The sequence below is a fragment of the Crocodylus siamensis genome, chromosome 6 (genome assembly GCF_052110815.1).
Source record: "Crocodylus siamensis isolate JL-2025a chromosome 6, ASM5211081v1, whole genome shotgun sequence".
Classification (NCBI taxonomy): Eukaryota; Metazoa; Chordata; order Crocodylia; family Crocodylidae; genus Crocodylus; species Crocodylus siamensis.
In genome coordinates this window covers 60,046,112-60,118,200 of record NC_143400.1, presented here as the reverse complement: position 1 = coordinate 60,118,200, position 72,089 = coordinate 60,046,112, and the positions used below count along the sequence as shown (strand labels likewise).

The following is a 72,089-nucleotide window of genomic DNA, read 5'->3' as shown; positions in this document are numbered from 1 at the left end:
TCCACAAAACCTGATTAGTAATTAGGCTTTAAGACTGGCTAAAGAAAGCTTTTCTTTTGCAGTTATTGGTTTATATATATATATCATAGAAAATGAGGGTTGAAAGGGACCTCAGGAGGTCATCTAGTCCAACTCCCTTCTCAAGGCAGGACCATGTCCAAGTAGATCATCCCAGTCAAGACTTTGCCTACCCGACTCTTTAAAATCTCTAAGGAGGAGGATTCCACAGCCTCTCTGGGTAGCTCATTTCACTGCTCTCCTACCTTCCTAGTAAGAAAGTTTTTCCTAGTATCTAACCTAAACTTCCCTTGCTGCAACTTGAGACCACTGCTCCTTGTTCTGTCATTTGCCACCACTGAGAACAGCCTAGCTCCAACCTCTTCGTAACCTCACACCAGGTAGTTGAAGGCTGCTATTAAAGAGATGCTCTCAGTCTTATCTAGACCACATAAGCCCAGTTCCCTCAGCATCTCCTCATAAGTCATGTACCCCAGCCTCAAAACCACTTCTGTTGCCCTCCACTGGACTCTCTTCAATTTGTCCACATCCTTTCTGTAGTGGGAGGCCCAAAACTGAACACTATATTCCAGATGTGGCCTCACCAGTGCTGAATAGAGAGGAAGAATCACTTCCCTTGACTTGCTGGTGACACTCCTACTAATGCAGCCCAGTATGCCGTTAGCCTGTTGGCAACAAGGGCACGCTGCTGACTCATATTCAGCTAATTGTCCATTGTAAGCCCCAGGTCCTTATCTGCAGAGCTGCTGCTTAGCCAATCAGTCCCTGGCTTGTGCTGATGAATGGGACTGTTCTGTCCTAAGTGCAAGACTTCACACTTCTCCTTATTGAACCTCATCAGATTTCTTTTGTCTAATCCTCTAATTTGTCTAGTCACTCTGAAGCTTAGCCCTACCCTCCAGCATATCTACTGCTCCCCACCCAGCTTGGTGTCACCTGCAGACTTGCTTAGGATGCACTCTCTGCCATCTTCCAAATCGTAGATCCAAACTGTCCCTCGGACCAACTCCTGGGGCACTCTGCTTGATATCAGCTGCCAACTAAACATCAAGCCATTGATCACTACTCTCTAAGACTGATCCTCCAGCCAGTTTTCTATCCACCTTACAGTCCATTCATCCAGCCCATACTTCCTTAGCTTGCCTGTGAAAATGTTGTGGGGGACCATCTTGCTAAAATCAAGGTACACAACATCTACTGGTCTCCCTGTATTCACAGAGCCAGTCATCTCATCAATCAAGAAGAAGGCAATCAAGCATGACTTGCCCCTGGTGAATTCATGCTGACTCTTCCTAATCACCTTCTTTTCCTCCAAGTGCTTAGAAATGGATTCCTTGAGGATCTGCTCCATGATTTTTCCAGAGACTGAAGTGAGGCTGACTGATCTGTAGTTCCTCAGATCCTCCTTTTCCCTTTCTCAAATATGGATACTATGTTTGTTTTTTTCCAGTCATCCGAGATCTCTCCTGATTCCCATGAGTTTTCAAAGATAATGGCCAGCGACTCTGCAATTACATCAGCCAACTCCCTCAGTACCCTCAGGTGTGTCCCATCCAGTCCCATGGACTTGTACGTGTCCAGCTTTTCTAAATAGTCCCCAACCTGTTCTTTTGCCACTGTTAGATGCTCATCTCCTCCCCAAACTGTGCTGCCAGGTGCAGTAGTCTAGGACCTGACCTTGTTTGTGAAGACTGAGGTTAAAAAGACATCAACTACTTCAGCCTTTTTTTGCATCCTCTGTCACTAGGTTGCCTCCCTCATTCAGTAAGGGACCCACACTTCCCCGATCTTCCTCCTGTTACGGATATATTTGTAAAAACTCATCTAGTTACCCTTCACATCCCTTGCTACCTGCAACTCCAATTGTGCTTTGGTTTTTCTGACTTCATCTCTGTATGCCTGTGCAATATTCTTATACTCCTCCCTAGTTGTTTGTCCAAGTTTCCACTTCTTATAAACTTCTTTTTTGTGATTTATTTTACTGGAGAGTTCCTTGCTAAGCCAAGCTGATCTTCTGTCATACTTGCTAGTCTTCCTGTGCATCAGGATGGTTTGGCCTGCATTCTCAGTAAGGCTTCTTTAAAGTACAGCTAGCCCTTCTGGAGTCTTCTCTCCCTCAGTCTGGCTTCCCAGGGGATCCTGCTCATGAGTTCCCTAAGTGAGTCAAAGTCTGCTTTTCGGAAGTCCAGGATCCTTACTCTGCTGCTCTCCACCCTTCCTTTCCTCTGGATCCTGAACTCAATCATCTCATGGTCACTGCTGCCCAAGTTGCAATCTACAAGTACATTCCTCACCAGTTCTTCCCTGTCTGTGGAGTATTTGGGGTATATATTATATATAATATTGTTGCATAAAGACTGGTTGAGATGCTTAGAACTCTAATCCTACAAAGCTTGGTATGTGTAAAAATATGTGTGTGTGTGTGTATTATGTATATATGTGCATATAGCATATTTATATAATGTACTCTTAATGTCAAGCTGTGTGAGAACTTCCATTGTTATAAATTTGTAAACTTAAGTGCCTGCTCAAATCTCAGTGGAATCAAGCTGTGAACATAAACTTTTTAAAGAACTGCAATCTATGACAAATTTCTGCAAAGTTCATTTTCAGATTCAGGTTCTTGGTTCTGCTTGTTATGGCCCAGAGTCTTCCACTTGGGTCTCAGGATCCTATGAAGTAAGGAAGGGTGGCTGTACTTCTTGTTCTTCCAGGAAATAAGCATCAGCCATGTCATCTGAATCCAGATCAGCATGATTCTAAAATTCTGAACTGCTTGTATGTGGGGGTTTTGCTCTCGGCTTATATTTTTGTTGTTGTTTGAAGATTTTAACTCAAAGTGAGTAAGTAATGAAGAAAGAAATTGAAGACTCTTTTAAATTATCCAGAAAAGAATGCCATTCAGCCTTCCTTCCCATCATATTTTTACTTTATGATGCAACTTGTTGTGTTTTAGAGCATTAAACTGTCCAAAAGCAATAAGAAAACAACTGTGTTGGAGAGCTAAATTTAACTACACAAGCAGGCTGGGAATCTAATTACACTTCAGACTTCATTTTCATTTAACTCTCAGTAAGATATAGAAACTTTGCATCATTGGAACGCACTCTCATTGGCAGAACATACCATAAGAGTAGGACATTGTTGCCTAGCAACTACTAAGAGCTGATTAACTCTTTTCAGGTGCCACACAGTACTTACACAGAAAACATCCCAGCCCCCTTAAACATTGTAACTAGTGAAGTCACTGTTTGGAGAGCAAAGGTGGATTTGAGGTTTTAAAAATTAATACCGAACTGTCAATCTGCTGAAGGGAGACCCTTAACAAAAAACAACTCTCCAGTAATTGGTGTACATTTGGATGGAGAAAGAGGTAAGCGCTGTGAATTACCCCGAAGTGTGTGTGTGTGCAGAGGGGGGGGCTTCATTTAGTAGATTTCACTATGCACGCAGGCAGCTCCAAATTTGCAGCTTAGCTTAAATAAAGGCATAGTGCAAATACAGTTCTTTACAGTATGGCAACACTATTTCAGGCAATACCTAAGCACCACACTTTTTCACAGGAAAGGCAGAAGTACTTCAAAGATTGTTCCATGTTGCAGAAAAGAAACCCCTTCAATGATGCTCCATGTATGTGGAAATAATTGGAAAAAAAGGTCCTAAAGAATAAAATACACAAACTTCTTTCCCCTTCCATATCCAGGGAGTGCTAATCTACATGTTGATGAATGTGAGCAGCTTCTCTGTTTGCATGTTTGACTGATGCTGTTGGTAGAGAATAGATCTGCACTCCCTATAACTAGACATGATTCTTTCTGTAGGGGTGTCACGTAAGCAAAAGCTATTTGCTTGCCTGCTGGTTGGTTCTCTCTATGGCACTAGCAAACACTGGTTGCCTTTTAGGATCAAACCAGTTGACAAACTTCTTTTGGCATAATATGACTGTTATATGTTTTAATTTAACCTCTTGCACTTCTGGTCTGTACTTACTCAGTGTTTTTATTAGTCACAATGCCTTCTGACATGCACAGTTGCAGAACATCTTGTTTCGCATATGTCTCCTCATCTGTGACAAAGACTGGCAGCACTCAAGGCCTCCAAATCCACAAGAAGTTTTGAAGAGCAGCTAATAGGGTAAACATGCTGATTTTAGGCTGCTTGATGTTCTGCACGAGTGTTTTTTTGATAAATCTGTTCCACCAATAGATCTTGAGAGCCCACAACTACAACATAGGCACAAACTAATATGGATGGCTCTCTAAAACATAAGGAAGATTATTCACTGCTGTTCCATATGCATTTCCTTAAGCAGCTGTACCAAAAAAAAAGACATTGCCATCTATCATCATTTGACAGACCTCTCTTACCTATGGTTAACCATGGTGTACAATTTGCAAAGAGAATGAGTCAGCATTTAGGATTTGGATGGATCATCTGATTTTAGCAATCACAGCATATTATGCAGAAATGCACAGCTGTAGTTTGATGCTTTTACTCTGTTTACCCTAATGAGCCATGCATTAAAGGATAAATATATGGCCAGTTTGTGGTATTTTTCTGGCAGTGATCACATGGGTAGAAAAAATGTTTTTTGTCAAGGAATTACCCTGTTGGAGTTTAGTATGGATAAATGTGTTTTACAAAAAAAAAAAAAAATACAAGTAAGAAAGAAGGAAAGACAGATAATAAATTGCATGGAGGAAACTGGAAATCAGAGCTATTACTAAATAGGGGAAAAACATCAATGTGTCAATATCCAAGAAAGAATGCAGGTTCTCAACTAGATTTATAAATGTATTAAAAGCAAGGCAGTGTTTATTTTTCTGTCCACATGTTAGTGTCTGTATGGGACAGATATTAATGTAGATTTCTAAAATGGCATTCTCAAAAACTCCTCTGTATGGTATAATTGTTCTCTGCTTGATATTGGTGGGATTCACCATTAACTGCAAAAGGAGTAAAGCTAGGCTGGTGCTGATGCTTTTGAAAATTCTCCTTGGCTATAGTAGAGCAAAAGGTCTGAATGAATCTAATGACCACTGGAGCAACACCTGTCTTTGAATAGCCTGCCCTTGCCTTAGATCGGGGCGGGAATTATTTTGGGCGGAGGGCCACTTAGTTTTGGCAGGCTGTTGGGGGCTGCATGGTAGCCCTGCCCCTTGATAGGTGTCCCACCCCTTGACAGGTGCCCTGCCCCCCCTAGTCACCATCTTGGGACCAATGTCATTGGTCCCAAGACATTGGGACATTGGTCCCATGTCCCAGGGCCAGCACCAGTGGGGCCCAAAGCAGGGCACGGTCTGGCAGGGGTCTGTGGAGCCAGGCTGGGCTGCACCAGCAGGGAGAGGGGGGAGCTGGCCCAGCTCCATAGAGCCCCTGCCGGCTGGAACCCTGCGCTTCTGCCACCCTGCTATAGGTCCCACCAGCACTGGCCCTGGGACACCGGTGTGGGACCCGTGCTCCCACTGCTCCCTGCCTACTCACTCCCAGTGCCCCCCAGCCCCATGATACAGGTGGGGGGCAGTGCACAGCCCCGACCCTCTGCTCAGTGGCAGGGAAGAAGCTGGTGCTGAGCGTGGGGAAAAGCGGCCCCTTGTCTACCCCGTGGTCATCACTTCCTGCTGCAAGCACTTGCAGTGCACACAGGGCTATCCTGGGCAGGCACCGGCAGCCCCAATGTGGGCTGCAAGCAGCTGCAGCGTGAGGTGCTGGCTGCAGGGCAAGTGAAGGGCCGCTTTTCCTCACACTCAGCACCAGCTTGTAACCTGGCCCCGCTGCCAGCCTGAGCTTTGTGCTGGCTCCAGGCTTGCCCATCGGGTCTGCGTGCAGCAGCAGCAGCTGCGACCCCCCCATGTGCCATGCCATGTAGTGTTGGCTGTTGCTGCTGCCTGCCTGGGGCATTTGGCAGCACAGAGGTGGCAGTGGCAAACACTGCCCAGCATGGCAAGTGGGGGGGCCACAGCTACTGTCTCCACACGCAGCCTTGACAAGTGAGCCCAGAGCTGCACAGGGTCTGGGCTGGTGGTGGGGCTGGGTTACAAGGTGGTGCTGAGAGTGAGGTTGAAAAACTGGCCCCTCACTCGCCCTGTGCCTGGCGCCCCATGCTGCAGCTGCTCACAGCCCACCTGGGGCTGCCTGTGCCTGGTCCTGACAGCCCTGTGTGGGCTGTGAGTGGCTGCAGCAGGGAGTGTCTGTCATGGGGTGGGGAAGGGCTGCTTTTCTCTGTGCCAGGAAGGAGTAGGGAAGGAGCCCAGGGAAAAGCTGAGCATGGGTGCAGGGGGAAGTGGCCCTTGCCCTGCCCTGTGGCTGGTTCTCCCTGCTGCAGCCACTCGCAGTCCACACAGGGCTGTCCGGAGCAGGCACAGGCAGCCCCACGTGGGCTGTGAGCGGCTGCAGCATGGGGTGCCAGCCATGGGGCGGGTGAGGGGCCACTTTTCCACCCCCACACTCAGCTTTTCCCTGGGCCACTTTTCCCTGGGCTCCTTCCCTGCCTGGGGTCCTCCCCTGCCCTCCCCCCCACTTCCTCCTTACCTGAGGTTCTAGCACGGGGCAGCCACGTGGTCCTGGGCCTGAAGCCCCTGCTGGGGCTTCCGGCTGGGGGGGGCGGGGGGTGAGGCCAGGTAGGCCCTGCTGTTGTGGGAGCCCACCAGGGCTTCCCCTGGGTCCTACTGCCCTTGGTTCCTGTCGTTTTTTACAGGAACCAAGGGCAGAGAAATATTAATTTTCTAAATTGTTCAGGGGCCCTGTGGGCCAGATAGAATGGCCTCATGGGCTGGATGCAGCCTGCAGGTTGTATTTTGCCCACCTCTGCCTTAGATGATTAACTGTAGGAGGCCTCATGATTTCGGGCAACAGAGTAACTTCCCATCTTGTGGAAGACCCTATTGGCTAGAAAATCTGAAGTTTAATTTTGAATTACAGTTTATTATTACATTTTTAAAGTTTATTTTGGAAGGTCCATGGCACACTGGAGAAGGCTATTACAGTGACTAATGCTGGCCTGGGCTGTGGGAAGCACCTGCTCAATTCCTGTTCCCCTACAAACAACCTTTGTGACCCTGGGCCTGTCTTAGACTTTGCATCCAATCCCTATCTGTAAAATCTGTAGGAAAGTGCCATTATCTTTTTTCATATGGAGTTCTGAGGATAAATACAGTAAAAACCAAGGCACTTAGGTATTAATGTCATGGGAATCCATGTAAGTGCATTAGATAAATAATAGGATTTAGGAAACATAGATAAAGTGAAGCTATTCACTGGAACTAATGGTGCTCCTGTCATCTTAAACTGTGACTAAAATAGTAGCCCGTCAAGCAGTAGACATTATTATTGATACAAGAAGTCAAGAGAAAATTAATAGTAATTATGCTTTGAAAATTGTCATTTCTTGGTGTTTCATCCTCCCTCCCACCCCCAAGCCTGTCCTACCTTGATATTTAGTTATCACTGTTGCTATGTAGCAGAGTTGCATTTGTGCATGCAATATGTGAAACTGGCAATAATGAAGGACTGATCTCATTACAGTTTTGTTTAATTAGTGGGGAAAGCAACCATATCTGTAGGAGAGTTTCCAGTCTAAAATGTTCACTGAGATGAATTAATGTGCTTCCAGGTGAAGCTGTTTCTTTCAGTGCTGTCAACAGTAAGCCCTAGAGACCTTGTTCTTTCAATACCAATGACAAGCAGTGACAGACCTCATAATATTTGTTACAACATTGCCTTTAACTGTATCGAACATCAGCAGAAAGAGTTTCACGGCTTTGAATTGCTTAACCTGGACTGTTTGTTCTCATTATTCTGTTTAGCAAGATATTTTTAAAAAGTAAAATCTACAGTATGACATTATGTAATGCTTTTAAATTGGAATGACAAAATCAGCCACATTTTAATTAATTATGCTCAGATCTTCAATAATAGTAACACTCCAACACCTATAAAGCGTATTTTCCCCAGATAATGTCTCATGCAAATTTTAGTTATCTTGAGATATGACACTACTGACATCTGCCATAACATTTTTCAAACTCTTGCTGTTTAGTTTTTGAATAATTTTCCTCCCTTCAAATTTGGCTTTTCTCATAAAAAATGTGTCATCCATTTCTATAGTATCTGAGTGCATTGCAGTCCTGAATAGATATACCTTGCCAGCTCCCTTGGCAGTGAAAAAAAATACCGTTTATCTCCATTTTACTGATGGGAAAAACTGGATCACATACAGCCTTAGGGACTTCTCCACAAGATATCTGTGATACATTAGGGAACTGAAATACTAGCCTGAACTGTTTATTGCCGGCAAACTTTAGTGAAAAGGGGGATTGCAACCAAGCAAAAACATGGAGAATTTGGGGATTACAGTTTGGAAGGGAACCCTCAGATTTTGCTGAGTGGTCTTTTTTATTAGAAGTTAAAAAAACCAGTGACTTTTCTATTCCACTTGCCTGTGAATACTCACTGTGTGCATCAGACTTGGTGGGCCTCTGTGGGCTTGCCAGGAACTAACAGGATGTGCTTGTTCTATACTTCTTCCCACCTGGTATAATGGAAAAGAATGTAGTTTCTATAATATAATTAAAATGGTAAACATGTTTATTCCAAATGATAATATCATACTATCATAGTATTTGGGGTCAGAAGAGACTTAAACAGATCATCAGGTCCGACCCCCTGCCCTGGGCAGGAACAGGTGCCAGGGTCATATCACCCCAGCCAAATATCTGTCCAGCCTCCTCTTGAAGACCCCCAAGGTAAGAGAGTACCACCTCACTTGGGAGCCCATTCCAGAGCCCGGCAGCCCTAACTGTAAAGAAATGTCTCCTGATGTCCAGCCTGAACCTTCTCTCTAACAATTTGTGGCCTGTATTCCTAGTGGCTCTTGCTGTTTAGTTTTTGAATAATTTTCCTCCCTGGTGCCTGGGGGAACAGAGCCTCCCCCAATCCCTGCTGGTCCCCCTGGTGAGTTTCTCAGCCTTCTCTTGTGGAGGCTGAACAGGTTCAGGCCCTTTAGCCTCTCTTTGTAGGACCTGCCCTGCTGCCCCTTGACCATGCGAGTGGCCCTATGATACTGTGATAAATGACTGGGTAAATATACTGCTTAGTTTTTTGTTGTAACAGAAAACCTGCTTTCTGTGGCATGGGCTGAAGCATTAGTAGGGACCAAGCAGATGCTACTATTGCTTTGCAAATTTGTTAGCAGAGTGCTGGGAAAGTCACTGAAGAATCCTGTAATATATACATACCGTCTGTTGCATCATTGTCTGCTGAACATATGGCTTAAAGTGACAGCTAAAAGTTACTACTTAATTTTTGTAGTGCATGAGTGATGTTGTAGCCATGATGGTCCAGAAGTTGTGAGACAGTGAAGGATTTCTCAGGGTGATATCTTTTATTGGATTTTTTTTCTTAGGGTAATATATTTTATTGGACCAAATGTATAATTGTGGTAGAGATAAACAAGCTTTTGGATGAAAGACATTCTTTCTCAGGTCAACCAGAATAAGCCAATTAAAAAACACTTGTAGGAGGGGATGAGAGAAAATTTGTAGCAGACAAACAATTAATAGAAGAAAAGAAACTGAGTACTGGAAAATCCAGGAGGGTCATTCTCATCTTATCAAAATGGAGGAGGGTCATTCTCAACTTCAGGTAGATTATAAGGTCCCATAAAAGCAATATCTATGGTGAGTCCTTGGTTCTTAGTGTCCAGCCAGATGATGAATTTTTGTTCCCAAGTTCACTTTTTATAGCTGTTAGGTAGATTTCTCTTGAATAAAACAATAGTTAAGCCAGAGGGAGAGTAGTTTTTGAGAGAAATGCACTTCTAATGGGGGGGTGTATTCTTTATATTTTTTTCTGTGAGAGTTCATACAGTTGGTTCTATAAAATCTATCATCTTAAAATGTATCTGAGAGGCATAGATTTAGTTTTTTGGAAAGATCTATTACTGGTGTCTCAAATGGCCAAGGTGAAGCACAAAGTGCTTTGAAAACTCCTGGCGCTCTGGTGTAGTGCCCGAAGACTGGAAGAAGGCCAATGTGGTGCCGATCTTCAAGAAAGGGAGGAGAGTAGATCCGGCTAACTACAGGCCCATTAGCCTGACTTCTATCCTGGGGAAGATCTTAGAAAAGTTTATTAAGGAGGCCATCCTTGAGGGACTGGCCCAGGCTAACATTCTAAGGGACAGCCAGCATGGGTTTGTTGCGGGTAGGTCTTGTTTGACCAATCTCATTTCCTTCTATGATCAGGTGACCTATCACCTGGACAAGGGAGAAGAGATTGATGTCATATATCTTGACTTCAAAAAAGCTTTTGATCTGGTATCCCATGATCACCTCTTTGCCAAACTGGCCGGTTGTGGCTTTGGCTCCACCACGATCCGCTGGCTGGGAAATTGGCTTCGTGGTCGGACCCAGAGGGTTGTGATTGATGGCAGTCACTCATTGTGGTGCCCTGTGACCAGTGGGGTCCCTCAAGGCTCTGTCCTGGGACCCATACTGTTCAACATCTTCATTAATGATGTGGACATTGAAGTCAGGAGTGGACTGGCCAAGTTCGCCGATGACACCAAACTTTGGGGCAAAGCATCCACGCCAGAAGATAGGCGGGTGATCCAGGCTGACCTGGACAAGCTCAGCAAATGGGCAGATGAGAACCTCATGGTGTTTAACACCGAAAAATGCAAGGTTCTCCACCTTGGGAGGAAAAACCTGCAGCACCCTTATAGGCTCGGCAGTGCTACGTTGGATAGCACTACAGAAGAAAAAGACTTGGGGGTCATCATTAACCACAAGATGAACATGAGCCTCCAATGCGATGCTGCGGCTAATAAAGCGACCAAAATGCTGGTGTGCATCCATAGATGCTTCTCGAGCAAATCCCGGGACGTCATTCTCCCCTTGTACTCGGCCTTAGTGAGGCCGCAGCTGGAGTACTGCGTCCAGTTTTGGGCTCCACAATTCAAAAAGGATGTGGAGAAGCTTGAGAGAGTCCAGAGGAGAGCCACGCACATGATCAGAGCTCAGGAAAACAGATCTTACGATGACAGGCTGAGAGCCATGGGACTCTAGCCTGGAAAAGCGCAGGCTCAGGGGTGATCTGATGGCCACCTATAAGTTTATCAGGGGTGACCACCAGGATCTGGGGGAACATCTGTTCACCAGAGCGCCCCATGGGATGACGAGGTCGAACGGTCACAAACTCCTGCAAGACCGTTTCAGGCTGGACATAAGGAAGAATTTCTTTACTGTCCGAGCCCCCAAGGTCTGGAACAGTCTGCCAGCGGAGGTGGTTCAAGCGCCTACATTGAAGACCTTCAAGAGTAAATTGGATGCTTATCTTGCTGGGATCCTATGACCCCAGCTGACTTCCTGCCCTTTGGGCAGGGGGCTGGACTCGATGATCTCCCGAGGTCCCTTCCAGCCCTAATGTCTATGAAATCTATGAAAGTGGATGTAGAGAGATGAAGATGAAGATGACGATGATGATGATAATTATGATGATGGACACCTTTGTTCCACGTGCTTTAAACTGATAACTTTCTAAACAACATTTTCATCCTTTTAAAAGTATTTCCAAAGTAATTCTATGTCTCATTTCAATGTGTAATAATTTGATCCAGGAAGTTCAACAGTAGACAAGGTTATAATATGGTTGGTAAAGACAGGCTTCTGAAAATCTTATTCATGCTGAGCTGTATTTATGGACAAGAATAGTTTTTCTGAAGTCAATTCAATTTAGACAAAGCTCCAAGAATTCATGACAACAGTGGGCCGAAATGATAGTTGAATTATTTTATTCTATATTTCTTAAACGATTTTAACAGTAAAATCAAGAAAGAAAATATTATGGTTTCCTTTCCTGAAACTCTGCAAATCAATTTAATGAAGGCTCAGTAATAGAAGTGTAACTATATCTGAGATTAAGGGGATAGAAATTCATTGTTATGCAGAATAGTCAGGAGGTAATTACAAAAGTACATGCCTGAAGAGAAATGTTTTTTTACATCATCTAAAACAGATGTCCTGCTTGTTAACATTATATACTCCCCTTTTGCCTTTGGCTTCATCTGACTAGTTACCAATGCATGTTGATAAATTTACCCTTCAATTTTTGAATGATGGAAGAGGAGTGACCAGTCACAACCAATTGATTTCAATGGAGTTATAAAAAAATACCCCAGCTGAGGATTTATACTCTTAGGGTGTGTCCACACATGCAAGTGTGTGCGCTCGCAGCAGCTCAAATAGAAGCAGTGCAGATTTGAGCTGGGGCTTTTTGCCTCAGCACATGTGCTCGGACACACACTTTGTTGTGGAGCAAATTGTGCCACTTGAGACAAAATAACCCTGCCTGGCTTCTCCCGGATATGCAGCCAAGGGGAGCTAGAGCCCAGGGCCAGCACCTGTGCTGTCCCCAGCATTATAAAAAGCTGCTCTGTCCTGTCCTGCACCTGTGCTGTCCCCAGCGGTATAAAAAGCTACCCTGGCAAGCAGTTCAGGGCTACTCAGGAGCTTTTGGAGCCCAGCCAACTGGTACCTGGGGACACCACCCCTTGTGCTAGCTGGACTGCTGAAGCAGCCCTGAGAGTTCCCTGCACCCTCTACCCACTGCACGGGTCTGGCAGTGGAGGCTGCTGCATGGCTGTGACCTGCTGTGCACCTGCCAGACCCAGATGGGGACTGCACAGCCAGTAGAGGCATCTGCCCCTCTGGGCCAGCTGCCAGTGGACTGTGGTTGCGGAGTTGGCCTCTGTGCGGCACTACTGCTACGTGTGCCCCCTGCCCAGCCATCTGGGCAGCTATCGCCCGGAAGATGTTCCAGGTGTGGTGGCCTGCTTTGAACTGTCAAAGCATGTCCTCCTGACCCTAACTGGTCAGGAGGTCAGCCACAGCCAGCTGCGTCAAAGGTGCCAGCTCTGAACAGGCAGGGTCCTGCCGCTGGCTGCCCTAGCAGGAATTCTGGTGTTCCTTATTGAAAAACTGAAAAATCCCTGATAAAAAAAATCCCAAAGTCACTCTGTAAAATACCCCCAAATCCATGTTCCTCCACAAGTAAAACAAAAGACCAATATAAAGAGAGAGAAAGAGAGTGAGACAGCAACAGTAATCAGTTGTTAAAGCATGTCTCTTATCATAATAATAAAGTGAACTCTAAATATGTTTCACGAATTCATGAATATATATTTTGCTGCCCTCCCACAGGGATAATGACCCCCACACAAGGGGTACAGCTCCCCAACAGGGGGTTTGGGCCCCATACAAGGAGTTCAGCCTCCCCAACAGGGGGTTTGATCCCCACACAAGGGCTATGGCCCCCCAACAGGGCTATGGCCCCCACACAAGGGGTATGGCCCCCACACAAGGGGTACACCCCCCCAAACAGGGGCTACCATGCCCCCTGCAAGGCCCACATGCCCCACCCCAGCCCCTTGATTGCTGCCCCACCTGGTCCCATCCCCCACCTGCTGTTGCAGCCCTCCCAATAGCTGCCCCACCGATCCCCATCCCCTGCTCCCCTAGCCCCACCAATGGCTGCCCCACCCAGCCTCACCCCCCAACTTGCACCCCCAAGCCCCCGGCTACCCCCACAACCCCAGCCACCTCACTTAAAAAAACAAAACAAAAGACCCAGAAAAAAAGACAGAAAAAAAAGCCTCTGCTTACCTTAGAAGCAGGGTGGGGAGGCTCCAGGGCTTCCTGGCAGAGCCCCTCCCGGCAGCACAGGGCAGCGTGGAGGGGTGGGAAAGCCTGGGCTGGGGCTGCTGGGCTGTCACCCTGTCCCGCACTGTGCAGGTGGGGCCCCAGTCAGGCAGACAGCAGCTACAACTGCCAGTAAGTGCTGGGGTTTTTGTTTTTTTAACTATGGGGTGGGGGAGCAGGGATTAGAGGGCTTGGGGGGGCTGGGGCCAGTCAGGGCAGGGGTCAGGGGCCTTGGGGGGGGCTGGTGAGGGGAGGGGCCAGCCAGGGCAGGGGTCGGGGAGGCTGGGGGAGTGGGCGGGGCCAGAGTGGATCCCCCCCATAGTCCCCTCCCCCCCACCTTTTACGCACCGGCACTGGAGCCCTGGTGCTGAACACATGGTGTGGCTGGCCAGGTTTTCAGCACCAGGGTGAGGACCAATCACAGAGATGCTCTAGCAGCCAGAGTGTCTCTGTGGAGGACCCAGCCTCTGGTTGCCTCAGGACACGGTCCGGGACTGTGCCCTGCTCTGCTTTTTAAAATTTCATGTTTTTAGGCCCCTGGATAGCCAGGGGTCTAATTTTCTCCCCGTGCTGCAAACTTGTAGCACGGGGAACATTTTTTTATTCACACACGTGCCTTTTGTCCCACCTCAAAGGGGCTTGAGATGGGGCAAAAGGCATGTGCGCACTTGTCTGGATGCAGCCTTAGAGTCCTGACATCAAAGCCATAACTTGCAAGGAGCTGAAGTACGGGAATGCCTACTAAGGTGATGATGCCATTTCATACAAAAATAGGACTGGAAGAGCGCTCAAGAAGACACATAATCCAGCCCTGTACTCTAGGCAGAACTATTGCTATCAAATCCATCCTAGAAAAATGGTTATCTAACCTATACTTCTCATACTGGAAATCTGACAACATTTTCTGGTAATCTGTGCAAGTTCTTAATCTCCCTCGTAGATAGAAAAATTTTCCTAATATCTAACCTTATTGCAATTTAAGGCTATTATTTCCTGTTCCACACTCAGTGATTGCCACCTTCTTTGTGATAACCCTTCCTGTATATGAAGTCATTGTCTTAAATCCCTAATGTCTTCTCTTCTCCAGGCTAAATGATCCCAATTTATCTTATCTGTATTAAAATGTCATGTTTTCTACATCTCTCCTCATTCTTGTTGCTCTTTTGTAAACTCCCTTCAAATTCATAAAGAGCTTTCAAAATGGATACATGCATGCTTCCACCATAAATCCTTTTGAAAGTAAATATTTACAGCAATAAACGCTTTCCCATTCATTCATTCATTCACACAAATTAAATTTTTGCTTGCAAGAATGAACTGAAAACAAATGGGTACTGAAGTGGTAGGAACAAAAAACGCAGCTGGACTAGCATTAAGAGAAGTTTATAGTTTTTGTTCAAATAAATGCTTTAGACTACTTTTTGCATTTGCCCATTTGGGGTTAAATTTGTATGGTAAGACTAAACCTAGGTGTTATGGGGAGTGGTTTAATGAGGGACTTGATATTCCTGCAGATAAAAAAAAAAAATTGAGTCTTGATCATTGTACCAGAACTCCATCATTTGCTATTCTTGGTTGTGAATAAAAGAGCTGATGTTGTCTAGTAATTCTGTAAAAGTCTAGGTATTTACTTGAAGCTATGAAATAGTGAAAAATTAGTTCAGTTCTTTGTACAGCTTTAGCTCATGAGAGGGAGATTGAGAACTGCATTCTTTGTGATGTCCTTAGCTCTTAATAGGGTATGATTAAAATTTCATGCTTATTTTTCTGTGAGGCTGTGAGTCATAGGATTCTTCAGTCCTTGAAGTGTTAGTAATAGTTTTTTTTTCTTTCTTGCCTCTATACAATCTAGCCTACCAAGAGCAGTTAGCTGCCCTCTCTCTTAAACTTTTCATTTTCTGTGGTAATGAACTCATATGATCACTCCTTGACTAGCATGCTGCCTGCATTAATCACTACAAATGTGAATGTTGAAGTTTTTGGAATCTTGGGACCAATTAATTGTTTGGCTTAGTTGCTGTTGGTCTCTCTGGGCATGTCCAGATGAATGCGCATGTGTGTTTCCCTCAGGACAAATAGCAGTGGCACACAGTTATGTCCTTGTTACTTGCCCCTGGGGAATGCCTGTGCATGCGTGCCGTAGTGCATGAAACATTGGTCTCTGGTGGGGTAGGCGAGGCTGGGGCCAGCACCTGGGCTGGCTCCAGCAGCCTTCCTGGGGTCCTGGGAGCCTCCATGGGCTGCAGCTGCAACAATCCGGCAGCAGAGAGCCTGTCTGGCAGCTGAAGCATGGCTCTAGCCAGCCAGGCTCTGATTTTGGGTGATGCATTCTGCTGCCACATGCGTAACTGCTTTTTTAAGGTGCAGGCTTTTTTGACACCGGGATCGCCCAGTGTCAAACTCGCCCTTCCCCTCCCCCATGCTCAAAATTAGTAGCGTGGGGAAAGCCTATGTTTGTGGTGCATGTAGGGTGTGGCACCACAGATGGGTCTGCAGTGCTCAAACATGTATGTGCTTGTTTGGACGTGTCCTCTGTCCATTTGTTTGTGTTGTGTGCCTGAATGTTTCCAGATCAAAAGTGAAAAGCTGTTATAGGTAGCCAAAGAAGAAACATCAATGACAACGTCATCCCCCTATTCCTTATTTTAGTTGTGTTTTAGTTTCATGGGGAAACATCCTCAAATATGTTTACAAGTGTATAATTATTTGTGTACCCTCACTCTACTATAGGAAGCCCATGTTACAGATCAAAGAGGTCATCTATACCAGCTATCCCCAAAGGGCAGAAAAGCTGTGGGGTAAATATCCTTATGCTCTTTCTTAAGCATGGGATTTGGTCCAACAGAGAATGTAATGTAATTTCATCTCCAGACTACCTAGGATAATCACAAGATTATTCCTCTTCTTCTATCTAAAGAGTCTTAGAAAAGGTCATGAGACAAGTATTGCAAGGGCAGCTTTTCCCTTTTCTTTGCAAAGATTTTCATGCAGTGGGCTGCTTTTAAATACTGTAAATCAGGCTGTAATAAACATGGAACAAACTGAGCATTTTTTGCAAAACTATAAATATTAATGCATTTGCATTGCTTATCACATTCAATCAGTGCAATGACTTGTAACATCAATGAGTTTCAACTCTTACCTGTCTATGGTATCACTAACATCCAGTCAGGTTGTCAAGGTGCTTTTGAATTTTTAATTGAGTTTCCACAGACTAAAATATTTAGTCCCATGTACATTGACTAGGCCCCAGGTATCATCTAAGTGAATCTGGATCCTTGGTAGCATATGGTTAGGTCTGATTTAAGTAACTGAGGCCATTTGAAGTTGAGACTAGGGAAAACTGACCAAAGGGTAAATGTTTCTGTATATTACTAAATCAGCTTGATCCTTCTACTCCCATCAAATACTTTCCCCCTGAAATCAATACAATGCTTTGTTGCTTACAGTAATTATTCTGGGCTGGGACTTCATGTAATTGCACATTACATAACCTGCGTCCAATTACATAAAGTAAAGGTAATTGTTATGTAATTGGACTCACGTAATTGAACTCATACTGTACTTATGAGTTTGTACTTTTGTTACTGTGCTTGAATTCAAATGTTTATAACTGCTAATTAGATAGAAAGCACTGACTAGAGCAACACAGAATGTCTGAATGTTTGTCGCGATGTCCAATAGCCTATGCACCATGCACCTATTTTCATGGCTATGTTACAAATCCAAATTCAGAACTGTTTTTTTGAAAACCTTATGACCCTGAGCCACTTCCAGGTTTTGTGTTATGAAATCTTGCAGAACGCATTGCCTGACTTGGTTGCAAAAATCAAATGCAACAATACTTTAATTAGATTTACTATTTGGGGAATGTTTCAAGCTGGCTCAACTTTGAGCAAATCAGTTTAACTGTGTACATCTTCAGTAGTTCTGGTTTGGATTGTTCATACATAAGCAAAAGATGAGCAAGATGGAATCAAGGAAACCATCCTGCATTAAAGACAGTTTTAGTACATGGCAACCAAGTTACTCCAGTCTTCGCAGCAGGGATAACACAAAGAAGGAAAACTTGGTTGAAGTCTAATAAGGGCTATGTTTAAAATTAGGTTTCCTCTTGATGGCTTGTTTGCATACTTGTTCAATCCCCTCCTCTTTTTTACCATAGACAGGTGACTTTCATGAGAGAGAATCTTCAGAATTTGTTCTACCCATTACAAAGACTAGCGAACAGGGACTGATATGGTTCTTAGTGATGTCATAGATGATAAAACTGACACAATGAAATGGTGCAGGACTGGATCCTATTGACTTGCAGATCCAAGTACAAACAGAACAGTGCAGGGAGGGGGGAAATGCCCCGAATTGCTGAGCAGATTACAGTGAGGTCAAAGCAATATGAGTGTTCATTGCTTTGAGAAATCAGTGGGAAATCCTTGGTACTTAGAAGCTTTATTCAGTAGGTCACTAATGTAGGGATTAACTATGGATTGGAGATCCTAGTTCTAACAAAGTTTCTTGAAAATTGTTGGCAGACAAGGTTCTTTGGGTGAATGTAATATCTTTTATTAGACCAACTTAAATAGTTGGAAAACAATTATTAAGCAAGCTTTTGGGTTCAAAAACCTTTTGTCAGGCTGAGGAAGTTTCAGCAGTTGGTGTGAGCTCTTCCTGGGTGGAATGAAAAGTCAAGAAGCCAGAGGCTGGGCTGGTATGCAGGAAGAGCACACACCAACTGCTGAAACTTCCTTTTGTTTTCCAACTATTTAAGTTGGTCTAATAAAAGATATCACATTCACCCAAAGAACCTTGTCTGCCTATGTCCTTAGGCCAGCACAGCTACAACCTACACCCTTGAAAAATTTTGGGCACTCAATCATTTTTTTCATTGTGCCTCCGTACCCTGGCAGGGTACAGTTTTAGTGGTCATGCCCAGGACCTGGGGCCTCCTCCTTCCCCATAACTCCAATCCCATACTTCCAAGTTTGTTCTGGCAGGGGAATGAACTCAGCAGGGACATGTTCTCCCCCTGCTGGCTGGTGATGCAGTTAGTGCCCCCTCCAGCTGAGAGCGGGGCGTTACTCAGCTTTTAAAAAATTCAAAAAAGGAAATTGGTGCAGATGGAGTGAGGAAGGTGGCACTCAGCCTGTCTGCAGATGGGCCTTGGGGAACCCCAGCGGGAGGTTCACCTTTAGGAACACCAGCTGCTCCACCAAACCAGGATCCAAGCAGGTGCCGTGGGGTGTCACAACATCCATAGCCATGCTGAACACCCTCTACTTGGCACACTAGTCGGTGGACAGGACAGGTGTTGCCGGGCAACCTGCCACATCTGGCTGCGGCTTGTCCAGTAGGCCAAGGGGTCACATTCCAGTGGCTCCACATCCTCAGTGAGATAGGTAGCCACTGCAGCCTCAACTCTACCTGAGGCTGGGGTCTGGTGCATTTAGACCCCAGCATTGAAGCAATGCCCATGGCCCACATTGGCAGTGGCTGCTGTATAGGAGACTGGCTGGTGCTGGCCCCAGTGCTAGCACCAGTGCTGGGAGTGCTGGCACGGGAAGATGGATCCCCCTCTTCCACATCCCCTTCCCTCTGCACTTTGGTCTCCCTTTCTTTGTTCACCAGCACCTGCATCCAGTGATCAAGGGTTTTGGGGCTGTCAGAGTACATGCTCCCCTTCATCCTTGGGTCACACATGCCTGCCATCATGTGGACTGTACTGGACCACAAGGGATCCAGCCATCTCCTGATGCCCTTCTTCAACCACCTCACCAGTGCCTGCACGTCTGGTGACAGTGGCTTACCCCAGCCAGGAACATTGATCCCCTGGAGCTTTTCCATTTGATTTTCCAGTTCCTTCATTAGGGGATCACCTGGCTGAGGAGGGCGTTGCCAGCACTAAGGGTCTTGGTGGCCTTGAGGAAGGGCTCGAGGACCACCAACATCTGAGAGATGGTACTCCACTCAGCTCTGTTCAGGGGGGCACTGATCTCTATCTCCCCAAGCAAGGCCATCTCATGGGTGACCTTCTGTTGCTCCACCAGCCTCTCGAGCATCAGGTATGTGGAGTTCCACTGAGCCTCCACATCCTGCGTGATTCTGTGATGCAGGATGCTGAGTTCTGCCTGTTTCTCCTGCAGCATCTTGCCCCGCTTGATGCTGTGGAGGAAGTAGCCCACCACCTTCCTGCATTTGAAATCTGCTGGGTTGTAGCAGTACTGGTGGCAGCGCCATCACCGGCAAACCTGTCCCCCTCCAAGGCATCCCTCACTATTAGGTGCAGTCTGTGTGCCACACAGCAGATGCCAACAAAGTTGGCATCACGGACGGCTGTCACCATATTGGCCCCATTGTCAGTGACCACGAACCCGCGGGTGAGCTCGGCCTGCCCAACGAGCCACACTTGCACCATGAGGTTCATGGCCCCCATGATCTCCCTTGCCATGTGGGACTCATCCAGCACTTCGGCTTGTAGTAGAGCCCACTGACGGCCTGACTGGCTGCACTAGTGCCCCATGAGGGAGAGGTAGGTGTGATCACCACCCCAGCTGCCTCAGATGTTGGAGGTGAAGTGCAAGGCTACCTGCGGCCCTGCCTTGTGCAGCTCCTCCTTCAAGTACTCCCTGCATGCATCATACAGGGAGGGTACCACTGCCCTGTGAAAGGTGGTGCATGCAGGCACTTTGTAAACTGCGGCCAGAATTGCTGTAAACCACCTGAACCCTAGCCGCTCAACTAGGGAGAAGGGCTGGCTATCCAGAGCAAGCATCTCCCTAGTGCTCTGTGTGATCTCATGCGCCTTGGGAACACACCCCACTTTCTATCCACCTTTCCTCTACTGGTCCAGGGTGGCCTGCCTCTGCTTTGAGAGTAAGGGGGCTTTGGAGTGAGCGGGGGACTTCCCTTTCAGCACCCGCGCACTGGTGCCAGGCTAAGCAGCAGCAAGAAGGGTAAGGGGGTGCTGCCTCCTCAGATGCAGCAGCATGTCCATGGTGAAGTGTCTCATGTCCTTGCCATGGCTCATGTGACTTTGCAGTGCTGGCAGATGGCAAACCTGGGATCATCTGCCACCTCAAAATGCTCCTACACTACACTACTCCCCCACTTCTGGGTTGAAGGCAAGGATCCTGCCTTTTCCCCTTTCTCAGCAGGCTGAGGCTGAACAGCAGGAGGAGCTGCCTCTGCTGAGCCACTTGCCTCTACAACATCAGCTCCTCCGAGGTGCTGCTTTCTGGAGGAGACCTGCATCTGGGGGAAACTTGGGGGTTGTGGAGCACAAACTCTGATTCCCCCTCAATTGCTTGAGCCAGCGCGCTCAGCATCGCAGCTCCAGCTCCTCCTCTGGCAGTGGGAGGCTCACGCTGAGAGCTGAAATTGGGGTGGAGGAGGCAGTGATTCCACTGCTGCTGCCCACTTCTGGACTGAGCGGAGGTGGTGCAGGTACAGGGACGTCAGGTGCAGACACTGCACCCACCTCCTGCTTCCACTAGCAGCACCGATGTCACGGCTGCTCAGGAAGAGAATGCTGGGGGAAGAGTGTGGGGGGGCGGGCTTGCAGCTCTTCCCCTACCCCCTCTCCCTCCCCTGCTAGAAGACCTGGCACCTGCCTTTCCAGCATGTTTCATATTGATCTTTCCTGTGCTGCAAAAGGTCTGTGTGTGAATCCTTTCGTATTGTGCATTTTATTCCCTCTGTTACGTGTGTGCACTGGCCTCTTCTTTGAATGTTTGCTTTGGTGTTAAGGGTTATGTAAAAATTGTGTGCTGTCTGTCTTCTGTTGTGAATATTTGATTTTTTTATATATTGCGGGTCTCTGTGTATGTGTGTGTGTGCATGCACGCAAGCAATCTGTGCCTCCCTGCACAGTGACGGATCACACTGGCTGGGAAAACACACTTTTCTTTTTGGAAAGTCTCCCCCACAAAAAGAGCAAATATAAATTCAAAGAAATAAATTGAATTGTAATACTAATAATAATTGAATAGAATAGCTAAGCTAAGCTAAGCTAAATCCTACCCACTCCTTCATAACTAGAAAAAGGAGCAGGCAAGTCTCAGTCTGAGTGTTCCTCTCTCACACAGTTGCTGGCAGGGAACAAGCTGGAGAAGGCACAGAAGGGCTGCAAACAGAGGCTTTTATGCTGTTGCTAGTCCCACCCCACAGACGCTGCCATTGGAAAGGTATCCAGGGAGAAATCCTTCTCCCTGGCTACCTACAGACATCGTTTTTCCCCCCACCCCACTCCCCCTCCCTCTTCTAATTGTAAATCAAGATGCCTGAAGTGGGTCCAAAGCGTCCGAAGCGGATCCAAAGTGCTTCGGATGCTCCAACCTGCTTCAGATATCATTGCTGAAGCCCCACTTCGATCCAGGCCTGCTGCTTCGGACATCAAAGTGTCTGAAGTGGCTCCAGATCCGAATCGGGATCTGAAGACTTGTACGGCCCTAATTTCAGTAGATTTCAATGGCAGCAACCAGGAGTAGAATATCATTGTGGTAGGCTTGGCTTAGAGAGAATTTTCCACAAAAGTATGTTGTGTAAGAGAGCATTAATGTTGCAAAGTTAAGTATGCAGAAGTTGGGGAATGTGAGAATTAAGATTGTTTGTGCATCATGATGCAATTTTATATAACATTCAAATCAAGTGATTCCACCTACAGTTACAGGCTTTTAAAAGGTCAAGCCATTATCAGATTCAGAGCACTGAATCTGAAGTGATTTTTTGTGGCCCTTTTGGTATTGGGTTTGTTTCAGTTCTTAACATTTGTGCAATATTTAGTAACTCTCTCTGACACACAAGCCTGGCAAAAAGAATTGCTAAATGTTGGTCATTTCTAAAGGAACAGGAAGTTGCAGATTCTTACAGATAAATTTTACATTTGGGAAATTCTGAGGGCTTTTCAGGAAAAATCATTTGTTAAAGTCAAAATTCTTTCAAGGGCTTCTGATTGAATTCTACACTTTCCCACTGAGCATATTAAATGTGGGTGGTGACTGGAGTGAGAAATGTGGCATTCAAATTTAAAGTCCATTTTCCAGATGAGATTTACTTAAAGGGAGTGCTTTCAAATATCATTCTTGGTATAGAAGGGACAGAACACTTCTCTACCAATGAGTATATCAAGGGAGAGTTGTTCTTTGAGGTTCCTGGCTCAGAAATGGCCCCGGGTTTCTGTTTTCCTAGAATTCTGGTTGAGTCTATGTTGCCTCATACTCTTGTGACTATTGGCATTGACAAGGAAAGGAGTCATGGTAGGAACTGCTGACTCCATACTCACTATTTTGAAATTGGCAGTGGTTATGAAGAATTACTGTTAAATTAGGCCACCATTCAACAAATAATTTCTGCTCAGCAATGCACTTCATAGTTTCATAGTTGGTAGGGTCAGAATGGACCTGGGAAGATCAAGTCCGACCCCCTGCCATGGCAGGAAAGGGTATGGGGTCAAACGACCCCAGCTAGGTGTTTGTCTAGCCTTGTCTTAAAACCCCCCAGGGTAGGAGCCAGCCCCACTTCTCTTAGAAGGTGGTTCCAGATCCTAGCCGCCCTGGCTGCCCCCCTACAGCCCCGAACAACAGAGGTATAGTCCTCCCTGGTGATGGCCTCTCCCTTCCATTGCGTGTACACCTCCTTTTTAGCTAGGAGATGTTTCTGGATGCTTTTGGTGAGCAATGGGGGCTTATGCACCCTCTTGCCCCCTTTGACCCGTGTTGGGATTACCTCTCTTTGGGCTTGGAGGATTATCTCCTTAAGGAACGACTACTCTTCTTGGACACCCAACTCCCCTCCCCCCCCTCCAGGACCTCAGTGTCTCCCCGACTATTCTCCTTACCTCATTGAAGCAGCGCCTCCTGATATCTAACCTAAACCTACCCTCTGCCAGCTTGTGACTGTTTTTTCTAGTCACTCCTGGTAGTGCTCGGGGGAACAGGGACTTCCCCAATGCCTGCTGATCCCCCCCGACTAGTTTGTAACAGGCCACTAGATCCCCCCTCAGCCTTCTCTTGTGGACGCTGAACAGGCTTGGGTCCCTTAGCCTCTCCTCGTAGGGCCTGCCCTGCTGTCCCCTGATCATGGGAGTGGCCCTCCTCTGGACCCTCTCCGTGTTTAAAAAGGGATGTGGATCCCTCTTGAAGTGCGGTGCCCAGAACTGGACGCAGTACTCCAACTGTGGCCTGACCAGTGTTGCATAGAGGGGGAGGATCACCTCCTTGGACTTGCTCGAGATGCATCTGTGGATGCATGACAAGGTACGGTTGGCCTTCCTGACTGCGTCCTCACACTGTTGGCCCATGTTCATTTTGGCATCAATAATGACTCCAAGATCCTTTTCTGCCTCTGCACTGACGAGAAGGTAGTTCCCCAGCCTGTAGGCATGCTGCTGGTTCTTCCTCCCCAGGTGCAGCACCTTGCACTTGTCAGTGTTGAAACCCATCCTGTTCTCATCCGCCCACCCCTGTAACCTGTCCAGGTCTGATTGCAGCCTATTTCTCCCTTCTAGCATGCCCATATCCCCCCACATCTTAGTGTCATATGTGAATTTGAATAGGATGCTTTTTACCCCATCATCCAAGTCACTGATGAAAATGTTGAACAGTGCAGGCCCGAGGACATTGCCTTGGGGAACCTCATTGCCTACCTCCCTCCAGGTCAAATAAGACCCATCCACCACCACTCTCTGGGTGTGGCTCTCCAGTCAATTACTGACCCATCTGGCTGTGTAGGTATCGACACCACTGTCTCCTAGTTTTTTAATGAGAATGGGGTGAGAGACAGTGTCGAAGGCCTTCCTAAAGTCCAGAAAGACTATGTCCACCGTGACACCTGCATCCAAGGATTTTGTGACCTGGTCATAAAAGGCCACCAGGTTGGTCTGACAGGACCTGCCTCTGCTGAACCCATGTTGGTTGCCCCTAAGCATAACCTCTTCTGCTGGCCCCTCACAGACATGCGCTAGGATAATTCTCTCAAAAAGCTTACCCAGGACCGAGGTAAGACTAACAGGCCTATAGTTTCCTGGGTCCTCCTTCCTTCCATTTTTGAAAATGAGAACCACATTGGCCCTTTTCCAGTCCTTTGGCACCATGCCGGAGCACCATGAGTGCTCGTAAAGCCGTGCCAGGAATCTCACAATGACCTCTGCTAATTCCCTCAGCACTCTGGGGTGGAGATCGTCAGGACCTGCTGATTTAAATATGTCCAGTCCCTCCAGAAGTTCCCTGACTAGGTCCTCTCTGACCCTAGGCCTGGGTGCGCCTCCCCTGGGGCCTACAGGGGTCCCAGTGGGGGGAATGACCCGGTCCCTGCTCAGAAAAATGGAGGCAAAGAAATTGTTAAAATAGGTTAACTTTGCTGTCTGGTGCAATGACCAGATTTTCTAGTGTGTCCTGCAGATGTCCCATGTTACCCGGTACCTTCTTTTTATGCCCTATGTATTTAAAAAAGGACTTGTTGTTGTCCTTGATCTGGGTAGCTAGTCCCAGTTCCATCTCTGCCTTGGCCTTCCTGGCTGCCCCCCTACAGCCCCGAACAACAGAGGTATAGTCCTCCCTGGTGATGGCCTCTCCCTTCCATTGCGTGTACGCCGCCTTTTTAGCTAGGAGATGTTTCTGGATGCTTTTGGTGAGCAATGGGGGCTTTTGCGCCCTCTTGCCCCCTTTGACCCGTGTTGGGATTACCTCTCTTTGGGCTTGGAGGATTATCTCCTTAAGGAACGACTACTCTTCTTGGACACCCAACTCCCCTCCCCCCCCTCCAGGACCTCAGTGTCTCCCCGACTATTCTCCTTACCTCATTGAAATCCGCCGTCCTGAAGTTCAGGGCTGCTGCTTTGCTGCAGGCCTTTGCCACCTTGCGCTGGATGGTTAATTCCAGCAGGCGATGCTCGCTGTCATCCAAGTGGTCAAGCACCCGCAGCCCCCTCACCAGGTCATTGCCTGTGGCCAGGACCAGATCCAACAAGGTGTCTCCCCTGGTGGGGCTGTGAACCTCTTGGGTTACGTGGAGGCCCTGCATCTTGGCTAGGAACCTATGTGATCAGTCAGACTTGGCTGACTGCTCTTCCCAGCAGATGTCTGGAAAGTTCAGGTCACCCATGATGACCACGTCCTTTGACCTAACTGCCTCCGTGAGCTGACTTAAGAATTCCTGGTTTAACTCTTCCCCTTAGTTGGGTGGTCTGTAGTAGACCCCCACTGTTAAGTCCCTCTCCCCTTGACCTCCTAGTATTGTAACCCAGAACCCTTCAGTGTGCCCCTCCTCTGACCCAGTGCTACTCATTGAGGATGTGTATTTCTCCTTGATGTAGAGTGCCACACCCCCACCTATAGCTGTCCTATCCCTCCTGTACAACCTATAGCCCTTGATGTTCACTGCTCAGTCATGGGTTGGGTCCCCCCATGTTTCGGTGAGCCCCACTATGTCTGGGTTGGTGTTACATAGCAGGAGGGTAAATTCCTCCTGCTTTTTCTCCATATTATGAGCATAAGTGTAGAGGCATTTGAGGCCTCCTGAAGACGCAAGTACTGCCCCCCCAATCCCAGTACTCCCCAGGCCCCTGTTGCTTACATGGGTATTTGTTCTGCTTGTTGTTGGTCTAGGTTGGGCTGTTCTTGTGGGTGATGCTTGGTTTAGTGGTCCAAAGCTTCCTCTGCCCTCATCTTCCTCTTCCCCTGATGAGCCTAGTTTAAAGACCGCCGGAGGAGATCAGCCAACCTAGAAGAGAACACACGCTTACCTTTGGGGGAAAGGTGAAGCCCATCCCACCCAAGCATGTCTTTCATCCTGATGTGTGGGTCGTTGTCTAAGAAGCTGAAGCTTACCTCAAGAAACCATTTCAGAAGCTGCAAGTTTACCTCTCTGATGCAGGTCTCATGTCGTCTTCCATGTCCACTCAATGGTAGGACAGAAGAGAATACCACCTGTGCCCCTATCTCCTTCAGCATGCCCCCCAGAGCATGGTAGTCCCTCATCATCAGGTGATCAGGGCTTCTCCTGGCTGCATCATTAGTGCCCACTTGGATTAGGATCATGGGGTAGTAATCAGTGGGTCGGATAATGGCCAGGATCATCCCTGTCACATCCTGAATCTTTGCTCTGGGCAGACAGTAGACCTTGCATGTTGAGGAGTCATGGCGACAGATGGGACCCTCTGTACCTCTCAGGATGGAGTTGCCTATGACGAACACTCAATGTTTCTTCCTCTGCATCTGCTTAGCTCCTTCAGCCTGTTCAGAGTGTGGAGAGTGTGGAGTGGCCTCCTCTCCGGAGGTTTCCTCTTCTCCTTCCTTCTCCTGCAGTGTCTCCAGGGCCTTGTACCTGTTCTCTAGCTGGACTGGAGGAACTGGTACTGCTTTGCTGCGAGCAGCCCTGGCTCCAGAGGGGACCATCTGCCACTGTGTTGTGGAGGGCACCTTCCAGGGTGCTTCTCCCTTCAATGCATGGCTCTGCAGGGAGAGAAAATACCCATCAATTTCATCCTCTGCCTCCCTGATTCCCCTCAGCCTGCTAACCTCCTCCTGGAGCTCCCTCACCTGTGCCTCCAGGGCCCTGAGACAGGCGCCTGCAGGACAGGTGTGGGGGCTCCCCCGGCCCTGCTGGGCATCCCCCGCAGGTTGCGGGGTAGGGGGGGCGCCAGCTCCCCTATGGGCTCTGTCTGGGTGGAGGCCACAGACAAGCCCTAGGTAGGCGGCACCCCCAGGGCAGGGACCCTACCAGCACTCCACATTGACACCATTTTATGAATTGTTATTTATTTATATTTTTGTGTGGTGCCTTTGTCCTACCGTTGCTGGAGTCTCCCTCCTGGCCCTTCCTGCTTGTCTGCCTGTGCAAAAGCCAGAGCAAACGTCAGTGCACTCTTACAGAGTATGCCTGTTTGTGCACGCAGCTCAGGAGCGCAGCTCCCTGCTGGCTCAGCAAAAAGGGACTGGGGGGGGCTTCCCCACCCGCTCTGGCTCTGCTGCGCTGGTTCCCACTGCCCCCACTTACCTTAGAGGGATCAGCTGATGTTGCCCCTGCTGCTGCCTCTGCTGCCACCGCCTCCAGTCTGGTAAGGGAGCTCAGGTGTGCCCAGCTCCCTCCTCAGCTCCTGGCCCCGAGTGCTGGGAGCTGCATCAAACTGCAGTTTTTAAAGTCCGCAGTTTGAATTGGCAGTTGCCCAGCAGCCAGTGAGGCACCCCAGGCTTCCAGGAGGTGCCTGCTGGCAGCCCCACCTGCTTCGCTCCTCACTGGGGGGGAATTGGATGTCACCAGAGGCTGTGCCCCAAGGGTCAGCCCTGAGGTGGTCCCTAGCTTGAGGGGACAATTCTTCCCTAGCCCGCCCCCTGTTTGCGCATTAGATCCCATTGTGCCTTTATTTGCACATGTAGAGGGGGACTGTTAGGATGGTAAATACTTGCATTTTCCCACCTTTTTTTCCTGCTGATGTATGGTAAGCCCTTGCATTGGTCTTGCATCTGATGCACTCTTTACTTATGCTTGCATTTTCCCACCCTTTTTTCCCACTCCTTTTCCCCTGCTGTTTGTAATTTGCTCTTTCTCCTGCTCTTTTCCCTTGCTGATTTGTGCTGAGCCTGAACACTGAAAGGTCTTGGTCTTGCAGTTGATACATACATTGCCTATGCCCAAGTTGGAGATTTAACCAGGCCTATAAGACTTAAGATGTAAAGTTAGCAGAAGTGTAATGTTTGTTCTGTTCTACAAGTTTGTTTACTTTGGGGCTTTAAACGGTTAATTAGTTGTCCAATCATTTGACTATTTGTTTAGTTGTAAAGTAGAGGAGCTTAAACCAGACAGGGGAGGAAACCAATGGTATATTAAGAGGGAAAATATAAAAAAAAAGGCTTTTAAGATGATTAACTGTAAGTGACCAAAGATAGTAGGGGTGAATTAAGGATGAAGTAGAGGTGACGACCTCAGGCAGGGGCAGAGTGGAAAGTTTCATGGTAATGGCCTAATGCATAGCCAATTCCATGTAAATGCAGGGGCGGAGGCGAGGGCATAATGGGGACACTGGGCATGGTTTAATACTAATGAGGGTGGACTGGAAAGTATAAATGTATGAATGCACTGATGTTCTGGGCCGCTTCTTAGTTTGGTGGGGACCCGCCCGAAGTTGCATCCACTTCAATAAAGCTGTTGAATGCAGTGTGTGCTGGTGTTTGCTCCCTGCTCTGCTCTGGCTAATGAGTATCAGGATTCCATGGGCAACTGATTCATCAGATTCCCTAGTCATTGGGCCTCACGTGGGGTTGAGGTTTAACAGGGACTAAAAGTGCTAGTATGTCATAATGCCTGGCGGGTACGGGCTCATTTTGAACAGATGCAATTTCTGGTTTTCTAATGAAGATTATAATGTTTTTGTCTTCCCTTTTCTTTTCCTTACAAGAGTATTATGAATGTTGTATGGTTCTAAAATACAACCATCACTTTTAAAATAATTTGTTGATATTAATGGAAACTTTCTAACTAGGGATCAGACTTGAAGCGGAAAAGGTAGTAAGACTCTTCCAAGTGCCACCCAAAAGATGACTTCTTCCCATGCAAGCCACTAGAATGAGACTCCATCATGATATACTGTCCAGGTTGTCAATATGACTGTAGGAATTTGGCTTCATAGGTTTGACTCCAACCAGTGAGCTTGTATTCAACTTGACAGCTGGACAACTTGGGCCTGCCTGCTTGACAGGAAGGTGGTAAATGTGATATGTTTCCAATACCCAGTTCCTTCAAAGGAAGGGAAGTAGTTTCTTTGTCTTCATTAACAAAGAGAATCCCCACTGTTCCAAACTGGTCATGTAGAACAGATTGACTTTTATTAGTAAATGTTTAGGATTGGGAATCCAAAAAAAAGATGACAAAACCGGTAGGAAAATACAGATGGCCCGAGCAAGGGACTAACAATGGAGGGATGGGGGTGAGGAGGGGAATGCAACTAGGTTACAGGAGATACAAAGTTAGCCATCTAAGCCTGGGGGTGGGGAAGGGGGTTCGCGACGCTGAGAGAGAAAGGAGATAGATACACACAAACCCGTTACAATGGTCTGCAGTGGTGGAGGAAGTGGTTTGAAGGAAGTGTCTCAGTCTATATAGAGTCTTATCATGGGGGTTCTCTTCGGGTGGAGCGGGGTCGTCCGTGGTTGAAGAATCCTCTTCAACAGGCCGGGAAGCAACTTGCTGGTAGAAAAGAGGTAATAGGTGGAGCAAAAAAGACATTTTGCCCACCTACAAAAGGATTTACAATTAGAACTCTACAGAGAGGGGATCTGGGGTGCCTGCTACATCCCATAATCTGAAGTGAAAGTAGTCAGCTATTTATAATATAATGCTGCATGCTGTTTATACCATGTGTATCAGCACACTATAAGTAGAATAAGTTGCTATGTGTGGTCACAACTGCCCTCGTTAAATTAAACAGTTCTGACTTGGTCATGGTTTTTTGTTTTGTTTTTTCACACAACAATATCCTGAAGCAGTCAAATAAGATTAAAGAACTTATCAATATTACATCTGCAACAGATGGAGACCCCCTCCATGCATGGATGAGTAATCCACTTAGTAGTGCAGATGAGATTTTGGAGTGCTAGATTTAGTATCTCCCTATTGGTTATACATCCTTGCAGGCATATGTGCAAAATATAGTACAGGTGAGGTTGGCAATTTACTTGCCACCAGATAACACATTTAAAGAGTTGTTATTCAGACACTTTGCAGTGAGTTGCAAATGCCCATTTTTTGGTTAACCATACCATTGGTCCACGTAAAGGAATGGTTGTCATACCAGTGCAGGACATGCAGATACAAGAGATGTGCCCATTTCAGAGGATGGAAGAATAATTCTGGGAGGCTTTCCAGAGATGTGCTGAGGATTGACTGCAGCAGCTGTGTGTTATACAGACCAAATGGCTTAGGGGTGTGCCTCCCTTATAGCAGAGAGAGTTAGGGAGGGAATTGAGAGATAAGGGATTAAGAAAGAGGCAGAAAACTGTACTCTGTAATACTGTTGTCAGAATGACTTTATACGGTGGGTAGAATCCTTAAAACTAGTAGGATTACTTGTCCATTGAAGAACTACCAGAATGAGTAAAGGTGTCACAATCCGGCCCTTCTGGAAATTAGTTGGAGAATCCTGTTGATTACTGTTTGTAGATCCAAAAGCCAATGGCAAATTCTGGCTGTCAGAGTCCAAGTCACTGTTGCCCATAAAGCTGTATGTTTGTTAATTTGAGAAATGTTTCTTAACTGCATCATGGAAAAAATGACAGCAATAAGGATGCTGTGAGCTGGAGAACAAGGTACAACCCTGTGTCTGTTTACTTTCAGCATTTAAATCCTATTGAAAGTGAATTACTGGCCCAGCGCTCCTGCAGCTATTTCCATGACAAGCCTTCTGTTTTCTGTGAAGCTTTCTCAGCACAAATGGTTTGTCTGGGAACATTTCATTCTATTGGAAAAATAGCATATGCTTAATATTTTCTAAACAATACTCTAAATTTTGCTAGTACAGTCCCCTCCTCTCCAATATTTTCTAGAAAACTTTTTACCCATGTAACTCAGAGTCTCATAAAATTCTTTGACTTGTAGTGAAATCTGCCCTTTCCCGTAGTTTAAGGCCAAAAATTTACCTGGAACCCCTGCCAATCCTGATATAACAAATGTATGTATGATCTCCTGTGCAGGCATTTAACTCCTCTAGAAATTGTCCCTTATGATATACTACATCCATCTCCAGTTCTTTATATTACACTTAAGCAACAAACATTTGACCCTCGCCAACTTCTAAGGACTAAGGAAATTCCTATTCCCTCCTTTCACCTGTATATGAAGGATTCTGCTGCTACAAGAAAACCAGACTCACTCCACCCCCTAGCTCTGTGTTTCAATAACAGACCTAGGCAAGTGATTATGGCCCACATTTGCTGCTGTTCATCCTCAGCAATCATCCCTGCTCTCTGCACAATCGTGTCTCCAACAAAGCTTATACGGGTTGGAATGGAAGGGTACAGAACCACAGCAATGCCACCTAAAGAACAAGAGAGCTCTCTTTTCCCATTTTCCATCTTTGCTTATGGAAGGGCATCCTGTATAGCCAATAGATCAATGGTTTTCAACCTTTTTTCATTTGTGGACCCCCTAAAGATTTTGAACGGAGGTGCAGACCCCGTGGTATTATTTCCCCTAGACTTGTAAGTGTGGGTATTCACATACTTTTGATTGAGCATAGTAATCTTTTGTGGACCACTTAGACATAGTCTGTGGACCCCTCAAGGTCTGCAGACCACAGATTGAAAACCACTGCAATAGACAGATGATTGAATTTGCCAATTGTTATCTCCATTATTAGTACCTGCCTATAGAGACTAAGCGGTAGCGTGAGTGACTGGTGCCTCCTGAATCTGAGGGGGGCACCCGCAGAAGCCACCGATGGCAGTGAGCATCAATGTCAGCTGTCGGAGAGGCACCTGCCCTGTCAGGGGGGCACATGCACCCTCGTGCACCCCCTACCAGTTGCCTATGAGCGGTAGCCTAAAGACTAATTTCAAGTTCCCATCAATCCCACTTGAAGACATCACAACAGAAGCTTTATGCAAGGCGAGAGAGGAAGGATACTTGTGCCTACTGAATATAACATGTACTGAATATGAATGAGAAGGGGGAAACCCCCGCCCCCAATGTATTTACTGCATTGTAGTGGAAAATCATAGTAGTTTCCCTTAATGATAACTTCTATCCCTGCTGGTTGAGATCCTACTACTAGAGAGAGGGGGACTGGAATTAGGGATTTGGAAGACTTCGATATAAATCACAGAAGTCTATTATTGTCTGCTTCTCGTTCATTGGGCAATCTGTAGTTCAGTGTGGAGGCTTTAAGCAATTGTTTTCCTCATCCTGAAGATGTATTATGCATTGTTAGCTAGTTTGCAGCTAATTTTGGGAAATAATATTGATTCCTTGCAGTTTGACTTTTGATAGTGGATGTGTCTACATGTTCATCAATCCACCATAGTTACTGTGCATTACGTTTAGTAGTGGTATAACCGAGTACTAAATCAATGTGCACTAACTGGTGCTACCACACAGTAGCACTGACGCACAGATTTTTAGTGACGCTAACTTTGCAGTAGTCTAATATTATTGGGTAGTAGCATATTAGCATGGTTTTTGCCCTGCACATGGTTACTGCCCTGCTACTGCACAGTAGCATCAGGCTACTGTGCAGTTGGCATCTTGTGTAGATGCACCCAGTGTGTAGAGACACCTGCCTGTCATTTCCTCCAGCCTGAATAAGCTTTTGTGGATTGAGAGATAAGATACAACATAATCTAGCCATCAAATGAGTTTTCAAATTGCTAAAAAGTTACGGAAGTAATTGCTGGTTGTTAACTGCCTTGTAGAACTATCACATTTTTTGATTTACCTGGTTTTAACTATTGCTTTTTAAAAAGCAGCAAGTTACTCATTTTTAAAGACACATTATTCATCTGAGGCAGAAGCATTTTGAGAAATGTCATTGGTAAATGGCACGGAGATGTAGCCTTTGTCAGCTCCATTATGATGTCAAATTATTCTTCCGATTTTGGTTCTAAATTAGACGTATAGGTTCAATATTCCCATCAGAAATATTAGTTGATTAAACACCCCTAATATTACCCATGAAACTTAATATAGAACATCATGTACCTTAACTAATGCTGCTTGTTATGTAGCAATAGGTTGCTTCTAGCTTACTGGGTAGCTAATTAACCCTAGTTTGTCTTATGCTCTGCATTATGGCTTGAACATGACATCCACACTCACTATTAAGGCAAAACTTCCACTGAAGCTGAATGACTTTCTTACTGACTTACATGTATTGGATTTAGATGTTGTGAAGTTTACTGATGCACATCAATAACAATTAAAAGTCCAGAGTCCAAACTGCTACTTACCTAAAGGGGTGTGTAGTAAAAGCTGATTCAGTTTTCTATAATCAAGATGCTTTGTATGTGTTCTGGACAGTGAGTGGGATGATTATCAGTCTGTGGGGATCCTGATCCTTGAACTTAATGGAGAAGCTGCTGGGACCAGATGTGGAAGAATGCAGGAGGCAGCTTCAGGTAGTTGCCAAAGTTAAAGTACTGGAAGGCAGAGATATCTACTACAGAGGTCAAGGGAATGCTGGTTGTGGTCTGATCTCTTCAATTTTATGCAAATACTGTCATTAGATTTGGTTCAACATTTTTCAACAGGGCTGCTGAAATAATATATGTTGAAAAAAACCCACCCTACTAAAATTATAAAATGAAAACAAAAATTGTTCTGTCAGAGTTGCCACGTGTGCTTAGAGATAAAATGATAACTGTTTAATAGTACTGCACTGGGTTTTTGCCCATGGGTATAGGGCTTCCTTGAGTGCTTGCTATGTGTTTTTCCCATTTGGGAAAAACAAATTGATGCATTCCTAAAAAATGTTATTGATATGTGTCACGGAGTCACGGAAGTGCCCCGTGACTGTGAGGGTGATTGGCAGAGCTGCCAATCACCCAGGCAGCTCAGGTGCTGGTTACCAGGGTGACCAGGCGGGTCACATGGCCAGAAGGGGGCAGGGCCAGGCCTTTATAAACAGCTTAGGCCGGAGCCTGACTTACAGTTCTCTTCTGGCTGCCGCAGGAGCAGGAGCAGGAGCAGGAGCAGGAGCAGGAGCAGGAGCAGGAGCAGGAGCTCTGCGGCTGAGCTGAGCGGCCTGAGGCAGGTGTGGCACCCTTACCATACTAACCGGCTGCGATGATGCGGGGAACAAGATCGCCCTGGCGGGGCTTGGAGTTATGGTTAGGCGTACGGAGCCTCTGTGTTTATGTTGCAGCCAGATGGCTTGAGTTTATGTTACAGTTTGTACCGGAGGACCGGGTGAGGCTGTAGGGGAGCGAGGAGGCCTCATGGGGGCTCCCCAACAGCTTGGGGGTTCCCAGTGTCCGGTAGAGGCACAGTGCCAGGGGCACTATTGTCGGTACCAGGGAGGCACCGTATTGCGCCAGGGAGGCACGGTGTACAAGGTTGCAGACCCCAGCCCATAAGGGTGGGGTGTTGCCCAGTGGGGCAACTGGACCCAGAGAAGGGTCAAGGAGATAAGCACAGCAGCGAGCGCCTGTGCCCCGAGCGCGAGGCATGCAGCGTGTCAGCCCTAGAGAGGGCGAGGCCCCAGAGCGGGGCAAAGACAGAGCGCGAGGCGCGCGGCGTGTCAGCCCCAGAGGGGGTGAGGCCCCAGAGGGGGCGAAGCGCAGAGAGAGCGGTACAGGCCCCGAAGGGGGCGAGGACCCAGCGTGGGGCAGAATAACCCGTGGTAGCGAGCTGGCCCCAGGGCGCCGAGACTAGGGCGGCGAGAGCGAGCTGGCCCCAGGGCGCCGAGACTAGGGCGGCGAGAGCGCTCTAGACCCAGGGGGCGCCAGCGATTAGCTGGATGCCAGTAAGACAGGCCCAAGGGGGCGCCAGGTGGGCAAGGAGCCCGGGGGCCCGAGAGAGGGAACAAGGGCACCCGAGGGGCGAGGGACTATACAAACGTCCCCCAGAACAGCTGCGAGGCTTGGGGCGTGCTAAAGGGGAGGTTTGGAGGCACACATAGCCCTTAAGGCGGGATGCATATAGATACCCCATTCTGGAGTAGGGACAGGAACACCAGTACCGTCCACTAGGGAAACAGGCAGCCTCCATACTATATATATTAGTCATCAAAGTCGTGGCGGGCGAGATTCTGAGGGTGCTACGTTCACCCTAACGTGACGGTAGGGGGCGCTAGGGAGTTCACGGCCGCCCCTAGGCCCCGCTCCCTCACAATATGAAAGGAAAAAAAACTCCAAAGTATTTAATAGTATGCATATTGAATATACTAGTAAAATGAACTTCATTGACATGACATGAAATGTTTCTACCTTTCCTATGCAAAAAATTGATGCATCCAAGCTAAAACTTTTTTCTTTTAGTTTCTATTTTGTGAGAAACTTTAAGATGTTGGCTTTTTTCTGATTTTGAAGAATGGAATGGAAATCCTAGTTTCTGACCAACTTTAAACAACGTCTTGTTCCTAGGACAGGACTTGGGCTCTGCAGACATGTATCTGCTAGGCCAGGGATGACCAATACCTGACCAAGCCTGCATCACAGATGAGTTGGGGACCACTATGCTAGGCTAAGGAGAACACAATCTGTGCTTATATGTACACACCCAATGACATTAGCTAAAACAAACATAAGAAAGTTATATACCATTAATTCCATGAAGAGAATTTAGGGGCACAAAATCCTGAGCATTGAATATTATCCTAGTAGCTTCAAAAACTGGATTCTGAGGTTGGGCATTCCTAAAGCACTTGCCCTTTTAATGTCTTAGGAATGGCTGAAAATTGTGACCCTTTTACTTTGATAACTGATATCCTTTATAAATTACTGATTTTTTTTTTTTTTTTTTTTTTTTTTTTTTTCCAAGCAGTTGACTAAGTTGCTAAAAGGAAATTTGTGCTATTACAAATTACTGCCTCCTATTCCCAGACTGACTGTTAACAATGTGATGCTGTGTACACCAGAGACAGGCAAATCCAAAATCACTAAACATTTTCAGGTTTGTGAGTGACTAATGTGCAAATTAATGATGCTTTAACATAATTAACATACTGAAAATTCATGATTTTGGGGGTACAGCAGAGCTGTTGGAAATCATTTAGGATTAATTTGTATAAGTCTTTTTGCCATCAAAACCATCAAAACAATGCTATTCATTTGTTTAGAAAAGAAAAATATACCAAATACATGGATATATTTGCATTGGTGGGATTTTAATCACACTCTCACTGTATGTGTTTACTCATGAAACCACCATTAAGGTGGTGGCAAATACTGTGAAAATGTGTGTTTCAGATTCCAAAAGCACAGTACCATGTAATAGAAGTTCATTAATTCCACTTGAACTGCTAGTCTTATTGAAAGCTAGGAAGAATGTTGTGGCCTTATTTCTGTTATCAACGGTGCCAGCTTTAGCGTGTTGCCAAGCCTGTGAACCATTTTGTCACTAACTTGTGTTCTAGCTGAAAAATTTCTGACTCCTGACTCACTGCCCAGCTTCAGACATACCCTCATTCAGGCTGTTTGCACCTCACTTTGACTGAATGTGAATGAACAGCACTTTCACAGTGTTTACATGTAGGCTAAATACAGGTACACAGAAACAAGAAATCTCCCTTTTTTTTTTTTTTTAAGGGCCCCTTCTTATGACCCATTGCTTTTTGACAGAAAAGAGAGTTCTTGGTTTTCACTGAGCAATTTGACAGTAGCTACCCAATGGTGATGTCTTTCAGCTAAATTGCTGAAACTGAAGGGGGTGGGGGGGCAGCAAGGACACTTTAGAAGCCATGCTAAGTCTGTCACAATGCTGTATCACTTTGTTCTCTACGAAACTCTTACTGAGTAGCTATCCCAGCTTTCTCCATTGATCCATACTAAGTCTGACGCTCTGAAATGGGAGTTAGTAGAGAGCGAAAAGGCAGTTCAGCTGGTCTTGGATACATGAGCATGTGGCTGCTAACCAGCATCTTTGCCTATTCTGCATGACAGATGATTACCAAAAGTCTAAGTGATAAGGGGAAATGGAAAAAGATAAAAATGATTTGGTTCTTTCCATCACTCCTTCTGCAAACTAAAGAGAGGAAGATAAAAGAAGCAAAAGGGTTGGAATATAGCACTCAGGAAACTAAAGAAACAGACACCAATATCAGAGGAAGAAATAAGTTTCTTCTTTGCTTCCTTGTACTTATCCACCACAGCCTCACCCTGCATGGCCAAAACCCTCTGACACCACCCATTTCTGACCTCCACTGAGTCACTGCAGTGCATTCCCCAAGGTTGTGGTGTTTGTACTTTGAGAATTGGATTGTGCTTTAAACATATTTTCAATCATTTATGTTTAAAAGTTTTCCTTTCAGCAACTCCAATTCAATCAGGATACAGTTTCAGGTGGCTCTTCCTGAACCTTTTGGTGTGATTTTTATCTATGAAAGCAATTTACTTGAGGAGTCTTTTTGACGGTCCATGTTCCATTGATTGCCTCACAAATCCTGAAATCATTGTCTTTTTTTACTCAATGAAGACACCAAAGAAGCATTGATCTCTTTGAACAAAAATAAAAATCTCTTTGCTAAAGCTACCATTAATGGACCCAGAAAATGTGCAGTAAACCCTGCCTAGAGCAGTTGAAGACAGGACAGATGTGTATAACTCTATTAAATTCAGCAGTGCTGCACTAAGGATATGGCTTGTGTTTTTATCATACAAGTAAGATTTAGTAACTCCTCATCATTGAAATTCATTACAGACCAAATAGATATCTGTTTTCACCACCTGTATTTCTACAGAGTTCAACAAAAGAACCAGCTTTGTTATTTTCAGGTAAGCTTGCAAATCAACTTCCCCTGCCCTCTCCAGAAGGAACTGCTGTACATTGTGGGCATAATTTTGATTGGGCCAGGCCTGAGGATCTTGGGGAGAATCAGTTAAACGGTAAAAATGAGTCTTTACCATATACTGAATCTTTTTATATAAATTGGGGGTAGTGGTGTTCAGGTTCTGTCTGGCTCCTTCTGTAAGAGAAATAGCACTCTGGAGCTTGTGCTGCTGGCTCTGCAGAGCTGCTAAGAGGCTAGCACCCCTCTAAGCAAGCTGGATTTCCAGGGGAAATGGAGAGTTCTTTATGCAGAGAGGTGATCTAGGGCTTAGCATCTTGCAGACAATTGCTAACTAGATGTTATAACTCTGAGATTTTCAGAGATGTTGAATTACCATGGCTTCCATGGACAACACAGGCCATTGCCTGTGCCATTAAAATGCCTCTTTGCTGCTTCCTTCCCTACAGCTGAGCCGGCTCTCCTGAGCATTCTCTGTTACACTATGAGGAGTGGCAGTTCAGTAACATCAGAGGCTACTTGAAACAGAGCTAGACATCAATTCCAGCTCTGAAATTTAGATCCTCAGAGACCTGGGTCTAAGGCTGCATGTGGAAACCCAAATGTTCTTCAGGCACCTAAATCCAGAAATATAAAATGGGGAATAATACCATGGAGTCAGTGGAATTATACCAGCGTGAATGATATCTTACTGTTGATGAAAAGCAGATAATATGGTTTCAATAGTTGATGTTTCCTGTCACTATCTCTATAGTGAACTATTCAGATGTTTGATTCAAGTCATTCAAACTGAATTTGGATGATTCTGAAGTTTGTTCTGACTTCAGGTTTTCCTTTGCAATATGTAGTTTTCCAGTGACCTAACAGATGGCAGTCTTATTTTCTTGAAATTTATTTATTTTTCAATGCTGACCACACTTCAGCTAACTTGACTTTCTTTCTTTGTGCTCTGATATGACTGGAGTACGTGCTGTACCACAGTGACTTTGAGAGTTACAGTATTAGCAATTAGTCCTAAATATCACTGATGAATAATTACTAGTAAGAGCAAATAGTGAACTGCTGACATCTTTATACAGAGCCACACTCTGATCTCCCCTACTCCAAATGCAAATGAAAGCAGCATCTGGCCCATTGTAATTAAAATCTTTTCTAAACATTGGTTGGCAAGGTGCTAAGAGATCCTCTTTTTATTCCAGATGACTAAAAATAAATCTTATTTTGGGTTTGAGAGGTGGCAGCATGACTAAAATGAGACATTCACTTTCATTCATGTTTGCAGTCTATTAATCTCTTCTCTTCACTCTCAGTAGAGTATGACTCAGAACTTCTCATTGTCTCATTCCCTAAACGTATGTGTGTTTTGACTTTAAATTTTGCCATCTGACGCAAAGCAGTGCTGAAATCATGACAGTTTGATCCAGCAGGCTCCCAGAAGACTCTTGATCTTTGCTGGCTGGTAAATGTAAGTTGCTCATAGCAGTTATGCAAAGCAGATATTGATATTTTTACACTAAATGTTGGGAAGTGGATGTCATATGCCTGTGCAGGCATCTAAACTAGCCTGGAGGAAGTAGGGAGTGGGCAATAAAAATACTTTTCTAATTATAAGACAAGACATGTATTTTAATTTGTATTGGAATGTTTTGCAATCTTAGTGTCTATTACTCAAATTGGGGGTTGGATTGGAAAAAATAGTATACTTCCTTCCACGCAATTTTCCTTCCATCCTTTTATATTTTCTGTTCTGTGGCAGTTTCTGTTGTCTTTTTCCTTTTATGGTGGTCGTTGACCCAATTCCTTCTTCTCTAAGCCCTTATTTTATGATCTGGGGTACAATTCTAGGCAGCAAGGTCACTTAGACTGTAGAAAAGTATTCCAAAAGGCATAGTGGAAGACCCATAAATGAACAAGACAAAACACTGGAGGGCTCTGTGTGAGACGTATGCCTAGTGAACAGTTCCTGCATAACTGAAATCAATTGATTTATCAGGGATAAGAATAAGCCCTGAATGACCAACATGCCTACACCATTTTAAATTCTGTGATGCCTAACCACACTGGGAATCAGTGAAATCATTAGCAGACTTGACAGCTATATTGTCAAACATTGTCTTTAGATGAAGGGAATAGTTCAATATATTTTGAAGATACTGAGCCAGAACCTGGGCTTAACTATAGCTACTTTGCTCTAGTGTAGTGGTTCTCAACATTTTTTCATAGACCACTTGAAAATTGCTGAGGGTCTTGACAGACAACTTGGTCTCCATTGTCAGAAAAAATAAAAAGTGCAGGGCCAAGTACAGATATTCTCAGTTGTTCCACAGCCTTTCTGCAGACCACCTGAATGGAGCTCGTAGACCAGCAGTGGTGCACAGACCACAGTTTGAGAACCTCTGCTCTAGTGATTCCCTGAATCTGGTGACTTAAGAGTTAAAACAGGGTGGCCCAATTCTGTCAGGTTATGCCAGGGCTGAGTGCACTGAAAAAACATTGTGGGGGTGGATAGAGCTTATGTCTATCCTCTGAGGTCCTGCACTAAGTCAGTGCTTCAGTCAGACTCAAGGAATGGGCCCAGTGTTTCTGGGTGTCTGGGAAGACGGTAATAAAAGTATGACTTTACTTTTGTAAAGTTTAAATACATATATTTATTAAAATGGAAATGAAGTCCTTCAGAAATTGGTAGGGTCACCAGAGAAGGGCCAGAATAGTTCCTGATATGTTCCTCCTCATTTTTAACTCTGACTTGAGTTTGAAGTTGTGTCACAAAAATGATAATTGTATGGTCTCTGTGAGACTACTGAAGATACTGTGGGCTGAGACACAAGAGAAGGAAGAGCTGGAATACAACATATACAAGCCCCTGTAGTCATTAACCCATGGAAAAGAGGAAGGGAGGACAAACAGTTTATGAGAAGGATTTATAATTGAGATGGTGAAATAAAAAGTCAAAAGTATTAGCTTAATGTTATGGCAAGCAGCCAGTGGTGCTATTTCACATAGAATTCTGCATTTTTTTTTTCTTCATGTGAGAGCAAGTTTTGGGAAAGCATTTTGTGCTGTTAAATTTTGGGTTAGGCAATGTGTGTGGGGTTTGCAGAAACAAGGAGCTGTGTAAGCAACAGGAATGTTCTTTGTCTCTGTTTCTGATTTACAGTTGCTCCCTGGGAACTAAACGTGGATGCTGGGCTGACATTTTGGAGAGAAGAAAATCCCCTTCATGTTTGTGGATCATCTTATTTGAGCAATGACACCATTGCATGAAGCAAGTTACATTTCAAGTAAAGGAAGGTGACCCATGTGGTCTCCAATATTTGTTACTATTTGAAGAGCTGCAGTACCAATGTTAGTCAGACCCCAGTATCAGAAAAAGGGGCACAAGGACAGAAATCCTCCTCAACAAGATGATAACTTACTTTAATTATCTGCTACCTATGGTGGTTGAATTGGATTGGTATTTAGTGTAGTTGAACTCAATCCATTCCACATGTAATTCCTGACTTCAGTGGAGATGCACCCTGATTTGATATGTTGACTTCACTTCAATGGATTTGTTCTCATTTGCATCAGATGAAGATTTGATACACTGTCGTTAACACAAGCTGCAAATGCTGTCAAAGAAAGCTGTATTAGACAAATTGAGATGCTTTGGCAGAGCTCCTAGGATGGCCATCCCCAAATGTGAAGCAGCCTGAGGCAGACAGGCTTGCATTACGAAAGACTAAATCCCAGAGGGCCAAACTCTGGTATCGGCCATTACTGTGTAACAGGAAGCAATTTTAATTCGGTGAGTTCAGAATCTGAGGGGCATATGAAACAGAAATATGAAATACATCCAGGTTCTAGGCATTTGACAGTTCTGTGTTGGCTGGACTTTGTAATTGAAACAGAGGAACCACAAGGCAACAATGAACAAGAGTAAATTGGATGCTTATTTTAAAAAAACAAAACAAAACAAAACTCAAGAGTAAATTGGATGCTTATCTTGCTGGGATCCTATGACCCCAGCTGACTTCCTGCCCTTTGGGCAGGGGGCTGGACTCGATCTCCCGAGGTCCCTTCCAGCCCTAATGTCTATGAAATCTATGAAAACTGGGCCTAAGAGACAGCATGAATGATCTAATGGATGAAGCACAGGAGCCAAGGTTAGGAGGGCCTGGCATTCATTCCCAGCTCTGCCAATGGCCTGTTGTGTAACCTGGGGCAAGTCACTGTATAGCTCAAGATAGCAGTGGACCTGATCTCTGAGGCCCTTGGTGCTATTGTAACACTATTAAGAGTGGTAATCCTAGTATTTATCTGTATTAAAATAGTGTCCTGTTGAAGTTTTCCTGTAGCAGCATATAAACTACTCTTTGCCTCAACACCTGTCCAATTCTCTCTCACTATAGTATTTAAAATAAAAATAATCTTACAATGTAGGGGTCTCTGAACTTTTCTCATTAATGGCAAACTCTCTTTTTTACTACGCATATTATCTTCTCTTGGTTTTAGTGTTTTCCATGCACATTAATTGTCTGCTCAGCTTCTGAGGCAAACTTATGGGTGGAGAGCAGGTGCTACAAAACTCTTATGCCATGTTGATACTCCTTGGCTAATGGATTACATACTGCAGGATCTTGCTTTGGGGTCCTCCTAGGTTTCCTGGTTTCCAAGCTGACGCAGCAAAGGATTACTGCAGAAATTATTCTCTTTGAGCAGAATTCTGAACTAAATGGTTGTATGGAGTTAGGGGGATGAATTTTTTTTTGCATGAATACATTTTCCTGTTTGCTTTGAGCTTTTTAGGAATTGAAACTTTAACAGAGATAAGATATCTCTAAAAGCCGTAAGGGAAATGATGTGGGGGGCTGTTAATTAACAAATCCTTACCTGTCCACCTCAGCTAAGTTTATTTTTGCTAGACTTTAAGAGCAAAATAGTATTAAAACTATTGAAGACCCTGCAGAGTGCATGGAGGCAAGTGGAAAGCAGCTGGTTGGGGAAAAAGCAGGGGGGAAAAAGAGTGTTTGGAGGAAGACAGAGTGTGGCAGAGATTGCTGCATGTTCTGTTTGTCTTCCTCAGACCTAAGTTATATTTTTTTTTTGGGGAACAGGGTTGAATAGAACTTATTAATACATGCAAATTTTGTTGAGGCCCAGGCATACAATTTAGGTGTGACACAAGCACATAAACTGTTCTTTTAATTTGCTTCTCTACCTCCTGAGTATAGTAATAAAACTTCATCATAGAGAAGCTGGTTCTGAGTCACTTTAATCAGCCTTTGGCCACATGTTCCCAGAGGGGATGGTTTTATAGGTGCTGAATGTGATTTGACCTCTTGTCTTTTTTTCAACAGCTGAAGAATGGGAAGACTGCAGCTCAGAAACCCAAAGAGCTCCATGATTCTTCTCTGAGAGGCAGAATAAAGTAAAATCTATTGTCCAAGGGTTGCACTCTAGGGGCATGTCCCCACAAGTATGGATGTACAGTTTGTGGTGCCGCTAATTGCAGACAACACATATATGCATGCATTCACCACACTGCTGATTTGCAGGGTGGCAGGCTTTTTTTTTTTTTTTTTTTTTTTTACACCAGGAGATCCCAGTGTCAAAAAACCCACTAAAAAGTGGTGTGGTGCACATGGCTTCAGCATCAGCATGCACCACCATAAAGGGATCCTGGGCAAGCAGAGCTGCACTAAATGTCCCTGTGGAATGAGCACTAGCTGATCAGTGCTGGGTGTCAGTCAGACTGGTTTTGGACCTATTTGATTCTGTTGAATGTGGAATTCAGTCCAGTGATTAGGACTCCTCAGCCTCTTGCTTTACTTCAACTTCTTTGGTTTTCCATGACTGTGTTTACAACTTGAAACTTAGCAAAGCCTAACTTTTTTCTCTTAGACCATTTTTTTTCTGTTTGACTCAGATAATAAATTCTGAGCCTTTTATTGCATTTCAAGTTTGTTGAAGTCTGAGATAGTTAGTTACATACAACTGTGAAGAAATAAGCACTCCAATATAAGACTAAATGAAGGTTAAATAGATAAAAATAGAAAATATTTTCTAGAATTTCTGTATCTCAGATGACAAACTTTTCCTGGCTGAAGTAAAAGCTCTCCTCTACCCACAAAAATAGATATTGTATAGATGTTGGTGAAGGAAATAATTATGAAATGTGATAACTGCAGATATCCTATTAGAAACTCCATGTCTCCAATAAATTGTAAATTATTTTTGTTGCCATTAAAATTATATTAGGGGAAAAATTACTTCAGCATTCATAGAGTCTTAGTTTATTTTTAAGCCAACTGACCTTTAGTGATCTCCGTTTATACAAACTGGGAAACAGACTGAAATTAAGACTTCAAGAACAGTTACATATTTTGGTGTTGAAAAATATGTTTTCCCTCAGCCAAGTAAACATGTTCCCTGACGCTGTTTTCTGATCATCTGATTAAGGCACCAAGAAAATGGTGGTTATCTTGTGCTACAGACTGTACATATTCACTGTGTGAGAGAGACGTAGAGCAGTGAAGGGTCTTGCTAGAGTCCACCACAAAACCAGTGGCTAAGCTGGCAACAGAACGTAGGTGTTTCTGACTCCCAACATGCTGGACCATGCCATCTTGGGCTTGTTTTTTGGAAACAACTCTTCAAAACTTTAATTCTCCCTCCTTCCCCTCTGCTGTGCCCAATGTTGGTACCCTACAGGACAGTGGTAGTTTGAAGAGGTTTTCATTTTCCTGAAAGGGATAAACACAGTCTTATCCTATATCTTACTAGGAGCATTATGTTAGGTGGAAAGAGAAAGGGCTCCAGAGATTCTTTCCAGCTATGCCCAGTATAGTGAGGAGGTGCCTGGTCTGTGCTTGTGGCAGGATTTTTGCTGTCCTCATGACAATTTAATTGGTAACATTTATTGGTTTAGAAGGTACAGCCATTCTAATTTTTTAATTTTGTGCTGTAACGGGTCAGAATTGTCAGGAAAGATTCATTTTGAGGGAAAAGAAGGTCTTGTTTTATTAGCTGGAGTGAAATGGCTGTAATGGGGGAAAAAAAGGAAGCAGAAGGAATTTACTGTCATACAGAAATGGGTTTTAGTGATGTGCTTATATCTTGCACTGACTTACAAGCAAACCATATTTATTTATCCTCGTTGCCTACCTATACAAGCTCCAGCATTTACAAAGCTACTATGTAATTTAAGCTGAAATAAAATGCTAGTTTTTACATGGGGATACAGTAACACTTGCTATTACCTTTATTCTCTCCTGCATACACCTTCCTCTTTCTCCTGAATCCAGGAGAAAAAAAAAATAGGACAAAGCTGCTGTTCCTGCAGTTTCATTACGTCTCTGAGCCACAGCAAAGAGCCGCTCTTCCGCCTATATGGAATGCAGTAGCATTTGCACTCCTGCATACTCTTGATCATTAGTTTTGGGCAGTGAATTAATATAGATGGTCACAACCCTGCCCCAGTCTCCTGCAGGTACTGAGGTTGCTCCATTGGACCTTCCATGTCAGATTGAGGGGTGGGATTTTTCCCAAAGGCATTAAAAGGCTGGGGTTGTTCAATACTGGCCTTTCCCAGCACTTTTGATGTGCTTTCAGATGGCAGGATCCTGAAAGAGACAAGTACAAAACTGCATCTTGGGGATCTTGGCCTGTTGTATCCTGTGAGCCCTGCCTTGTTGTCACCCTACTCCTGCGCTAACAGTACGTGCTTTATAGTCTCCACTTGCATCATCTTCTCAATCCTACTGAAATTAGAAATATTTCTGTGGGTTCTTTCTGAACAGAGCCTGGTCTTTTAACAGCTAAATATCTGGGGAAGGCTTTCACCTATGAAAGTGAAGCATTTATTTATTTTACATTGTTAAATGCTTTTCTGGGCATTCTTAATGTGTTTGTGGGTGCTGAGAGCCAGAGGAAGCTAGGCACTTTCTATTTCTTGTACTCAGCATATGAACTTCTTTAAAAGATTTAATAAAGGTTTGGTTTTTTCCCCACCCCACTTATTGTCAAGATTTGACCAGCTTAGTTATTCGAAGGTTCTCAGTGTTTTGGATGCTATCAGGGTTGCAGTGTTCTCTAGGGGCAGACAGGTGGCGTAAACGTACAGACAAAATTGTCTCAAAATAGCTGAAACTATTCTTTTCTCCAGTATTCTCTCACCAGCTCAGTTGGGCTTGTGGTTTGTGACTGGCGAAGGTGACGTCAATGTGGCAGTGCAGAGTCAGGTGATGCACGGTATAAGCAGAGGGAGCTGTCCTGGTGCTGAAAACACTCCACAAACTCGGAGCAGACAGACAAGGAGGACTCTGCAGTATCTAAGACACACAGGTAAAGCAGCTTTTTTATCATAGTGCCAGAGAGATGCTCAATGTAATCTTTTCTGTTCATAGCATTTTAAAGACTACGCAACTGTAGAAAAACAGCACAACTGGGGCAACCGTTTGAAATAACAACCTGATGCACTTCAGTTGGCACTGAAATGGTGCTGCCTGGCTGACTGAGGGTTTTTCCTCTTCCTTTCTATTTTTTTCTCTAATTGATATAGGATTTTAAAATAATTAAAAGGGTAGAACTAAAAATAGAGAGTAAGGGGGGCGGGGAGGGTAAGTGAATGATTATGCAGTTAATGTTTACAATGTGGTACCAGATTCATTTCTTCAATGAAGCTAACAAGCATCATGTTTCTGTCTGAAAATCTTTTGGCCTCTTAGTGGTTCACTGACATGTTTACAACATCATTCTTTAGGCTTTATGGGTGTAAGAGGAGGGGTTGCCTTGGATACAAATACAATTCAATTAATCCTCTACACATCTAAACAGTTGTTTTAGTAATTTGGGAACTGTTTGGCTTATGAGACCCTAAAAATAACCTTTATTATTAATATTTATGGTCCTTGCCATAGGGATACAAATTTAGACCAGCTTTAAGAAGGCTAATTTAGTGCATATAGTTGCTAGGAAAGTAAACCTGCTAACAATAAAGAAGGCATGTTGCCTTTCCACATTTTCCTTATGGGAAGACTCCCATTATCACTAGAGCTCATGGAATCTTTGTAAGTTCCATAGGAAAGCTTAGGAGTTCTCATGACAATTTTTCATAGGAAATTTTACATTCTTATCAGAGAACCATGTGAATCTACAGTGAGGGACTGAGGGAGAAATATTACTGCTGCCATGGAAACCTTAGCGATAGAATTCATTTTATTATTTTGCTTCTTTTCTAAAGAACCTCTGTCACTGTGTTACCTTTGATAGAGTGCGTTACACTGACAATTTGGTTTCCTCATTTTCTTAAATGGTGACTGCCTAATCTGATATAAAAGAATTTGGGTAAGGAATGATTTTGCTGTTTGTCAGGTATAAACAAATGAATACAAACACTTTGATCAATCTAGATTGACCTCTCAGTTATGTATCTATAGGGGAAACAACCATTTAAAAATGTTGTATTTTAAGATTAGGACTAATATGGAATACTGTGTATAGTTTTTAAAGACATTCATCTTTAAAATGTACTTAATTTTTCTCAAATTGTAAAATTAAAGATCTGAAATATCAAGGTAAAGCACTTTTACCCTAAATAAGGCATTAGGTTATAAAATTATTTTATTAAACATAATGTCAGAGATTTAAATACCTTAAAACAAACAACATCATTTAGTAATACACTAGAAGTGAAACAGATTCATTCAAAAGGATGCCTGCAATATAATGAGAGAACTGTATATGATCTCTTTTTTAAAAACAAAACATTCACTTGAATCAAATGCTAGTAGAACTCCAAAGCAAACTTTGCCTTGGTATATCCATCCAATTCAAATTTATTTCAGACATTTTACAGAAGATGTAAAGATGCATACACTGTATACATTGTAAGTGGTTGAATTCACTTCCTCTAGTAGTAGGAGGTTATCAGTGGACTTTTTCCCTAGAAAAGCTAGAGATATCTACTACTTATTATGGAAAATTATTATGCAATAAACTTTCTGCCAAATGAAAATGTACAGAGTATTTGCTTAAATATATTAGTTGGTAACTTCTCATTAAAAATATCATTTTTTCCACTAGAAACATTAATTTTATTTGATTGCTAGTATAGATTCTATTAAACAGAAAATTGTAAGTTTTTGGGGTTTTTAATGTCTTGAGTGATTTTTTTCAAGGTTCAAGCCTTTTCTGAAACAGAATATACAGAGCTCTATTTTGTTTAATGGAAAACTACAGCAGATTTAGAGAGATCCTCCAACCAACAGTAAAACTGATATTCATAGGTATCAGTCCTGTAGATTATTACCGCATGATGTATTTGATATTCAGACTGATTGTCTGAAGCAGTTGGAGAAAAGGGAAAAAGAGTTCTGGGGAACTGATTTTGTTTTCATTATTTCTTTGTGTCAAGCTATTTCATGTTACACTACAGTGAAAAATAACCCGAGTGGAAATACCTATGAGTGAACCAAAAGGAACACATCCACTGTAATTTTCTACTTAGCACTGTGTTATCCACCGCTGTATATGTAGGTTTCTCTGTCAGCATGAATCACCAGCACCTCAACAGGATGTTTTCCAGAAGCCCATGGGAAAAGTGAAGAGCCAAAATAGGTCAATTAAGTGACGTGTTTTCTATCTTTACCTTTTTTCTCCTTTACAGTACTTTATTCATTAATGCAACTGCATCAGAGAAGGGAAGAGGCTAATACTCCTTACAGCCTATTCCTGTGAGATAAGTGTCTTTGACCACAGTGGGAGTGAAAAAGTGGGCAGTTCCTTGAAGGACTGGGCCTCCGTAGATACACTTTCGTATGTTGCTATGCTCCACTCATGTGATTTCTGTATAATGAATATAATTTTTTCACTTGTTTTCTATTTTTTAGATAGAGTGAAATTCTCTGCTGGTGTCAATGGGTGCAGCTGCACTGACATAAGGGGATGTCATCCATTTAAACCAATACATAATTTGGCCCATTCTAGTTTCCAGAATTATGTCCACTCTGGGCTCCATGCTACTCCTATTGAAATGAGTGCAGCCAGTCTGGCTGAAAGAAACAGAATTGGGCTTGTTGCCTTGTTAAAGCCAAAATTAAAAACTGATTGGCCACCCTGAAGAAATTGGTTAGAGGGCACAGAGGAGCCTCTGGCATATTTATTGCCTATGGGGAAATTCTTACCCCTGAAGCTTATTAACTAGAATTCGTGTATGACTAATAATTCATTAAAAATTATCATAAAAGTCAATTATGGAACTCAGTAATGACACAAACAAACCTGTAAGTCAACTTCTAGGCCAGGTTGCAGTCCATTATATTAACTGTATTTTTGTCTAACACCATTCAGTGGAATTCCCTTGGCATAAACTTATGTAGAATAAACAATTGGGCAGAAAACATTATAGAGACTCTTATTTAATATCTTGTGCAAATATAGGTGATTTGATATGCCATATACTAAATCCTTAATCTGATGCTCAAGCCAGCACTGAGATGAATTAATGAGGCATTAATAAAATGAGGTATAGCACACAAATTAATTATTTGTGTGCTATACAGGACTGTTATATCCTATTAGGGCCCCAGCATGGAATTCATGGAGACTGACTGTGGACTTTTTAACTGTAAAAGGCTCATAATGATTTCTGTAAGTTCTAATGACTTGAGGGAATGATAGGAAAGTTCTCAAAGCTTTCTAAACAGACTCCGAGAAAATATTTATGATTATCATATAGGACGCTTGGGAATTTGATTGGCTTCCCTTAATTACTAAAACCACAACCCAATATAGGTTTTTCAAGAATTCCAGTTTAAAATGGCAATCTTACATTAACTTTTGCTTCATGATTTACTGATTTTGACTTTGTATATTAATTCTTGTTTTTCTTTATTTTAAGGAAATATTTCAAACATGGCAGATGCTAAAACCTGCTGTCTTGGAGCAGCCTGCTCTCTCCCCATTTTTTTTGTCCTAATCTGTTGTGTTGATGCAGCTTCATTCCAACATTATCAGATGCTTCAGAAAGATCCAGACTATGTAATGAAAAACTTACAAAGGCTCCCAAGCCCAGATATGATCAGAGCTTTGGAATATATAGAAAGCCTCCGCAAACAAGCTAACAAGGGAGAAAGCAGCCCAGATTATAATTCCTACCAAGGTGCCCCATTTCTTCTGCAGCAGAAAGAAAGCAAAGATCAGAGCTATCTACCAGATAATATAAGGGATTCTTTGACTGAAGATGAGTCACAGTGGGTGAGGGTAATGCTGGAAGCCTTGAGGCAAGCAGAAAAAGAGTCAAAAGCTGGATCAAGAGAAAATAAACCATATACTATGAGTTCAGACAGTAACTTCCCAGTTGTAGTGAATGATGATTATGAAGCTTATAAGTGGCCTGAGAGGCATCCCAAAAATCCCAAAATGCCATATCCATACTATGAAGAAAGTTCAAGAGACAGTCCGTTTAAGCGTACCAATGAAATAGTGGAAGAACAATATACGCCCCAAAGCCTTGCTACTTTGGAGTCAGTGTTTCAAGAGTTGGGCAAGATGGCAGGGCCAACTAATCACAAAAAGGAAAGGCTAGATGAGGACCAGAAACTGTATACAGATGATGAAGATGATGTATATAAAGTGAATAATATTGCATATGAAGATGTAGTTGGCGGAGAAGACTGGAATCCAATAGAGGAAAAAGTGGAAAGCCAAATCCAAGAAGAGGTAAAAGATAGTAAAGAGGAAATTGATAAGCAAGAAGAAGAGATCAATGAAGAAATGAAGAGGTCAGGGAAACTTGCCTTCCTGGAGGATGAAATGAGGAGGGAGAATAAAGAGCAAATGTCAGATGATTTATCTAGGTTAATGAATTATTATCTGAAGCGGCTGATGAGCAGTGGTGGGAATGGGAAGCTAAGGACGGGACAACACGAAATAAAAAGGGCAGCCACATTTTTGGAAAAGCAATTTGATCCTCAGTCTATAGCTCAATTAATAGAAATCTCAAGGAATTTACAAATCCCTCCTGAGGATTTAATTGATATGTGGAAAGCTGGAGAAAAGAAACCACAACAAAGTGAAAGGCTGGAGACAGAGCAGGAAGCTGAGCTCCCAGAAGATCTTGATGACTTATCAGAAACGAATATAGGCCACTCCAATATATTTAAAAATAACAGGAACTCTAAAAATGGATACATGAAGCAGCCCATTAATATTGTGCCGGAAAATCTACCTGAAGACCTCAATATTGAAGATATTGTCAATCTTTTGGGAACTGATAATTTAGTTAATCAGAATCCCTCCTACTTAGTAAATCAGCTTAATCAAGAAAATGGTTTACCAAGACTGTCCTACATCTCTGGAAGACCTAAAGGATCTCAATTTCCTAACACCGCTTGGCTTAATGATTTGGAAAGACGACAAATGGAATATGAAAAACTGAATGAGAAAGATGAAGAACTTGCTGATTACTTGGCAAAGATGTTGGCAAAATACCCTGAAGTTATCAATACGAACCAGATGAAACGAATCCCAGCCCCAGTTTCATCTGAAAATGATCTGCTGGAGGATGACCAGCTTGAGCAAGCAATCAAAGAACATTTAAATCAACTGGGGCCACAAGAATCTGATAAATTAGCCTCTCTCAACAAAAGGCTTTCAATGACCCAGGAGAATGACGACACACAAACTAGGCAGTATCTGGATGAGGATATGCTAATGAAGGTGCTGGAGTACCTAAGCCAGGAAAAATCAGAAAAAGGAAGAGATCACATTACCAAAAGGGCAATGGAAAATATGTAATTTGTTCCCCAAATATTATTTCTCTTCAATGTGTTTGACTTCTAGCCAATTTGGTTGTAATTTTTTCCCCCCTTAACAGTAGACTCACAGTAGACTACTAACCATTGAACAGTCTGCTGTGTTGTCTCCGAGCTGTTATCTTGTTTATGGCTATACATATATATGTTATAAATCTTGAATTGAGTAACAAATTGCTTCAATTGTTTTAAGAAACAGTTTTATGAAATTAAGTAAAATTGTAATATGTAAACATATGACCATTGCATTGTTGACAAAAACACGATAAATGAATAGTGATAACTATGATTTGAAGTTTTTTAAATTAATTGGATTATTTTGTTACTGTCTGTAGTGATTTTGTGGAGTACTGAATAAAAAATAAAGCATTATATATAGATAGATAGTTTTATTTACAAGGCTTTTTCTATTCTGTGTTTTACTGTTCATGAATAAATTATTTCTGGACAAGAGACTGTGTTTCTTTGTGACAGTTGATAAACTTGGAGTTACTTTAAGGAAGCATTTTTTTTACTTTTATGTGCATTTTTTCTAAATTGCTGTTATTTTTTAATTCAGAATTACTTTGAAAAGTATATTCCTTACTTTCTCAGCTGTACATATCAATTGGCCTTATGATCAGAAGTACTGCTCAGCTGTAGCTCTTGATGAAACCACTGGGCATTGGGTATGAACTATATGTTTTGAAAATCAGGTGACTGCTCTGGAAGCCTATAAAATAAGAAAGTGTAACTCTTCATGACTGAATATTTCGCACCCAACTAGGACAGAATGCACATGTAAAGAACTCTTCTTCACAATTTCTAGATCTCTCATAGCTTAAATTTTCTATGTTACTGAAAAAGCGTATCTGCTGCCTACCAACATCTCTTCATACCCATTGTGTGGCATTCCCCATGGGGTCTTTTTCCATGGATACTTTTTTTTATTTTTACCAAATTGCAGACTCCATTCAATGCCACCAAAAAGCAACTATTCCTAATGCTTACACTGGCTTATCTGATAATCTGGTTTCATTAATAGATCTTGTAGTATAGACAAATTTGGTTGTTTTGTTGAATGGTTGCATCGGTCTGGGGAAAATCTGGTTGCGAATTTCAATCCTGGATCTTTTAAAAGTGGTCTCCAGCTCCTGTTAAGACTGTAAATCTGCCTGAAAATCTGAGGCTGCATAAATACTGGTACACATGAGTATTTAGGTACAGGAATAGTTCACTGATTTCACTGGGACTACTAATATATATCATTACCCATGTATAAGTATTTCCATCTCTGATGTCTACGTGGTTCCCTTCTGTGATACTGTTCAGCATCCTGTTCCTCCATATGGTAGATAGATGTGTGTGTCAGAGAATGATTATAGGAGGAATGAGTCAAGTAATATCTAATGAACAGTAACAGATTCCTTTGCAGATGTCATCATTATTTCATACAATTAGAGATTAGCAGTATGTAAATAAGATTCCTTGTTCAAGACTCAGTGAAAACTCCTTATTTTTTTCTATAGTAGGGCTGAAGTGTTCTTGTAACTATCATGGTCCAGGAAATATATGGGAAGTGAAGGTTTATTTGGGTAATAACTTTTATTGGCCCAATTGAAGAGCTGGGAGAGACTTAGACGCTCCATGCCCAAAAGTTCATCTAACCTCTCCAAGCTCTTCAGCTGGTTCAGTAAAATATATTATTTAAAAATACATAGTGAATTTCCTCTGTCAGTAGAATGATGAAAAGGCAGAAATTAAAAATACTATGTTGGGTCAGATGCTTTGCAGGATGAAGTTGGCAAAATTCTGTTGTCATTGATGCAGAAGCACTTACAGTGACCTAGACCCACTGTATTTTACTAAAAACAGAACTACATTTTTTTAAAACAATTAATATTCTCTCATTGGCTAAAGTCCCAAATATTCATTCTCTGGCAAGTTTTTGGGCAGTTACATCAATTATATGACAGAATGCTTTTTGAAAGCATTGACAAGTAACCTAGTGATTGCAGTAGGTTTATGTGAGACTTTAGGTTGCCTTCCAAGGTGATATATTTAAAAAGATGCTGAATTCATCAAACACTTTCAGGTTTATTTTGATACAATGTTGAATACAGTCTAATTATTGGAGTTTGTCCTTTAGTCTTCATTTTGAAACTCAACGTAAAAACTGAAGTTATCATCTCATGACACACAATGCTACATGGTCCTGAATCATACATGCACCTGGTTTTGGGAAAGGAGAATGAAGGGAAAAAAAAAGATGTTTTTCCATAGTCTTATCTACCATGACTCTGGCTCACCCAGAATGGAAGCCTTCAGCCTCACAGAACAGGAGCAGAGTCCTATAACCAGTGTCACCTCCCTAATTCAGCAGCAGCTTTGAGAGGGTTAAACTTGTAACTGTTGACCCTGAAGCAGGTAGAGGGGGAAGGGAAATGGGGCTGACAGTACGACTGTGCCACCACTCCATGTTGCTGGAGCCCTGGGTTTTCTGGTACTAAGTACAGCCTCTGCCCCCGCATCTCAACACCACTCTGCATCCCCCTTGCATCCATTCTGGCATGGAAATCAGTCTCCTCACTTCAAACATGTACTCCAATTTTGGATGGCTAATTTTTGGGAGAAAGGCCCTTGTGATATGTGAATAAATATAGTAACATTAATAGAATTCAGAACCTTCCTTTGCTAGGATTACATCGGTTACTTTCCTTATAGCAGAAAAGATCTGAATCACACGTTTTAGTGAGGATAAATCAAGTCAGATGAATGTAACAAAATGGGGACGTGCTCTCCATCAGTATCAATGTGAGGGACAGGCCCATCAACCCAGCATGGAATACCAGGTATGCTGTGGGCCACAGACATTACCATGGTGTATAATATGAGCAGCAGATGAATCCCTCTACTTCCCCCATATGCAGTGTTTTTCTGATGTGGTTGTACAGCGTGTGTCAAATCCCTACGACCACTTGTAATGCAACCTTTAATGCAGTGGAAAAAATGGTGTATTGAGCAAGTTCTTTAATGCTTGCTCTCTTACCATGGTGGTAACATATTGTTTCCATAGCATCTGGGCCTCATCAAGTTGCCACTATTTGGGGAAATTGTATGTACTGCTTCAGGCAGTGACAAAAAAGAAAAATAATCTTGTGCCTGGCACAAAGCTAACAAGGAAGGTAACTGAACTCTTTGATGACTATAAACTGAAATGGAGCACTTTCTGATAAAGATATGGACACCACCACCAGCAAACCTGTTTCTCAAGGTAGAACTATGCAGGGCAGATAATAAAGCAAAAGACTGCCTGTTTCAGGTGTTAAACCACCCAGTAATGCTGATTGCAGGGGGAGGGGATGGGAGTCACATGACAAAGGTGGTGGCTAGAGGTCATAAAAGAAAGAGTCTATAATAGCCAACTTGCAGAGCAGAATGAAACCAGAGGCCAAGGACTCCATATTCTGAATAATCAACCACGTACAGTAGGGGAGCTTTCTAGACCAGTGTTTCTCAACCTGCATGTTGTGACCCAAATTAGATCATGATAAAAATATGAAAGAGTCACAACAAACTTTAAAAATGGATCTTCCTTAAAGGAAAACAGTGTGGGAAACTGGCTTTTCCCTTGCAGGCTGGCAGAGTTCCAGCTTGCAAGAGGCTGTTTAGGCCCCCCCCCCCCCCATGCCCCACACCCCCTCACCCCACCCACCCCCTGGCCCACACAATGGGGCTCTGAGGCCTGGGGGTGGGAGGTGGCGAGTCCGGAGTGAGAAGCACTGGGTTGGGACTGGCTGTCAGTGTTTACAAATGGGTCCTCGAACAAAAAAGTTTGAGACCCACTCCTCTAGGCCTGTGCTTTTAAACGTGTGTCACTGATAGACTGCAAGGACAGACACTGTGGGGTTTCAAGGAGGATTGGCCAACCTCCAAAAAATTGCACCAGGCAGTGTCATGTGGATGTGCTGCTTTACACATGGTATCCTACTTGACTGCTTCCAGCACTACATCAGTTTAACTCTGCTGCTTCCCATTCTGAAGCTAGTGTGTGCAGAGCTGGCTTGCATGTCTGACAAGAGGATCACGAGGGATGTACGCTGTGGGGTTCTGCATGAGGTTGGGGGAAATTGACTGTAGAGTGGCAAGAGGGGCTGGAAAACATGTAGGTGATGGGAACTGTGCAGGGGGCTAGATGGGGGACTATGCATGCATGTGGGAGTTAAGTGCAGGGACCGCTTCCAGCAGAAATGGGTCCTAATTCAGGTAACTCACTCAAACAGTCCCATAGTCCATCTATCTGCTCAACCCCACATATGGTACTATGGTAGTCGGCCTCTGTTCATATGTCAGTTTGTTTAGGTAGGCTATGGGATCAAATGGTGAGTGTATTCTTAACCCCAGAGCCAAGCTCAAACAGCTATTCAAGAGCAGGGAAAAAAGGGAGGGAAGGAATGTAGTAGACATGCATGATTTAGTGTAGAACTATATTTTTAAACTAGCCAAAATAAAGTGTGATTTATTGTTTTGGAGCCATTACAAAACCTCTGTGTCAGTTTCCAGTATATCATGTGTCCCTAAAAAAAAGAACCATGTATCCAGAATACCACACAATTGGTTTTCTGGGAAGGAATGGACGTAAGCTATAGCCTTGGCTCATCTCTCAAGGAGTAGCAGACAGAGCATCTGTGCCAGATAAGTATGCTTGATAGGCTGAAGTCAAAGACAACGGCTGCAATCAATGGTGACCCAGCAAAGCCAGAAACGTACAAGTCAAGTGAGTTAGGATATATACACAGTAGGCAGGTGAGTATCCAGCGCAAGTTGTTCCACCAGGGCTGTGTAATAGGCTGCTCACGTTTATTGTGATTCTCTTCCATAGCAAACCTGGATGGCACAATATCTGTGTTAGAGTGTTGCCAAGATCAGGACAGTGGCTGAAATTCAGTATTGGAAATGAGTCTGGTGAGTTGGGGGAAGATGTGCAGGCAGTATTGCCATGCCTGCTACAATTGTGAAAATAACGTAGCTGATCCATATTTGACTTCCGATGGCCCTTATTTGCTCTAGTTGCTCCTGGAGACCTCCTTTTCAGTTCGATAGAAATGAACTGGCAATTTCTCTTGGGTATAGATTACCCCCACCCATCCACATTGTACATACAGCAATCAAATCTTGACTTTAGTAGGTTTTAGATCAAGCTGCAGAACAATATGCTTCTCCAGCAGAAGGCTGTCCCAGACATTATTAGATATGTAATGCCTCTAGTAATAATGGCTCTAACAATGTTTGTTTGTTCTCTTGTATTGTTTCATTCTCCTGTATTAAATTGCTGTACTAGTAGCTACACAAGGCGTAGCTGTGGATCAATATTAAAGTCACACATCAGAGCTAACATCTTGTGTTACTTCTCTCTCAAGGGTGCTGTAGAAAGGCATCTTCACTGGGTTTTGTTCCTTGGTTTCAAAAAAGATTATAAAGTACTTTTCATTTGTCATTTGGAAATTAAAGTAGCAGAAAGTCAAACTTTATTTTTTTAAATGGTGATACATGTGTAGTGTTGTCTTTTAAAAATTAATCTATTCTATTTCTCCATCAGTGGTTGCCAAACAGTGAACTCCTAAGAGCTACATCCTCTCTCTATGATCCTGCAATTTAATACTGAGCCAACAGGTTGCTATGGTAGCAAGGACAAGAGCAGCAGACAGGGGTTACATTAGTTGGCTGCTCTGTTTTGTAGTAATTGAGCAATGCAGCTAAAAGCTGAAGAACCTGCAGATCAAATCTGCTTTGAAGTTTCAACCTGGGTTTCTGCTTTGTGCTAAAAATCCCACAGGGATGGCCTCCAGCCTAAACCTTTTAGCCTTTCCTCTGAATTTAGAGTTGTGCTGTGAACAGAATGAGTATTTTCAATTCTATTTTTCATTTTTGTCAATATGTATAAGTATTATTAAGTACTGTTCATTCTAATGTCACTGAAGACTAACAGGTTCTAGGGGCTTCACATGGCATTTAAAAGGTACTCTCATAGCTTAAAAAGTATTCAATAAATTCTTGAATCAAAGACCAGTCTTCAAAATGCATTTTTTAGGATTCGGTATCTTTAATACAAAGAAACTCAAGAGTCGTTAAAAAATATGACTAGTATGCTGCCGTTTGTTGTTATGGCTTTGATTGACTGAGTTTGTCTTGAAAGAACATTTTTGGCTGCAGGGATGATGCTTCCTCCTTCAGCCTGATTCTTTACCAGAAGGCAGTATACCTTTGTTTGTAAATGTGAAACAAGCCAAAATAGACAGAAACAGCATCAGTCATTGAAAGTCAAGAAATACCACATAAAAAAGCATGACTCAGAACAGTGATTTATGACATAGCCAAAGCAAAATAAATATTAAAATTAATTGGATCAATCCCCTTCCCCCACCCCTTGTAAGCTTCTGAAGTTCTTCATCCAAGAAAATCTTTTGGGGTTCTTTAGCATAAGCAGCACCCCAATGACTGTTACATAATGGATTGAAATCTATCTCTGGGATAAAGTAATGATCTGAAGTCTACGGAGCTGGAAGGTCTTTCCATCAAGGAAATGCATATAAATGGATAAATGTACGCAGGTTCTGTGCATACAGAAGGAACCCACCAGAAAACTCCTGTCAGTACCTAAGCTGGACAAAACTGATCTGTCACTCGTATTCTGCCTTCTTCCATTATTTAAAGAAAGTGTCCCTTTGCTCAGTGAGCCACAATGAGGTTTTCTAGGACCTGTTTCCTAAACACATGTTTCATCTCATTAGGCTTATGGTCTCCTGAGACCTGAAAGAACAGCAACTCAGTCTGACCCCTGGGACAATGTATGAAGAAATGATTCCTTTCATTTTCTTTCAGCCACTTACAGACCCACTGAAGTCCATTGAAGTTCTGTCCCATAAGATGTAAACAATGGCACAGCCACTATTTTGAGAGTTAAAATAGTACAATGTACTTAGGAAAATTAATATATGTGCACTGATTAGTATGTTTTATAAGAGCATCTCACTTATAATGTGCAAGCAGTTCTCTTTAGGGATTTTTGTTGTTGTTTATATTTCTCATCCTTGCAAATAAGAGGACAAAATGTTGAGACTGAGCAAACAGATCTACATGGTATAATTGAGCTGCTTGAAGGTTTTAAACCAATTTAAATGTAAAAAGTTTTACTAGTGTCCTCTTGTCTGTTGGCAGCAAAAGAAGTACAGTAAATGTTTAGTGTCCTTAAGAAATACTATGCAAGCCTTTTGTTTCTAGTAATAAAATAAAAAAACAAGAAACAGTTGTATTTTTGAAGCAATAAACAGGAAAATATAAAATAAACAGAAAAATGAATAACCATAAAAACAAAATGAAAGTAGACCTATATTTAAGGCTGTCTTGGTACAGTACTCTTATACCCCTCTGTCTAAACTAAGATCCTGTTAAGTAGATGTTTATAACTAAGTTGACAAGATATGGTTTCCAATATGCACAAGAAAATGTTGGGTGCTTCATCTTATCCCCTTTGCTAAGCCTCTGAAAAATAACTTAAAGCTTCGTAACTGTTTACCTGTTCTTAGTACTGAATATGATGGCTACTGTGATTTTTCCTGATTTTATATTTTCCATTTAGGTGCTGTGGGACACATTCCTAACGCTGTGTACAGAATGCATAACACCATACACTACATACTAGGCTTCATATTGTGTTTATACAAAATAAAAGCCTCATCCATAGTTTTACCCAAGCAGACTGGCTTCAAAGAGTGCTGCATATCAGATAAATTCTCCAGGATCAGGGTTTAACTCCAGGAGCAATACTAATCAAATAATACCCTAAAACACCTATAGGACTGTATATTCCAGACATCTTAAGGGCATATAGACAAAAAATGGGCTAGTAGTTCTTGAAAGTATTTCATAGTCATAGTTCATAATGGTCAGTAACTGTTTTCACTTCGTATACCCTGAAGTAGCATGTACAGAAGATGGGGAGCAGGGCTGTCTCTGGGAAACTGAGAGCTCTGTGATGTTTTCCTCCTGTTCAAAGGCACTGGGATACATCAAAGCACACTTTTAAAGGCAGGACCTTTTGTTTTTTTCATTTGTTTCTATGCTCTCTGTTTCTCAACTGGTTTATATATTATGCATGGTGATTCTTTAGGTCTGCTGGACTTTGGGCCACCTCATTGACTCACAGATTAAATTTGGGCATTATGCTTTTTATGAAAGGAATCTGGATTTGTTGTAGTTATTTTTGTAAGGGCATGCCTACGCTGCAATTGTGGGTTTAATCGCAGTGCAGTGTAGACAAATCTAAGTTGGCTTTATACTAGCTAGACAGGAATTATTGTTTTAGCACTAATGCTGTACCACTGTTACTGCAGACTGAGATTTCCACTACACTGCACAGATTCTGCTTTTGGAGGAAAGGTAGCTCCATCAAGCAGAATTCATAAGATAAATCCTCTCCCCTCTATTCTCAGAAGAGTTGGCCAAATAAAGAAGGCAACCTCCTGGGGTCCTTCTATGAAGGAAGTTGATTGGACCCCTCTGAATACAGGTTCCTATCTCTTTCTCCCCCTGTGAGTACATGTGGAGAATCTGTGGTGAGCAAAGAGGATTCAAGAGGGAGCACAACAAATATTTCTGGCTCCTACAGCTACTCATTAGTCTGAAATAGGCAAGGTACTAACTGGTTTACTCTAGCCCCCCCCACAGAGCTAAGGCCTCTCTAACATGCTGCAGTAGGCCACCTGTCTAGCCTGGCACTGTCAGCCTCAGTCCTTGAACTACCTCCCTTAACTGGGTTCAGTAACACAGTCTTTCCTGGGCTCCACAACACAGGCCATAATGCCCTGGGTTCTGTACCACAGACAGAGTTCAGCAGAAAATATAAATAATCTACAATGAACACCTACAAGCATAGGTTAGTTCTCACCCAATACTCTTCCATCTACCTTGGAGAGACCTGTCTCTCCATGCAAACAATTCCTCCTTCTTTTCCTCACTTTCTCTTCATGTTCCCTTTTATTTCTGGGTCAGCCAGTCAACTTCCCTCATTTACTGATTGACTGGGCCAGCTGTGGCCCCTTAGGCAGGTAGCCTTTTTTTTTTTTTTTTTTACTGGCTGGCTAATGGATCCAGGCTGCAGGCCTGCAGCCTGCTAACATGGCAGTCATCTTGGGTAGCTACAACAGTCAACCTTTGGTAGGTTTTTATTCTTTTTATAAAAGCATCCATCTCTGGATAAAAAGAGTTTATAGCTTCCCTAAGACTGAGCAATTGGTACCAAACCTCATCCTGTTTTTTCCCAGGACAGACTATAAAAATGATATAGGCAGGCCCTAAGATGGTTAAGGGAATGGGGAGCCCATCCTGATGAAGGACAGTTAAAGGAAGTTGGAGTGTTTAGTTTAACAAAACAAAGATATGACTACTTTTTTATAAATGTACTCACTGGATAATTATCAGGTTGAGAAATATACTATTTGGGCTCAAGTACAAGATCAAATGGCTACAAACTTATGAAAAAACTTTAGATTGGAGATTAAAAGAAGATGATTGATAACTATCAGAAGAGCCAAGTTTCAGACTGCTGTCCCAAGCAAAGTATCAAGGGCAAAGAACCTGAATTGTTCAAGTTCAAACTCAATACATTTAGGGAAGGGTATGATGGGCTAGGGTGTTCTTGGTTCAATAATCAGTGTATTTGATTTATGGATATTAGCAATTTCCATGTTGAGGTACAGATGTAGTTATTTTGATGTGTGACAGATGCATGGCAATCCCAGGCTTCAGGACTTCAGCTGGGCAGAGATATTTGTTCTTCTTTACTGGTTTTTATGTTTTTTCTATCTTCCTTTGAAACACTAGACAAGGCCGGAGATAAGGCAAGAGGTCCGACTAGCATGCCCAGGTGTTCCTGCTGGTACTTTAAAACCGCACAGTTGAGTGGATTTAGGGTCTTGCTCTTCCACTCAGGGTCAAATTGATTGCCAAATTTGGGGTGAGCAAGAATTTTTTCCCCTAGGGCAAGGACCATGGTGAAGTTGGGGTGGGGGAGGGGTCCATTCCATACTGCAAGGGCAGTATGGTTTTCCTCTGAGGATCTTTGAGCATATTACTTCTCTGCTATTGCAGTATGAGAGTACTGACAGTGCACTCACCTCCCCTACTTTTTAACTACTGCACACTGGAAGGTGTTCTCAGTGTTTCTGGTTTTGGGCCTTGAAGATGTGGTGCATGAGGGTTTGGCCTGGACAATGTTCAGGTAGCTTTGGGTAAGCAGCTGCCTGAGAATGCAAGGACTAGATTCAACAGTCTGGTTGCTTCCTTCCAGCCCTAAATCCAAGTGTTCCAGCCACAGTGCTGCAAGTTGGTACTTTGGCCTCATTACATGTTTTTGTGGCAAAAAAAAGGATCTTTATACCCTGTCTCTGGATCTGTAGCTTCCCCTGGGAATATTGCTGTGCTAAGAAGCTCAGAATTAGACTTTTTGTCTCACTTCAGTGATAGTGGATTTAGGTGGATAATTGCCATTTGAAATGTTGAGTTGCATATTGGAAATATACTGTAGGTAACCTGCTTTCTCGCTATATAAACAACATGTGTTACAGTTCAATGTCTATCTGAGCAGCAAACAAGCTATGAATCTATAAGGATACAGCTGGCTCCCGGGTGCAGTTTACATTTGTTCAGGTAGCTAAGGTCAGAGTTAACTCAATGAAAGAAACTCAAAGTAGCAGTAGTAAACAGGTGCAAAGTCTCCAGTGTATAGAATGGAAAGGGTGATCCCTGCATCAGGGCGGATTATCTGAAGAGCAACTTTGCTTCTGCATTTTGGATGGTGATTCTAAATCCATAAAGCTGTTTAATAATTTATATACAGATATTGCAGGAGCTGAAAATGTGACTGATTAAATGTATTTAATGTTTCTCATGAGAAGGCCTGTTAACCCAAGAAACTGTGATGTCTGCACATATCTTAGAACTAGAGTATACAAATTACTCGTTTGTCTTTCGCCTCATAAAGGAAGAAAAGTGCCCTAATTCCAAATGTGAAATGAACATTGGTGAAAAGCCATACTATTATGATTATTTTAAATGTCAGCCAGCAGATTTATTATTGAGACACTGGGTCCAATATGCAGATTGTCTACAGAGCCTTTGGAGACTCCTTTCTTCTGCTGGGAATAGCTTGTTCAGGCCATGAGCTATGATGGTTCCAACATTTTTTTTGGTTTAGACAATTTCAGAACTATGGTTGGAAAAGTTCTAGTTCCTAAAAAATACATCCTAGTATGTAGGATACAGCCTCTTACTGGAGTTTTTCCCGAAATAAAATGTTTAGATTTGATGTTGATTAAAAATATATTGGGCATGTCAGTCAAAGAAGTCCTTCACATGAATACTATTTCCTATGCATCAGTGGGGTTTCCACAAAGAGGAACAGATAAACAACATCCAGAACAGGATCTTAGTGAAGATGTGGAGTAAAAGGTGAATATGACATCTTTGTAAATCTCCGATTATGACAACAATGGCATTTTTAGTCTTGAAAGTGAATTTGAACACCCTGAGCAAATTAAGCTGCATTTTTCACTACTTTGTTTAGATGTCAACAGAGCAGCTGAACACTTTTGAAAATCCGGCCCTTAACTTTCGAAGACTGCTGACAAGCAGAGTAATTCTCCAGGTGCTACACTTGATGCTTTTATTGCTATTTATTAAATGCATCCTGGAAAGGGTTTCCTTCAAATTCTTATTTCTCACAATGTTTACACTGCCTTAGATTGTCACCTAGTCCCCATGAATTAGACAGTAAAGGAACAGGTTGTGCCACTTTTTATAGCTTTCCTCCCACTAGCTAAAACAAGAAACTGTGTGAAATTCAGTACATCACCTTCAGAAGGAATATAGGGTGTGGACACACAATACTTTTTCCTATGCAGTAAGCTGCCCCTAATATTACTAGTAATTTTATTTCATAGGGGGAGCGGATACATGACCACGTGGCAGGCATTTACTACTTGCTGACACTCTGATGGTTTCTTGCTATTACAGTGACTTGCCACTAGATGTCTGATGAGCAGTTCTCCCATACATTTGGCCATACCTCTGGGAGCCTGCTGGGATGGGTACCATACTGCACACTAGGATTTTGGGTCCCAGGTGTTGGTAATCCCAGGCTTCTACTTGTGTTGGTCAATGTCTTGCGAAGAGACCACAGCAATCATCCTCATTCCCAATGTTGATGAAAGATCAGGATGGATGCCCATCGTATTTGGTTTCTGCAGGCCTTGACAGTAGCATACCATCAGGCTTGGGTGCAGCTGACCATTTTACAGCAGGTGCCTTACACATTCCTGCCTAGGTGCCCTGCCTACCTAGGCTACATCCCTGATCACCTGTGCCAGGTAGTTTTCTGAGGTCATATACCAGAAGCCTTACTTTAAATGGCTTGCTGAAGGTGATGAGGACATCTTTTGGGCAGTGGGAGATGCTCAGATTTAGATTTATGCACACGCTGTGCTTTTCCAGTTCTAGGTCAGGACTTTGAACACAGGCTGGTGGGGCTGAATGGTGCTGTGGCCCTGAGATGATCAGTATGGGTGAACTTCAGGATGCCTAGGGCAATTCTGGGACATCTAAGGGAAGATGACTCCTGAACTACAGAAGAAGATCACATACATAAACATTCCCCTAACGATGAAGAAGCACATGGCAAAAGCCATCAGGAAATTGGCAAGCCCCAACTGTCACCAGTCTGTCCCCAACTTGTTTGATGTGGGGAAGTTAACTGTGGGCAAGGCCATCAGGGATGTCTCTGCTGCCATCAGGGTATTTGCATCATGTTACTTTTGTCTTAGCAATCTCTGGGAAGTCACTGGGGGATGTTCCCATATGGGTTTTCCTAACTGTATGGGTGGAGTTGATAAAACACATGGTCCCATACTGTGCTCATCCCACTACAGCTCTGACAGCATGAATAAGAAGAGCTTCTAAAGTGTGCTGCAGGACCAGGAGGTGAGGTTTACTCATGAGATGACTATCTGGGGTGGGAAGGGGATCATCCTCATCATTGTATTTGTTGCGCATGTAGAATATTAGAAGATGAAAAGAGGTCATTTAAATCCCCAGCAACCATCTTGTGAGATTAAATGTAATCCAAGATCAAAATTGAAACTCTTTCTGGAAACTAAAGTGAAACTAGGGCATAAATGAAAATTCGTATTTACTTCTGAAAATGATCCAGTCCACAATCCCTCTGATCACTTGGAGGAGTAAGTTCCATTGGCCAGGTTTAAAACCTGTGTAAATTCTGGCTCAAATCCCACAAGATTTAGACTGGAGGAATGGCTATAAAGGTGCCTAGATCAGTAAATGTCATCTTATTAAATCCCCACAAAATATCCTGAATCGCACAAAAGCATTTTCATTATAGCCTGGAAACCTCTTGGCAATCCAGCACGCACCTACAGCTGTTCTTCTGAGCATGCTCAGAAGCTTCCAAGGACTCTAACACCACTATCACTCTCTTCCAATCCAGTTGTTTCTAGGAGGCCATGTAAATTACACACAAGTGCTGGAGTTTCTGTATGAGAATGGACTTCACACAGTGACTAACACCAATATGAGACTGGACACAAGTGGTGGTGCTCACCTTTCAGCCTAGTAGGGGTGGGAGACCGAGGCTGTAGCTCCCACTCACTTTGAGGGGTATAAACATATACCCCAACCTTGCCCAGGTCACTGTCTTAAATACCAGACCACAGGCTCAGTATAGGCAAGAGAAGACTCCACCTTTCATGTTGAAGCTAGTCCAAAGGACAGCTCAACCCTAAAGACTCATGGGGACACGAAGAAGAGCCTGTCTTACTCTGTGGTCCAGTGGGGTGGTCATGGCTGTGGGGTCTTCTCTCTACTCCCACTGCTAAGTATCCAGTCTAGTCAATGACTGTGCGATGCAAAATGCAGACATATTCCAGGGACAAACATCCAACCTTCCCTCTGCCATGGTATGCTTTCACCACTGGGCTATGCATTCCATATCTTGCTTGCTTATTCCCTGGACCATTTTAAGCATTTTGCATCATATCATTTTGACTAAATAACAGAGGGCACAGGGACTATAATGCAAGGCTCTTTCCCTCCCAGAGCAAAGGCCCTTTCACTGCACCACTGCATAAGGCTTCCTCTTGTTTGCTCTCCTTCTGGCTTCCTGATTTTCTCATTTTAGGTTGCCAGCTGGACCAACTCCACTAGAAGACATGGCAGATGCTCTTGGCATAACCTGCCCCGTAAGCAGTTGTAAAAATCCTGTATAGGGGAGTGGAAAGTCTAAGTGCAAGCCACCCCTCCTTTCTTCTCAAACCAGGGTCTCCTCCACGCCTCGGGTGTGTGGCCTACTTGGGTTTGAATTAGGAACAGTTGCTCTCTGATGGACACTCTTCTATCCCATGTAAGGTGCACTAGCTGTATTCAGGTTTAACTAGAAGAGTGCCTTGCTACTTAATGGTTTTGAGCAGGGATAACTGCTGCCTGCCTGTTTGTTCCATAGACAGTATGTGTCCCTACTGACTAATGGAAGAGGACTGTGCACAGAAAGCTGCAATATCCCTGGGAGTGGAACAAGAATGGAGTGGTTTACCCTCTGGAGGAGTCCAAGCCACCCACTGCCTATATTGAAAAAGGGGTGAGTGGCTTAGGTGCCTCTGCAGGGTGTAACAGAATTGGACTTCAGGGATGTAGTGGGCTTCCAATTCCCACTGACCCAGTTTAGAGGCATAATAGAACTAGGTCTCTTGAGGGAAGCACCTAACTCTGAGGAAAGTGGCAACCTAACTTAGAAATAATTTAACTTATAAGGATCTCTCCATGTGCTTTCTGCATTCATAAATTGACCCCCTGCTGGTTGATAGTTTCATTGTTCCAAGTGAACATAACTGTCATTTAGAAATGGTCGACATGCCTGGAAGAATTTCATGGGGAAAGAAAAGGAAGAGTGTGTGTGTGAGTGGGTGGGCAGTGCTGGGTTTGCCATCAAAAACACAACTAATCAACAAGTTTACAAATCTCCCAAAGGCAATGAATAACAGACTCATGCTAAAGAGACTCCCATGGTCTGGGCAAAGATGAGCAACTATCATCAGTGCCTATGCACCCACTATGACCAACCCAGATACAATTAAGGACAAATTTCACGAAGAACTGGAGTCTCTTTTCGCAGAAGTGCTGAAGGCAGACAAGCACATAACCCTTGGAAACTTAAATGCTAGGGTTGGGGCAGATCACCAGGCATGGCCAGGCATCATTGGAAAAAATGGCCTTGGGAAATGCAACAACAAGGGGCTCCTCCTCCTGAGTAAATGCACCAAACATGACATCCTCATCCCCGACACAGTCTTCCACCTGCCAAACTGCAACAAGACTTCTTGGATGTACCTGCACTCCAAGTACTGGTATGTCATTGATTATGTCATCATTAGGAGAAGAAACAGACAAGATCTCATGGCCTTTTGTCACTGACAAGTGCAGAATGCTGGACTGATCACAGGCTCACCGTATCCAAGCTGAATATCTGGATTCATCCTAGTAGATGATCACAAGGCAAAAAAGCACTCAAAAAGCTCAATGCCAGATTGAAACAAGAGAATGTGAGACATATATTTATTGAAGAACTGTGCAGCCAGTTAGAAGTAATTGATATAAACGCCAATAAACACTGAGGAAAATTGGGCATCCTTCAGAGACTGTCTACTTGGCTGCATCCAATACCCTTGGTCCCACATGTAAGCATCAAGATTGGTTTGATGAAAACAATACAGACATAGGGAGACTATTGAATGAGAAACATTGGCTCCATAAGGCCTGCTTAGAAGTCAGCACTTCAGTGTCTAAGAAGACAGCCTTGACTAACATCAGGAGGATTATCTAATGCAAACTAAGAAAGGTGCAAAACTTACGGCTGAGTAACAAGGCAGATGAAATTTGGTCCTATGCAGACAAATGCTATAAAGAACTTTTATGATGATCATGCCCATACATTGTCCTCAGAACATCAGGAACATCTCCAATACTGAGTGCTGATAGCACCACACTGCTCATCAATAAAGGAAAGGTACTGAAGAGATGGGCAGAGCACTTCAACAACATCCTCAAATCAACAATCATCTATTAGTGAGGAGGCAATTGATCGACTGCCCCAGGCAGACATTAACATATGCCTCTTGCTGATTCCTCCAACACTGACTGAGACTGTGAAAGCAATTAACCTGCCATCAAACAGTAAAGCACCTGGAGCAGATACTATACCAGCAGAGGTATACAAGGCCAGAGGCTCACACATGGCTTTGAAACTGACTGAACTCACCCACACAAGGTGTGCTCAAAATACTATACCTCAGGAGTACAAGGATGCGTCCGTTGTCCACTTATACAAGAGGAAAGGCAATAGACAATTCTGTGACAACCATCATGGCATCTCCTTCCTGTCAATAGCCAGTAAAATCCTCAGCAGAATTCTGTTGAATTGCCTTGTGGAAAATATTGAACAAGGGCCTGAGTCAGTGTGGTTTCAGGAAAGGATGTGGGACGACAGACTTGATGTTTGCAGCTTGTCAACTTCAGGAGAAATGCTGGGAACAAAACTCCAACCTGAAAATTACTTTCATTGACCTGACAAAAGCATTCGAAGTTGGGAGGGCCTTCGGAAGATCATGGCAAAATTCTGTTGCCCGGAGAAATTAATCACAATGGTTCAGCAATTCCATGATGGCATGCTTGCTTGTGTTGTGGATGATGGTGAGTCATCTGAACTGTATCCAGTCACCAATAGATCCAAGCAGGGCTGTGTGTTATCCCCAACCCACTTCAGTATGATGTTCTCTCCTATATTTACAGATGCCTTTCATGACTGTTACACTGGGATTGACACTTATTACAAGACTGATGGCAAGCTTCAATTTGAGGAGACTACAGGCAAAGATGAAGTTACAGGAAGTGACTGTTTATGATCTTGTTTGCTGATGAATGTTTCCTGAATGCAAATCTGAGTCTGACATGCAGTGGAGTATGGACCATTTCTCTTCAGCTTGTGACAACTTTGGTCTCACAATCAACACTAAGATGACAAACGTGATGCACCAGCCTTCATGAGGAAAGCTTTACATAGACCCTAGCATCACAGTGAATGGCCAAACCCTCCAGGCAGTGAACAAGTTCACCTATCTCGGCAGTACACTGTCACGTGAAGTTGATATCGATGATGAAACCATTGCCAGAATTGCTAAAGCAAGCGTGGCCTTTGGCAGATTATGTACAAATAACACAGAAGCATCAGCCAACAAATAAAATTGAAGGTTTACAAAGCCATTGTGTTGCCAGTCCTGATGTATGCATATGAAATCTGGACAGCACACAGACACCATGTTATGAAGCTGAACCACTTTCACATGGGCTGTCTAAGGAAACTGATACGGATAAGATGGCAAGACAAGGTCCCATTCACTGAGGTTCTCACACAAGAAGGCACTCCAAGCATCCGCATACTGTTGATGAAATCACAGATGAGATGGACAGGCCATGTTACCAGGATGTCAGCTGAGTGACTGCCAAAGAAGATCTTCTATGATGAGCTAAAGGAGGGAAAGCACTCTCAAGGAGGCCAGAAGAAACACTTCAAAGACTCCCTCAAGTCATCCTTGTAACATTTCAACATTGACCTGAAATCTTAAGAAGATCTCATTCATGATTGTTCCACCTGGCAAAGCCTCATCCATACTGGAGCTATCACTTATGAGTGGAGAAGAACTGGTGAGGCAGAGCAGAAGCACAAATAGTACAAATCTCATAACATCAGCATGTCCTCTGTTGATCAAGCAACTTAGTGGCATCTCTCACTCCGTGTGCCATAGGCAGTCCAAAGCACAAATTGGTCTGATCAGCCATTCGTGTGTTCACAGAAACCAAACCAATCAGTGATGTCACGGTCATCTTCGGCTTCAAAGGATAAACAACAGTGTGGTAAAAATGAAAATCTGAATAAAAAATAGTTCTCCCTCCCCCTCCAAGTGTCTTTTTTAAAGTATTTTAAAATTATTCATTTAAGATTTTTATAAGATTGAAATGAAACATAACAGAGTTTTAGTTTATTTTTACTTTATTTGAGCAAACATTGATATTTGAGACCAAAAACTATTACCATTTTTCAGGAATAATTCTATATGAGGAAAGGGTGTGGGTCACTTTTCTATTTGGTTACAACCTTATACATTAGCCTAATTGTGAAGTGTCTAGAGTTGAAAAATGTGCTAGGTATTCCTTTAAAAAATATATTTTCATGCAATATGGGAATCTTTTTGGGAAATATGGTTTTTCTTTATCATGGTTTGGCCATGAAATTCATTGAGACTGGCCTGACCTGCCCACTGTTGAGGCTAATTTTCTTTTTCTAAGTAATCATTTATGCCAGTATGGTATGTTTCAGGTCCAACGTAATAAGCTGACAATAGGTATTTTGCAATTCCCTTTTGAAAGACTAAGCCTGAAAATTCACAACTAGGCTCAAATATCAGAACTTATTTGGCATTATGGCTAAGGACCACATAGTTAGCACAAGGAAAGGTCACTACAAGGAAAGATACCGCCAAGAGTGATTGACAGAATCGCTAATAGAAAGTCTGAAAAGTAATTAGGCAATCAATGCGTTCTTGGCCTTTTGCCTTGTTTTGTTCTGTTAATCTGATGAGCAAAGCAATGGTTCCCACTATCCAAATGGTAGGAGGGCTGCTGAAAATTGGGACTAGTTTATTGTGTTAATCCAATTTGAAGGCAGAATTTAGATTTCATAACTGTGCTATGTGATAAATAAAATCATGTGATGAGTTGGGATGGCATGCATTTCCAGCCCTGGTTACTTTGCTATAGCTGTCAGTCAAGGTAAAAAAGAAATGGCTTTTAGCAGCTTAAAGCTGAATATTAATGTAGCTTTTTAGGGAAACTTGATTGGTGATATTATTGAAGAGCAGAATTTCTCATCAAGCAGCAAGTCCTACCTGATGCTGAACAAGGTCAGAGGGGCTAACAGCAGAGGGGATAGCAGGGTGGGCTTCTGTTATAGGACACCACCAGACCAGGATAAAGAGGCCTCTAAACAAAACTTACCAAAGTTTAAGTCATAGGACCTGTCTCTCATAGGTCCTCTCATAGTCCTCTCATAGTAGACTTCCATTACCGTGACATCTACTGAGAGAGAAGCACAGCAGTGCAAAAGAGTGCGTTAGGGATAACTTTTTGGTACAGATGATGATGGAGAAGCTGTTGGCGGGGGTGGGGGGTGGACTTCTTAGACTTGCTGCTCACATACAGGGAAGATTTGGTTGAGAATGAGAAGGTGGAAGCTAATTTGGCATAAAATGACAGACTTCAAGATCCTAAGGGAAAACAGGAATGAAAAACAGCTTATTCCTGAGATCTCTTCTACATCTCTGCAGTATATGCCTACAATTTCTATTTAATTAACCACAATGAACATGATTAAGTTAGTAAAGGATCTCAAGGATAAGCTAGTCCCCATCCTCAGCCATGCAGGCTACATTTGCAGGACATGGACTACTCTTCCCCCCACCACACAGGCCTTTCCCCCTTGCACAGCAGTGGGAGAGGTGGCTGCTCAGGCCCATGCCCCTATATATTAACTGCTTGCAGACACCATGTGGACTGTGGGCGACATCCTGGCCCTTTGCGGGCCACATATCGCCTGCAAGTAGTCAGCTGGGCAGCCCTAATCTAGTCCAACCCCCTGCACAGAAAAATGATGTCCTGGTCCTAAGCCATACCAAACATACTTACTTTCTGAAAAACACAACTTCCCTAGGCACACTTGCAGACCCATTTCATTGTCACTTCCTGCAACTTCACTGGTGTCAAAGGTCACGTGACATCACTTCCTGATGTGATACCACTTCCTGTGAGGTCTTTGAATATGACTCATTGGCCCACTGGGTAATAAAAAGTTCATGATCCGGCCCCACATTCAAAAAGATTGGACACCCCTGTGTTTTAAAAAAATACAACAAACTATGCAAAAAAACACAAAAGATATTATATCATTAGTCCTGTAGTTATTATAGTTCAATATACATCTCCTTTCCAGATTCATAAAACAAA

General features: G+C 43.4%; 1 protein-coding gene across 1 annotated transcript; it reads left to right on the top strand.

Annotated features, from left to right (window-relative positions):
• Positions 1-46,287: 46,287 nt before the first annotated feature.
• SCG2 (secretogranin II) lies at positions 46,288-52,347 on the top strand. The gene is made up of 2 exons (XM_090051680.1): positions 46,288-46,461; positions 50,018-52,347. Exons 1-2 carry the CDS (start codon positions 46,362-46,364, stop codon positions 51,913-51,915), a joined length of 1,998 nt encoding a protein of 665 aa, XP_089907806.1. The 5' UTR covers positions 46,288-46,361; the 3' UTR covers positions 51,916-52,347.
• The last annotated feature ends 19,742 nt before the right edge of the window (positions 52,348-72,089 follow it).

Excerpts from the sequence above, each read along its gene's own strand:
- SCG2 (XM_090051680.1), top strand. The coding sequence starts at position 46,362 with ATGCACGGTATAAGCAGAGGGAGCTGTCCTGGTGCTGAAAACACTCCA. Across the intron at positions 46,462-50,017 it reads GCAGTATCTAAGACACACAG|GAAATATTTCAAACATGGCA; the intron begins GTAAAGCAGCTT and ends CTTTATTTTAAG.